Source organism: Aegilops tauschii, chromosome 3 (genome assembly GCF_002575655.3).
Source record: "Aegilops tauschii subsp. strangulata cultivar AL8/78 chromosome 3, Aet v6.0, whole genome shotgun sequence".
NCBI lineage: Eukaryota > Viridiplantae > Streptophyta > Magnoliopsida > Poales > Poaceae > Aegilops > Aegilops tauschii.
Window position 1 is genome coordinate 293,610,255 of NC_053037.3, and position 71,735 is coordinate 293,681,989.

Here is a 71,735-nt window from a genome sequence, read left to right on the forward strand (position 1 = left end):
AGGAGCAGGACTCGGCGGCCACCCTGGAAGGGTCTGGGGAGACCTCCCCTCCACGCAAGGCTGATCTTCTTCGCGCCTTACCCGATGACGACGACGCCGACGACCACCTGGTGAAGGACGTCCTGCCTTTCGCTAGGGTTACGACGAGGTCCAGGGTCTCCCCATCAGGGAAGTCGGTGTCCGGCGTCCCGAGGAAGAGCAAATCGTCGCTGATCTCTCGGGGTGACGCCCCCGCTTTGCCGCCTCCCGAGGCCACCACGGCCTCGCAGACTCCCGGGGACCGCGCGCCTGCGCCCCAGGCCACGAGGCCCCTAAGCTTCACACTTCTGAAGACGCGCCGGGACTACACCGCCGTGGACCAGTGAGTTTCCAGCCCTGACCTTGCCCTTGTTCCTGCTCCCGCTGTGGCCTCTTGATGCTTCTTCACTGATCTTCTAGGCCGACGTTGTCATCGAAGAAGAAGAAGGGAGGGGCGGCCACTCCCTCGGGGCCCCAGCAGCCTAGCGCGGCCGCACCTCCTTCGGCGCAGAAGGGCGGCGATGGCGCTCGCATTTCTCCGGCCCGATCATCCTCACGAGGCCCAGAGGAGCTCCCCAGGAGAGGGCACCCACCAAGGCCTCGCCAGCTCCTGAGGCACTCATCCCCAGCCCGTCGGCCGAGGCTCCAAAGGCTCTAGAGCTTCTGGCCTCTTCCTCCACCGGCCGTCTGCCTCCTCCTTCCGCCTTACCATCAGCTCACAATCCCTCTGCTTCGCCTGACATCCTGGAGCATGCTCTTTCTACACTGACCCTGCTGCGGGAGGATCTTCAAGGCCCCGACCGTCGCCTAGTGGCCAGGTGCCTGGAGCTGATCTCTGGCTGGCTCCACTCCGATGCGTCCATCCGGGAGGCACTGAGCCAGGCCATGGCTGTCGGTGCCAAAACCGGCGGATATCGAGTAGGGGGTCCCGAACTGTGCGTCTAGGATCGATGGTAACAGGAGACGGGGGACACGATATTTACCCAGGTTCGGGCCCTCTCTATGGAGGTAATACCCTACTTCCTGCTTGATTGATCTTGATGGATATGAGTATTACAAGAGTTGATCTACCACGAGATCATAATGGCTAAACCCTAGAAGTCTAGCCTATATGACTATGGTAATGTGTATCCTTTCCGGACTAACCCCTCCGGTTTATATAGACACCGGGGGGATCTAGGGTTTACATAGAGTCGGTTACATAAGAAGGAATCTTCATAATCGGTCGCCAAGCTTGCCTTCCACGCCAAGTAGAGTCCAATCCGGACACGGGTACAGTCTTCGGCCTTCATGTCTTCACATCCCATTAGTCCGGCCAATGGATAACAGGCCGGACGCCTGAGGACCCCTTAGTCTAGGACTCCCTCAGTAGCCCCTGAACCTGGCTTCAATGACGAGGAGTCCGGCGCGCAGATTGTCTTCGGCATTGCAAGGCGGGTTCCCCTTTCCGAACTCTAAGATAGTCTTCGGACGCGACGATAGTGTCTGGACCTGCCACACACACACCATACATGACCGCAAAGAGAGTATATATATTTTTACACGAGTTCTATCCGCTGACAACTTTTTTAATAACACGGCATCACGTCTGTCCGGTCATAATTTCGAACCGTTGCCGCTCCATGTTTTGAGACGTGGTTTCCATTGGCACGTCTTGTCAAAGCAGAGATCGTGTCCCCTTATCGCGGGATTCTCATCAATGCAGGCATGGGTAACCCAACCGTGCCGTTTATATGGCCCTTGGGAATAGGCGAGTTTTTAGGGTGAGTAAGGAGGCGCTTGATATTCGCTGCCTTTATAAGGGGATAAGGGCTCTCTCCCTTTACCCACACCCTTTCTCTCCTTCAGTTCTTCCGTCCTTGAGCTCCAGCGCCCAAGCTTTAGCTTTTCCTCGTTCGAGAAGGCACACCAAACATGTCCGGATCCGGAGCTGGAGGCAAGTGGATGGCCTCCTCCGTCAAGAAGAAGGACATCACGGAGCTCCGAGAGGCCGGGTATTTAGCCAAGGAGATTGTTGTGACGCCCCAAGACCGACGCTCCAGAAGCCTTCCAGTTATTTCGTGTTTGCCATGTGTTTTATTTGATTGTTGCATTTCATCATGGCATCATCCGCATTGCATCGGCACTCGTTGCCGTCATTGTTTTAAGAACTTGCATCCGCTCGTAGTTGCCGCGTCCCCCCCTTGCTTTTGTTGACTGCTCCAAGACCAACCTTGTTCTTCGTTTTCCCTCTTGCCTAAACCGGAGTCTCTCTGTACAGTGCACAGACACCCTCTCGTGCGCGTCTGAAAACTGCTCCGAATCCGAACCGGGCTGTCGTCACCGATGGGTCCGGATCATCCCCCAACATCTATAAAACATCTTCGTTTTCTCATTTGAACTCCCTAGACTATTTATTCTCGATCGTCTGATTACGATCGAAGGGTCCAACCTTAGTCTGTTTTCGCTATTTATAGACCACTTCATACCAAATCAGTCCAACCCTAACCTAACTCTATTCCCCCTTGCGCCGCCACCCACGCTCCCCTGTTCCTCGGGATCCTTCCCCGACCAGCCTCCACCTCCCTTGGGATCCTTCTCGATCCACCAATCTGCCCGACCAGCCGCAACCTTCCCCTTCCCCGATCCAGACAGCCAGTCCCCTCCTTCCTAATTCTCAGCGCCGCCCAATCGCCGCAGCCTCCTTCTCCTCCTGCCGAGCCACCACGTCCGCAGCCTCGCGCGCCCGAGCCCCGAGCTCCTCCTGCCCCACAAGGAGCAGCAATTCCCGCATCTCCGGTGAGCAGGAGCCACCTCCAGCAGGCTGTCCCGCTCCCCTGCGTGCTTCGTTGCTTCTCTTGGGTTCCTCCCATTTTCTTCTCTTGGTCTCTCAAATCTCTCTTTCTCTCCTTCTCTGTACAGGAGCGCCATGGCGCCACCGTTCGGACCTCCATCGATCGCTGCCGTCTCGTCCGGCCACCTCCCTCGTCGACTCTGGACGCGCCCACGGATCCGGCCGTCTGCTGCCATCTCCGCGCCGTCCCCATCCCCGACGTCGTTCACGCCCAAGCCAATCGTCACCGCCTCCCTACTTCCTCGTGCTCGAGCCTGTAGCCGCCCGTGCCCAGGCAGCGGCTCGAGGAAGGAGTCGCCAAGCCAGCGCCCAAGACCTCTAGGAGCCCGCGGCCTTCTCTGCTTCCCCTCCTCGTGCCTCGCCGGCAGCAAGCTCCGCAGCGCCAAGTTCCTCGCATGCGTCCTCCCGTCGAGCGCCGGGACGAACGCCAGTAGCTCCAGCCTCGCCTCGGCCCTCCTCGACCTCCTTCGCACCGGATCCGTCCCCCTCGTCCATCCACTCGTCGCAGGAGGTCGCCGCCATGCCCTGCATCCCGCATCGCCAGCCGCCGTCCCCTGCTTCACGAACGAGACAGCCAGCGCTGGCCCTTCTTTGACTTGGTCCAGCGCCAGCGTGGCCGGTCTCCAAGTCCCAGGCGCCAAGGCCCAAGCCACCCACTTCGTCAGCCCGAACCGCCAAGCCTGCAGCCAGCTCCACCGACTAGGCCTGGCCCATGGTGAGCGCCCAGTCCGCCCAGTTTCAGCCTGATAACATTTTTTTTAAGATCTGCGAATTTAGCATTATCGAGAGACTGCAGTTTTTCAGGAAACCCCTTAATGTTCATGCATCAATAATTCACAAACCATGCATCTTATGTAAAAACATTATATATGAAAAATGCTTAGATTTCTGTCTAGTTTCATATTATGCTACTTTCATCCATGTTTAAAATGTTTAAACTTGCTATTTGCATTAATTTGTGTAAATGCCATGCTAAAATGCTTTATTTCATAACTAAATAACCGTAGCTCCATTTTAAATAAACTTTATATGTAAATGGGGTAGAAAAATGCATAGTTTAACATGGTGGTATTACTTTGCATGTTTAACAACTCTAAAATATGGTTTAGGGCAGAACAGTACCAAATCAAAAATATGCACATGAGGATTTTCCGGAATTGTTGTTTATTATTTCCGGCCTCATTTAAACTTGCCTAAGTAGTTAGTTTATTTATGCTTCACCTCTTGCCATGTTTAACAACATTTAATATTGTTGGGTACATAAACGAGAGTGAACTAAATGTTTGAAATGTGGTGTTTCGTCAATATGCAACTCGTCGCATATTGTGCTCCACTTAACTTGTAGTATTGTTTGTGCACTTTGCCATGCCATGCCTCTTTAAACCAGACACGCATCATACTTGGTTGCGCATCATGCCATGTTTATGTGATGGTCGTTTACCATGTTGTTTGCTTCTTTCCGGTTTGCTCCTCTCGTTAGCTTCGGTTTCATTCCGGACTTGTGAGGATTCGTTCGACTACGTCCGTTTGTCTTCTTCATGGACTCGTTCTTCTTCCTTGCGGGATCTCAGGCAAGATGACCATACCCTCGACATCACTTCTATCTTTGCTTGCTAGTTGTTCGCTCTATTGCTATGCCGCACTACCTACCACTTGCTATATCATGCCTCCCATATTGCCATGTCAAGCCGCTAACCCACCTTTCCTAGCAACCGTTGTTTGGCTAAGTTACCGCTTTTGCTCAACCCCTCTTATAGCGTTGCTAGTTGCAGGCGAAGATGAAGTTTGTTCCATGTTGGAACATGGATATGTTGGGATATCACAATATCTCTTATTTAATTAATACATCTATATACTTGGTAAAGGGTGGAAGGCTCAGCCTTAGGCCTGGTGTTTTGTTCCACTCTTGCCGCCCTAGTTTCCGTCATACCGGTGTTATGTTCCTTGATTTTGCGTTCCTTACACGGTTGGGTGTCATGGGAACCCCTTGACAGTTCGCTTTGAATAAAACTCCTCCAGCAAGGCCCAACCTTGGTTTTACATTTGCCTAACAACCTATTACCATTCCCTTGGGTCGGCCAACCCGAGGGTCATCTTTATTTTAACCCCCCCCCCCCCCGGGCCAATGCTTCTCTAAGTGTTGGTCCGAAACGAGCAGACTGCGGGGCCACCTCGGGGAAACTTGAGGGCTGGTTTTTACTCATAGGATGTCTCATCCGGTGTTGCCCTGAGAACGAGATATGTGCAGCTCCTATCGGGATTGTCGGCACATCGGGCGGCTTTGCTGGTCTTGTTTTACCACTATCGAAACGTCTTGTAACCGGGATTCCGAGCCTGATCGGGTCTTCCTGGGAGAAGGAATATCCTTCGTTGACCGTGAGAGCTTGTGATGGGCTAAGTTGGGACACCCCTGCAGGGTATAAACTTTCGAGAGCCGTGCCCGCGGTTATGTGGCAGATGGGAATTTGTTAATATCCGGTTGTTGTAAACTTGAAGTAAACTCTTCTAAAATACACCAATCGCGTGTGTAACCATGATTGTCTCTTTTCGGGGTTGTTCGAGAGGAGAACACGGTTTTTGGGTTATGTTTGACGTAAGTAGGAGTCAGGATCACTTCTTGATTATTACTAGTTGACGACCGCTTGTTAAGCTTCTCTTCTCGCTCTTGTTTCGTAAGTTAGCCACCATACTTTGCTTAGCCGCTGCTGCAACCTCACCACTTTACCCCTTCCTTACCCATAAGCTTAAATAGTCTTGATCTCGCGGGTGTGAGATTGCTGAGTCCTCGTGACTCACAGATTCTACCAAAACAGTTGCAGGTGCCGAGGATACCAATGCAGACGACGCAACCGAGCTCAAATGGGAGTTCGACGAGGACCTTAGTCGTTACTATGTTTCGTTTCTCGATGATCAGTAGTGGAGCCCAGTTGGGACGATCGGGGATCTAGCATTTGGGGTTATCTTCTTTTCATTTGGATTTGACCGTAGTTGGTCTATGTGTGTATTTTGAATGATGTATGATTTATTTAAGTATTGTGTGAAGTGGCGATTGTAAGCCAACCCTCTTTATCCCATTCTTGTTCATTACATGGGATTATGTGAAGATGACCCTTCTTGCGACAAAACCTACAATGTGGTTATGCCTCTAAGTCGTGCCTCGACACGTGAGAGATATAGCCGTATCGTGGGCGTTACAATTGTTCACCGACTCCCGGCAAAAGGGCAAATCGTCCCTACCCCCGAGCCCCATGAGAGGGTTGTGTTTCTCACACACTTTGTCCGCGGGCTGGGATTCCCTCTTCATCCATTTGTTCGGGGATTGATGTTTTACTATGGGTTGGACTTCCACGATCTGGCCCCCAACTTTATCCTCAATATCTCGGCATTTATCATCGTGTGCGAGGCCTTTCTCCGCATCCCACCTCACTTCAGCCTATGGCTGAAGACCTTCAATGTGAAACCGAAGGTGGTGCGCAGTCAACAAGCAGAGTGCGGAGGCACAAATGGTGGGCAAGATGCCCAATGTCACCTGGCCCGAAGGCTCTTTTGCAGAGACGGTGAAGGGATGGCAATCGGGGTGGTTTTACATCACCGAGCCGCGCGACACCGATTGGGCAGCAGCCCCCGAATTCCGATCCGGAATTCCGATGCGGCTCACTTCCTGGCAAGAGAAGGGCCTGACCTGGGGATCTTCAAACGAGATAACTGAGCTCCATACATGCGTCCAGAACATGATAACCAAGAAGATCAAGCTAGTGAATGTGATCCAGGTTATGCTCATTCGCCGGATCCTTCCGTGCCAACGCCGGACTTGCTATTTGTGGGAGTACGACCAAGCCAAGCACCAGACGCAGCTAGAGCTCTTCGGCGCGACGCACGAAGGTATCTGGAAGGCACTCTTCAAGGCTGGCGAGACGCCACCACCTACTACTGAAGATCGCGGGCTTAGCTTAAAGCGCCAGGCCAATCCGGTAAATCTTTTAATATTTTCAAGATATACCCTTCACCTGATATTTCAAGGAAGGATTCTAAGCTCTTCTACCCACTCTGTTAGGCCTGGATCGAGGTGGCAGGGCAGATTAACTATCCAGCTCCGCTTCCTGAGGAGCAAGAATTCCCACTTCTGATGAAGATGTTGTTTCCGGCGCCTTATGACATGCCGGAGAAGAAGGCTAGGAAAGCGGCCAAGGGGACCAGGAGTGGCCTTCGCCGGAAAGAAGCTTCGGACGCGATGTCCAAAGATGAGACTCACTCTTCGTCCGCTGAAGACGACGATGAAGAGGAGGAGGAAGAAGAAGATGACACCCCACCTGAAGCGGGGAGGAAAAAGAGGGCGGCCTCCAAGAACCTGGAGGCGAAGGCGCCCAAAAGGGGAAAAGGCTCCCCTGCGGATAACTCCGCGTGGGTTGTTGATAGTAGCCGGAGCGGCCTTCCTGGGCCAAGCCTCGAGCTAAATCGTAAGTATCAAGAATCCTTACGCGCGCCCGAACGTCCGTCCTTTCTGCCTTGCAATGTTTAAGTCGTGTTATTGTAGTCCGGCTCAGGACAGCTCTCTGCTATCTTCATCGGAAGGGTCGCTGGACCCAAAGGAGAGGGCCAGCATGTCGCCGCCGCCCGCTTACTCCCCCTCGGCCAAGGGTGACGACGAGGAGGCGTCTCGAAGGGCCTCCTTGGACCGTGGGAAGACTCCGGAGATCGTCAGGGCGGCGCCCCAGGATGACTCCCGGAGCGCCGGATACGTGGGGCAAAAAGCCCCTATGGAGACGGACGGTGCGGGCCGAGTTCTAGTCGACCCTCAACCGGATTCTATTCTGGAGACCTACACAGCTCCGGAATCCGGCAAACGGCCCTTCCCGAAAGGAAGGGGCGTGCTACTAGTGTCCTCTGTCCAACCAGAGGCGCCGGATCATCTACTGGAAGCGCTGCAAGGCGCCTCCATCGTGGATGAGCACCGTGCCCATATGGGTACGGTGGTTGAAAAGGTTCGGTCCGTCAAAAACAGGCTGACCGAAGCCTGTGCTAGCCTTCTAGCAGGCTTTGAGGTGAGCACATAATTGTAAGAAGAATATCACAGCGTAGACAGTAGCCCCTGATGCTTTGTTCGGTGTCCGCAAAGAAAAGCCGAACAGAGGATCAAAATTAATTTTTGCAGGAGTCTAACATCAAATGTCTATGTGAATGAGCAGGCCTCGTTGCAGGATGCTACCGCTCAAACTGCGGAGGTCTCTGGACTAAAGCAGAAACTGGAGCGGGCCGAGGAAGAGCTCGGCCGCATGGAGAAGCAGCTGCAGGATAGCGAAGGTATGCAGTGACCTGCGTGTATATTGAAGAGTAAATTGTTCAAGCTGACGAAAATGTCATGAACTTTGTTAGGTGCCATGACCGAGGTGGCTGCTCTAAAAAAGGCGTTAGCCGAGGCAGAGGACAAAGCGGCCAAGGAGTGTGCCACGCGCGAGAAGCGCGAGGCCCAGGTGGGCGAGGCGCAGCAACAGCTCCAGGGCGCGATCGAGAGATTTGAGTCCTTGGAGCGTGATTGTAAGGCACAAGAGTCCGAACTGGCGAAGGTCCGCCAGAGCACACAGGATGCACAAGCCGAAGCCTAGAACGCCCTCCAGGAAATTCAGGCGGCCAAGGAGATTACAGCGGGTAAGTCTTTCACCGTGCCAGGCAAGTATATAAAGAAACATTCCTTGTACTTATCCGAATTTGGGTTTTCCAGGGGCGTTTCCGGATCTGCCGTGTAGCGTATCCGATGTTGCCGAGTATTATAGAGCCGAAGAAGGGATGTCCACGGAGAAGCTGTTATGGTCCCAATATCTTGGACCCGAACATCTGGTACCCTTCAGCGACCAGCTAAAGAAGTTGGTCGAGCTGCACAGGTCGGCAGAGCTAGCCATGAAGGACTTAATAGTCCGGTTGTGGCCTGCCGAACCTATACCTAGCAGCTACTTCGGTCTTGTTAAGCGGCTTGTAAGTGCCTGTCCGCGGCTCGAAGCTGTGAAACGGTCGGTCTGTATTGAAGGAGCGTGTATGGCCTTTGCCCGCGTCAAGACGCATTGGGCAAAGCTGGATGCCAAGAAGTTGATGACCGAGGGACCGCCAGAGGGCAAGGAGCATCGTCGACCCGAGCTCTATTTTGATGGTGTCCTGGAGGGGTCCCGCCTTGTGGCGGAGCAATGTTCGAAGGATGTCATATTCCCGTGAGAACATTTGTATTATCCTGTCCTGTAATATGGAACAATGATGTTATAATGCTTGCGATTTAAATTCTACCTCCTGTGCGGCCGTTTATGAAATCTGAGGGTTGACCAGTCGTCGGCTTCTGCCCCCACGTAGATAGTACGGGGGTGTTCGGGATAAATCTAAACACTCTTTACTCCACATTCTGGTCCTTAAAGGAGGTGTTTAGCACAACGAACAAGGCAATCGGACTATGCGGCCTTTACCGCCTTCACTTAGCCATAGGAGTTTGACAATTAGGAAAGTTGGCGAAGCCCCTGGTGTTCGGAAGGCCAAACCAGGGGCGTTATACACGCCTAATCGGAAGAACCGATTCTTCACAAGAAGCGGAAAAAATCTCCAACGATTTGGAACCTCTCGAACAGCCGACCGGCTCTCGCCGCATCATGACAGTCAGTTTTTGGCTTTCTCTACTGAGGTGCTCATCTGGTCAAGGCCAGGGCACAATCACAGTAGTTCTCCCTTCACTACCCTAGCCGATAGAGCGGAACGTAGGGTAGCAAGCACAGGAGCTGGGCAACCCAACTATTGACCAAAGACATGATTCGGAGACGATGCATATAATGCTATAAGTTTGGGGTGCCGAACTATACTGTAAAAGTGTTCGGACTTTTATTGCCGTGATGCGGGGCGTAATGAAGCCCCTGGCGTAGTAATACGTACCATGGTGTACGTGTGTACTCAGTAATAAATATTAAGTTGAGGAAACGAGAATTTTTTTAGTAATGAGCTGACGTCATTATTTACTCACCAGTGTGATGTGATTAGTACGTCGAGGCGTACTTTGTAAAAGTGATGCGATAAGCAAGTAAGGCTATTTAACATGCCGTAACCAAGGGTGAGCTGAGTGCGGGTATGTAAAACAAGCATGGTAATTTTTTAGTAGAAACCACCTGGGGATTCCCTTGTACGCCAGAGCTCCTTGCCTCCTTGGTGTGTTCTGCAAGCGGGTCGTCCATATAGACCTCGAAAAGAGAAGTAACCCATAAAAGAAAAAGTAAAAGCGTGCGAATCCCAGGGTCGGTCAAGCCGTACTGTGGATCGCAAATGAGTTATGCCTCTGTCAATACCCATGGGGTTTTGAGTGCGTAGTTTATGTACGCGCGGTATTAATGCCATTGCCTCCTCGGGGCTGGGACGGAGGCCAAATTGCTAATTCGGATCGTGACGAGCCGAGATGTCCTGTTGCAGTGTAGTCCGGACCCTCTTAATGATGTCCAGGGGCTCGGCAGCCGGATTATAGTGCTGCTTGAGAAGGCTACTCTATACTTCTGCTGCTAGGGCGGCGGTGTGCTCCTCTGTACGGAGGGAGCGTTCCGTGTTTCCATTTACTGTAATGACGCCACGTGGACGGGGCATCTTGAGCTTGAGATAAGCGTAATGTGGCACCGCGTTGAATCTAGCGAATGCGGTTCGTCCGAGCAGTGCGTGTTAGCTGCTGCGAAATGGGACGATATCGAAGATTAGTTCTTCGCTTCGGAAGTTATCTGGGGAACCGAATACTACCTCCAGCGTTATTGAGCCCATACAACGGGCCTCTACGCCTGGTATGACTCCTTTAAAGGTAGTCTTCGTGGGCTTGACTCGTGAGGGGTCTATGCTCATTTTACGTACTGTATCCTGATAGAGCAGGTTGAGGCTGCTACCACCGTCCATTAGGACTCGTGTCAGGTGAAATCCATCGATGATTGGGTCGAGGACCAATGCGGATGAACCACCATGCCGGATGCTAGTTGGATGGTCTCGGCGGTCGAAGGTGATCAGGAATGATGACCACGGATTGAATTTCGGGGTGACTGGCTCTACCGCATAGACGTCCCTGAGTGCGCGCTTGCGCTCCCTCTTGGGAATGTGTGTAGCGTATATCATGTTCACTGTTTTGACTTGAGGGGGGAATTTCTTTTTCCCCCCAGTGTTCGGCTGCTGGGGGCCCTGGTCATCGCCGTCGCTCTGTGATTCCCCTTCCATGTTTCTGCTATTAACCTTGCTGGCTTGTTTAAAGATCCGGCAATCTCTGTTAGTATGGTTGGCCAGTTTGTCTGGGGTGCCATGTATCTGGCAAGGACGATCGAGTATGCGGTCCAGGCTGGATGGTCCTCCGCTGCTCCTTTTATAGGGCTTCTTTCGCTGGCCGGACTTGGAGCCACTGAATCCGGCGTGAACTGTAGTGTCATCGGTGTTATCGCCATTGCTTCGGCGTTTATGTCTGTTGCGCCGGAGCTTGCCAGTGCTGTTTTTGGGCTCGGAGGGGCCCGTTTCGTTGGCTGTGTTCGTACTACGAGCCAGCCAACTATCCTCTCCCGCACAAAAGCGGGTCATGAGTGCCTCGAGGGCTGCCATGGACCTCGGCTTTTGTTGGCCGAGGTGGTGAGCGAGCCATTCGTCCCGGATGCTGTGTTTGAAGGCTGCTAGGGCCTCGGCATCCGGACGGTCAACAATCTGGTTCTTTTTGGTTAGGAACCTAGTCCAGAATTTTCTGGCTGATTCTCCAGGTTGTTGAACTATGTGGCTTAAGTCGTCGGCGTCTGGTGGCCGGACATAGGTTCCGTGGAAGTTGTCCAAGAAGGCTTCTTCCAAGTCCTCCCAGCTGCCGATAGAATTTTCAGGCAGGCTGTTAAGCTAGTGCCTAGCTGGCCCTTTGAGCTTTAGTGGGAGGTATTTAATGGCGTGGAGGTCATCTCCTCGAGCCATATGGATATGGAGAATAAAATCCTCGATCCATACTGCAGGATCGGTTGTGCCGTCGTATGATTCAATATTGACGGGCTTAAACCCCTCGGGGAATTCATGATCCAGTACTTCATCTGTGAAGCAGAGAGGGTGTGCGGCGCCTCTATATCGGGCCGCATCGCGGCGTAGCTCTGATGGAGTCCGTCTGCGGCATTCGGCCCGGGCGTGGTTAGGTTTGTCACGTCCGAATAGGTAGCCGTCGTCGTGCCTTGAGGCACATCCTCGCGATCCATAGATCGATCTTGTATGTCCTGCTCTACTGTCCAGGGTCTGCCGGAGGTCGTACGTATGACCCCGAACTCTTCCTTCTCTATTTTTATGGGGCGGTGGGGCAGGCTGCTGTTCGGCCTGAGTTGCTGTTTTATCCCGACCGCGGGGTGGCCGGTTGGCCGCCCTGTCTCGACCACGTGGTGGTCGTTCCGCATTACACGAGGGAGATATGTGCTCCGGCGCCTCCTCATCGAATTGAGGTAGCAGTCTGCGTTTCGGGTAGCTCTTGGCTGGGCGCCTGAGGCCGTATTCTTCGGCTGTCAGGACATCAGTCCATCTGTCGAGGAGCAGATCTTGTTCAGCTTGAAGCCGTTGCTGTTTCTTTTTCAGGCTCCTTGCAGTGGCTATGAGCTGAAGCTTAAAGCGCTCCTGCTCTAGAGGATCCTCAGGCACGATGAAGTCTTCGTTGTCGAGGCTTGTCTCCTCCTCGGAGAGTGGACGGTAACTATCGTCCTCCGAGTCATCTTCTATGGCCCGTTCATCAGGGTTATCTTGCCCGTTGTCGTGTTCCTCCTGTTCGGATGCAGCTCCGACAGGGTCTTCATTGTTTTCGGCATCACCCGGAGTACTATTTTCTCCGGTGCCAGTGTTGCCATCCTTTGAGCGACGGGGCTTAGAACGGCGTTTGGGCCGCCGACGCTTGGACTGCGTCTCAGAGGGTTTATTCGCATCTGGCTCTTCTTTGTCGTCGCCTGATCCTTTAGGTGTATCAACCATGTACACGTCATACGAAGAGGTGGCCGTCCAATGTCCAGTGAATGGCGGGTCGTGGCCTTGCTCCTTGTCGGCATCGTCGTCCATACCGTCGATGTCTTCGGAGCCATAGTCAAGCATGTCGGTTAAGTCATCGACAGTGGCTATGAAGTGGGTGGCGGGTGGGAAGCAAAGTTCCTCGTCATCCGCCTCTAGCTCGAACCGAACATAGTTTGGCTGTGAGTCTTCCTCCAAGGACAAGTTCTTTAAAGAGTTTAGCACATCACCAAAAGGTGAGTGCTGGAAGATGTCTGCGGCGCTGAATTCAAAAATCGATAACCGATCCAGCTCGGTGTCTGCAGGCGTACCTGGTCCGGAACTTATAGCCGGAGACGAGTCCGGAGTTCCATTGACGCAAATATTGCAGGATGTCGAGTCCGTGTGTGGCTCCAACACCGCGGACTTTGTTGCCTCGGAGGGCACGATCTGCTTCGGTTCTAAGGCCGTTGCAGCAACAGGAACCATCTCCTGGATGTGATCCGATGATAGATCTAAGTCATGTTCATCAGGGCGAGGGAGAGCAATCGCTGCGGTCTCAAACCCACTGAAGATCAAGTCTCCACGGGTATCCGCAATGTAGTTCAGGCTTCCAAATCTGACCTGATGGCCAGGGGTGTAGCTATCGACCTGCTCCAGATGGCCAAGCGAGTTGGCCCGCAGTACGAAGTCGCCGAACACAAAAATCTGTCCGGGGAGGAAGGTTCCTCCTTGGACGGCGTCATTATCGACGATTGAAGGGGCCATTGAACCTTTTGTCGACGGCACAGTGGAACTCTCAATGAAAGCACCAATGTCGGTGTCAAAACCGGCGGATCTTGGGTAGGGGGTTCCGAACTGTGCGTCTAGGATCGATGGTAACAGGAGACGGGGGACACGATGTTTACCCAGGTTCGGGCCCTCTCTATGGAGGTAATACCCTACTTCCTGCTTGATTGATCTTGATGAATATGAGTATTACAAGAGTTGATCTACCACGAGATCGTAATGGCTAAACCCTATAAGTCTAGCCTATATGACTATGGTAATGTGTATCCTTTCTGGACTAACCCCTCTGGTTTATATAGACACCGGGGGGGTCTAGGGTTTACATAGAGTCGGTTACATAAGAAGGAATCTTCATAATCAGTCGCCAAGCTTGCCTTCCACGCCAAGTAGAGTCCAATCCGGACACAGGTATAGTCTTCGGCCTTCATGTCTTCACAGCCCATCAGTCCGGCCCATGGATAACAGGCCGGACGCCCGAGGACCCCTTAGTCCAGGACTCCCTCAATGGCGGCATCCGAGAAGGACAAGCAGGCTGCCGCCCAAGCTATGGCTGCCCACGAGGTGGCGCTGAAGGACGCCGGGGCTGCCCAGGATCGCTGCCGGTCGCTAGAGGCCGAGCTGGAGACCGAGCGCAGCGAGTGTGCGGCCGAGGCTCGAGGCCGCCAGGCGGAGGAGGAGAAGATGAAATCCCGAGAGGATGCCGCCAGGGGTCGCGACGCCGAGCTGGAGCAATTGGCGAAGGCGCAGGCCATGGAGCGCAGCCGGCTGGAGAAGCTGGAGCAGGAGATGAAGGCAGAGAAGGCCGAGCTGGAAGCGAAGGCGAAGGTCCTGGCTGAGGACCGCGTGGCCTTCAAGTCCCTTGAGGAGAAATCCCGCGTGGCGCTGCGGGCACTCTACGAGAAGGGCTTGGAGGAGCCGCTGGCGACCGATGACGAGGGCCCCACCCAGCTACTTCCTCATCTGGTCGAGGCGCTTGAGGGAATCGGCCCCTTGGTGGAGGGGGAGGCCCGCGCACTCTCCTCGGCCGCACTGATGCGCGTCTTCAGCCACCTCCATCTTCGCGATCCTGACGCCGACCTTGACAAGCTGCTCGAGCCCATGGACGATGAGTGATGCGCAGCTGCCGCCGAAGCCGTGAAGAGCCAGGTGGAGGCCTTGCTGAAGAAGTTCCACGCCTTCGATCATGCGCCCTTAACTGGCGGTGCTGCTGAACCTGCAATTCCGGCGGGCGGTGCAGGTGAGGGCAACGCTACTGTGGAAGGGGCACCCCGTGCAAGTGATGGCGGCGTCCAGGGATGACGAGATGGCTTGCTGGCGGCTCCTTTCCTGTTTGGCTTCTACAATATGCACCATGCCTCGTGGAGGCATTTAAACTTGTGTTTGGTACTGGGAGAATAATATGTCTTGTAATATTTGTTTGAGATTTTGCGATTTCCTTCCCATTTGCTTGGTGTTCTGCGTCGGCAGGGCCCGACCCCGCGCATACCTCAGCCGTCGTTGGGTTGTCCGGATCACCAGGACGAGACCAAGGGGTGAGGGGCTACGTGGCCAGTTAGGCTCCTGAGTCGTGATGCTCAGGAGTCCCCCTTGACGCGCAAACAGCTTCCAGAAAGGAAGTGCAGGAGTAGGCCTAGTGTTCTACGTCGGCAGGGCCTGACCCCACGCATACCTCAGCCGCCGTTGGGTCGTCCGGATCACCAGGACGAGACCAAGGGGTGAGGGGCTACGTGGCCAGTTAGGCTCCCGAGTCGTGATGCTCAGGAGTCCCCCTTGACATCCAAACGACCTTCATACCTTGGCTCTGCTCGGGAGGGCGCGTGACGACCAGGTCTGAGAGACCTGGCAGGGCGGCGTACGCTTGGGCGTGACCCGAGCGCAGCCCCCTCACGCGGCTCTCCCGAGGGGAAAGCGTTGCGGTGAGGCTGGACACCGAGCCGTGTGGCTCCCTGAGGTTGGTACGGCCAGGGGGCGCCCTCAGTTGTTTATCACCAGCGCGGAGCATAGCGCTTCCGCACTTGCACGGGCATAGCCGCTCCTCGACCATGTCGACTGCCAGCACAGAACATGGTGCTTCCACTAGTGCGTGGGTGAGGGCTCCCTCTGAGTGGAGCCCCGGGGCGTGTACAGCCCCGCCCTGACACGTGGCTTGCACGACAGGGCTGGATGATGTGTGTCTGGGCACTGTGAGCCAGTGCGGGACTCACGAAGCCCTACCTCAAGGCGGGTTGCGCCTGGTCTTGATTCCTGATGGCTGCGATGGTCCTGCGAGATGGTTAGGCAACCTGCACCGAGCGAATCTCCTGAGGCGATCACATGAGAAGGCCAGACACCAACGACCCCAGGAGGTGACGTGAGCGGGACCGGCCCGCCAGACAGAGCTCAGTCGTTGGGTTCATCGATGTTGCAGGGACGGACCCGAGCACAGACGTCGTGCCTAGTCTTCTCATGTGAAGAATCCTGAAGAAAGACGGCCGGCGCACGGCTCCCGCCGTGGCGAGGCACCGGGTCGCGCGCCCTAGCCTGCCCATCCATGACTGGCTCATGCGAGAACAAGGCACCAAGGGACACGGGAGGTGACGTACACGGGAGCGGTCCCGTGAGCCAGAGCTCAGCCTCTTGGGTTTGGCGATGCTGCATGGACGGACCCGAGCACAGATGTCGTGCCAGTTCTCGTCATGAGGTGGTCATGGGTGGGCTTGCTAGGGCGTGCGACGTTCAAGGCATCGTAGTGTCGGGCAGGCAGGTGGTAATCATAGGTAACTCGTGCGGGGGAACAAGCTAACTTAGATAGATGCGAGAACGATACATGCCACTGGGACGGTCCCGAGCGGCCTGGGGATGATGCAGCCCAAAGGGTGCTCCCAGTAGAGTAAGCTAAAGACGCAAAAGGATACATGCCGCAGGGGCAGGCCCGTGCGACCTGGGAATAATGCAGCCCGAGGGGCGCTCCCAGCTGAATAAACTTGGAAAATGTCACCTGGTTCCATTGTCGAAGGAGCGTTGGGGTAGCCGAAGACGCGCGATGAAGGAGCCGCTCCTCATGAGCCGCCAGGGCCCTGAGTCTCTGGAGGCTCTGGGGGCTCGGGCGGTTCCTTGAGGACCGTCCCCATCTCCGCCAGGACTGCGTGATGCCTGGCCTCCTGAGCTGCCAGGATGCTTCGTAGGTGACGCTGGTGGGCGGCCGGCATGTTCGGCAAGCCAAATGGCATGCGGACATAGCTGTGAGGTGGACCCTCGCAACGCCCGACGCGTGAAGGCCATAAGCGCTCCTGAGACGCGGCTCTGTTGAGCCCTGGAATATCGATGCAGACGCGCAGCCCGCCGTCCTCGCCAGGATGGGGAGACGCGCCAGGTGGGCGACGGTCGCCGTGCATGGTCTTTGCTTCCTGAAGCTCCTGGGTAGCCTTGATGACGAACTCCTGAGCGCCGGGCGCTCCTCGCCCAGTGCCCTCTTGAGGGAAACTGTCGGCGTCCTGGGAACGGGGGTCCCCAAACTTGCCTGCCTGCGGCCCACGGCGTGGCTCCACCAGCGGCCCTGTACGGCCCACCTTCACCAGCACACACTCAAGACCCTCGCGAGGGGCCAAGCCTCGTGAGGCGGACGACACAAGACCTCCTCGGGGACGGCCTCACCAGGCCGGCTCGGGAGGGGTGGAGAGATCAAGGCAAGGGACACCTCGCGAGGTTCCTGTGATGCAAGCCATGACAACTAGAGCTAGGCGGGCGCCAGCACACGCAGTGTCCTTGTTTCCTCTTTGGTGCTAAAGAGGCAAGCACAGGCAAGGAGTCCCGATGCATTAGGCAAAGGTTTCCATATCGGTGCAACGAGACCAAGACCAGCAGGACGACAGGATGGAGGTCACCGTGGAGCCCAAGACGGCGTCACCACTAGAGCCTTTGGCAGGCGAAGACCACCTTTAGTCGGGATAACTTGTACTAGTTGTCTCCCTTCGAATTTGGCCGTTGTTGGATCCCTTCCCGCCCAATATTTGGGGAGAGGACCAGGGCCTCTATAAATAGGACTAGCCAGCATCATAGCAGGGGGCTGATCATTCAGATCATTCGGAACCACACAATTTCACCAAGCACAAGAGCACCTCTCCTCAGGAGGTTGTTCTTCCCTTGTGACTGTTCATCCTCAGCCCAAGTGGCAATCCACCACACCACACTGGAGTAGGGTATTACACTGCATCGGTGGCCCGAACCAGTATAAACTCTTGTGTCTCTCGTTCTTTGGGTTCATCGAGCTAGGCCTTGCGATTATTGCGAGAGCGTTCTAGGGAGAGAGATCTTCGTGCGCACCCAGTGTTCGAACCTGAAGGGTTTTGCCGGAACCCGAAATCCGACATTTGGCGCGCCAGGTAGGGGTGTGCCGAAGCTTTCCTTCCGTCGATCTACGCTTCGCCATCACCGCGCTTCGCCCCCATGGCCGACGCTGCTCTTCCGGCTGCGACGACAAACGCCCGCGGTAGGGCCAGGGGGCTCCGAGCCTTGGCCCCCGCCTTGCGGCGGTTGCAGTGGCCACCCAAGTTCAAGCCAGAGATGCCGCCGTGCTACGATGGCGCGACCGACCCGTCGGCTTTCCTGTTGGCATATGAAGGGGCCGTTTTGAAGGCTGGGGGCGACGACAAGGTCATGGCCAACTGGCTTCCCATGGCCCTTACTGGGGCACCGCGCGCCTGGCTGCTCAATCTCCCAGGATCTACGGGGACATCTTGGGAGGAGCTGCGCAGCCTCTTCGCTGCGCGCTTCGCGGCACCTGCGCCCCACGCTGTCGTGGCCCTCCTCTGCGGCTCACAAGCGCCGCCCTCAGACCGTCACGCCAAGTTGTTCTTTCGCCAGATCGGCGCCGCCTCCACGCGGCAGGGGGCTCCTCCAGGTTGGGCGGCGCCCAAGGCCGACCTGACCTTCGACTCGGGAGATCAACCCGTCACCACCGTCGGCTCGGGTGTGCTCCCAATGCTTTGCACGCTCACCATCTGCAGCGTGGCCGTTACCAAGACCCTCATCGGCGGCGGCACTGGCATCAACATGCTCTCTGTGGAGGCTTTTAGCCTCCTTCACATACCGCTCGAGCGGCTCCGCCCCAGCAAGCCCTTCTCCGGGGTCGGCGGCGGCTCCTCCAGTCCCTTGGGGCAGATCCGTCTTCCCGTGACCTTCAGCACCCGCGACAACTACCGCACGGAGCTGATCGACTTCGACATCGCCCGCATCGACCTTCCATACAACGCCATCCTCGGGTACCCAGCTCTGGCTCAGTTTATGGCGGCGACCCATCTGGCCTACAACCTCATGAAGATGCCCGGGAGCAAGGGCGTCCTGACCGTAGTTGGAGATACCAAGGAGGCTCTGGTGGCGCTCAAGCTTACCCTCAAGGCCGCCGCGATGGCGCAACCGGCCGATGAGGCCACCTCTGCAGTTAAGGGGGCCGCGCCGGCCAAGAAGAAACAGTTGTTCACTCAGGACCGGGCGGAAACCAAGCAGGTGCCAGTCGAGGAAGATGGGTCCTCTGGAGCCACCTTCACCATAGGTGCCAACCTCGACGCAGATCAAGAGGAGGCATTGGTAAAGTTCTTGCATGCAAACAAGGAAGTATTCGCCTGGGAGCCCAAATAGCTGGTAGGGGTCCCAACAGGGGTGATCGAGCATCACTTAAGGGTGTGCCCCAATGTGCGCCCTGTGAAGCAGAAGGCGCGGCGACAGTCCACGGAGAAGCAGTCCTTCATCGTCCAGGAAACCCGTAAGCTAGAGGCAGCAGGTGTCATTCACGAGGTTCGGTACCCCGAGTGGCTGGCAAACCCTGTCGTTGTGCCAAAGAAAGGTGGGAAGGAGCGCATGTGTGTCAACTTCACCAACCTCAACAAAGCCTGTCCCCAAGATCCGTTTCCGCTTCCGCGCATCGACCAGATCGTTGACTCCACCGCCGAGTGCGGCCTGCTATGCTTCCTGGATGCGTTTTCAGGCTATCACTAGATCAAGATGGCAGTAGAGGATGTGGAAAAGATGGCTTTCCTGACCCCTTGCGGGGTGTACTGCTACACTTGCATGCCATTGGGCTGCGCAACACGGGCGCGACCTTCCAACGGCTGATGCACATCGCCCTGGGCCAGCAGCTCGGGAGGAACGCTGAAGCCTACGTCGGCGACATTGTGGTGAAGTCTCGGGAGGCGAGAACTTTGATTCAGGACCTAGAGGAGACCTTCGCGAGCCTGCGCCAGGTGGACTTGCGGCTCAACCAGGAAAAGTGCGTATTTGGTGTCCCCTCCAGCAAGCTGTTGGGCTTCCTCGTGTCTCACAGGGGGATCGAGGCCAACCCAGAGAAGGTCAAGGCGATTGAAGACATGAGCCCACCACAAACCCTCAAGGAGATGCAGAAGCTTGCCGGTTGCGTGACTTCGCTGGGACGCTTCATCTCCAAGCTGGGAGAACGCGCCCTACCATTCTTCAAGCTGATGAAGAAAAAGGGTCCGTTCGAGTGGACCCCGGAGGCTGACCAAGCGTTTCAAGACCTCAAGAAATATATGACCAGCCCTCTGGTGATGGTGGCGCCCCGCCCTCTCGAGCCCCTGGTGCTCTACCTCGCCGCCACTCCTTACTCAGCCAGTGCAGCTCTAGTGGCGGTTCGGGAAGAGCGCCAGGCCAAGGACATGTCGCGCCGAACTGCGCCCCCAGCCGGGGCGACGCAAGACCTGAAGGACACCGCGGGGGCTGCAGCCACGCCAACGGATGACCCGGCTCAGTAGGATGGCGACCTTGGGCCCATCGAGGCCCCAATAGGCGACCAGGCTCCGGAGGTCCCATCACCTCAGGAGGCACCCCAACCTCTGACAGACACGGGTCCCGTTGACGCGCCCGCCCTCGTCGAGCACCCAGTGTATTTCGTCAGCACGGTATTGCGGGATGCAAGGGCACGGTACCCCATGCCTCAGAAGCTCTTGCTCGCGCTCTTGGTGGCCTCGCGTAAGCTACGACACTACTTTCAAGGTCATCCAATCAAGGTCGTCTCAGCCTACCCATGGAGAGGGTACTCAGGAGCCCTAACGCTGCTGGAAGAGTCGCCGAGTAGAATATCGAGCTGCAGGCGTTCCAGCTGGAGTTCAGCACAACCAGGGTCATCAAGGGAGCCGCGCTCGCCGACTTCGTGGCAGAATGGACAGACGCCCCGGAGCTTGAAGCAGGCGAGGATCGAGCCCTCTCGCCGGGAAGTGAAGCGCTAGATGGCTGGGTGATGTACTTCGATGGCGCATTTGCGCGCCAGGGCGCGGGGGCTGGAGCAGTGATTATCTCGGCCACTCAGGACAATCTCTATTACGCCGTGCAGCTCTGCTTCCAGCAGGGTGAGAAGGTCTCCAACAACATAGCGGAGTAAGAAGGCCTCATAGCTGGCCTTAAGGCAGCGGTGGCCCTAGGGGTGAAGCGCCTCACCATCAAGGGCGACTCGCAGCTTCTCGTCAACTTCTCCAACAAGGTATACGAGCCGAGGGACGAGCACATGGAGGCATACCTCGCGGAGGTACGCAAAATGGAAAAGCAGTTCTTGGGCCTAGAATTGCAGCACGTGCCCCGCGACACCAACAAGGAGGCCGACGATATCGCCAAGAGAGCATCCAAGCGGCTCCCCCAAGATCCTGGCGTCTTCGAAGAGCGGCTCTTCAAGCCATCGGCAACACCACCACTTTTAAGGCCGGCGCTGCCTCGGGAGGAGCTCCGCCAACCACCTGCTTCGGGGGCCCCGGCCTGCAGCCCAACCTCGAGAGCGCACCTACTCTTGGCGCTCGAGCCTCAGGAGGGGTGCTAGACCAAGGAGTTCAAGGAATACCTGACGCAAGGGACGCTGTCGGAGAAGGAGGAGGACGCGGAGCGTGTGGCCCGGCAGGCCACGGCGTACTACATCCAGGACGGTGAGTTATACAGGAAGCGGCCGAATGACATTTCCCTGCGTTGTATCTCCAGGGAACAGGGGAAAGAGTTGCTAGCTGACATACATGGCGGAGACTGCGGGCACCACTCGTCGTCACGAACCCTCGTCGGCAAGGCGTTCTGCAGCGGGTTCTACTGGCCTACGGCGCTCAACAACGCGACTGAGCTGGTGAAGTCCTGTGAGGCCTGTTAATTCCACGCCAAGCAGATCCATCAGCCAGCTCAGGGCCTCCGGACCATCCCACTCTCGTGGCCATTCGCAGTCTGGGGGTTGGATATCTTGGGCAAGTTCCCTCGAGCGCCTGGGGGCTACCGCTACCTCTACGCCGCCATCGACAAGTTCACCAAGTGGGCGGAGGTAGAAGCCACCCGCACCATCCCGGCTGGATCCGCGGTCAAGTTCATCAAGGGTCTCGTGAGCCGGTTTGGGGTCCCCAACCGCATCATCACCGATAACGGCTCGCAGTTCACTAGCAATCACTTCAAGACATATTGTGCTAACCTGGGAACGCAGATCTGCTACGCTTCGCTGGCACACCCCAGGAGCAATGGTCAAGCCGAACGTGCCAACGCGGAGGTCCTGAGAGGCCTCAAGACTAGGGACCTTCAAGAAGAAGCTCGAGGCCTGCGGCAGGGGCTGGCATGATGAGCTCCAGTCTGCGATGTGGTCCATCCGCACCACCGCCACCAAGCCAACAGGCGAGACCCCATTCTTCCTCGTCTACGGAGAAGAAGCGGTTCTCCCTCATGAGGTCAAGCATCGCTCCGCGCGGGTCCTGGCGTTTGATGAGGCGCAACAGGACGCCATGCGGGGGATGGACCTCGTGCTGGGGGAGGAACGCCGCCGTGAAGCCACGCTCCGGGTGGCAAGGTACCAGCAGGCGATGCGGCGGTATCACTGTCGCAGCGTCCGCTCCAGGACGATCAAGGTGGGTGACCTCGTCCTAAGGCGGGTGCTCTCCGGGGAAGGGCTGCACAAGCTCTCGCCCATGTGGGAGGGCCCGTTTAGGGTCGCCCACGTCTCCAGGCCTGGCGCCGTGCGCCTGGAGACGCAGGACGGGGTCCCTATCCAGAACGCCTGGAACATCCAGCACCTCCGGAAGTTCTACCCATGAAGAAAGGCCCGGCGCCTGTGAAGCAAGGCCCAGTGCCTGTGAAGGTCTCCGCTCATGAAACTCTCACGTAATAATGAGTGGGGCTGTACACGCCCCGGAGTCTCAGGAGTGCCGCCCTCAGGCCTCGGGGGCTCCCTCCCATGTCCTAGTGGCAGCACTTAGCTCCGCGCTGGTGAGAAGACAAGAAGACTAGACTAGGTGCCGGACGCGGCTTTTCATTTGCTTTCCGTAGTTGGCTTGCCCCACTTTAATGAAAATTTGCTTTCTGGTGTTCCTTGACGGCTTGGTTCCATCGCCTTTTGCCTCCGTTTCTGCTTTCGGTTCCTTGCTTCGACCTGTACTCTCTCTCGCATGCCTTGCAAGGGGGCTGGGCAGGTGCCCTCGTGAGCATTTTTTCCTGTTTTTCGCAAGGCACCCTCATTCGAGCTCGTAAGCTGGCGCACTTCTCTCAATCTGTGCCCCTCGGGCACTGCGATGCGAAGCGCTGGATCGTGGCCGGCGGCGCCTGCGACTAGGGCTCGGAAGAATAACAGTTTCCTAATGAATTTTTGTAGTTCCTGGACGCTTCCCAGGCCAAGGAGGCCTCGCCAGGTACTGGGAAATGCACGCCTCACGAGGCGAAAACTACTTCGAGCGTGGCAAGCTAAGTTATTTCTACGCGCCTACATAAAACGTTGATGCTGCAACACGACACAGGAACAATAAACATAGAATAGCAACTTGGAAATCATGGTTCGTTGCACGCCCCTATGGGGCCCCATACTTGTCTCTCTCTTAATGCAGGAAGAACGAAACAAAAGTGGTGTGTGCCCCTGCAGTAGCTCGTGAGGACGGACCCATGGCGCTCTCCTGAGCTCAGCCGGACCCCTCCGCGTGCTTCACTGGGGCGCGGCAACGAGACGACCCGCTGCCACCCTCGAAGCGGGCGCGGCGGCTGGTCGGAGCCACCGCTGCTGGAGCTGTCGCCGGAGGGAGAATCGTCGTAGTTGGGCGAGCAACGACCAGCGCCGAAGGCAAGACCATCCTCACCCTCGTCTCGACCGTCGCCAAGGCCAAGCACCTCGCCGCCGTCGTTGTCCTCGGGGCAGCACCCGACGCGGCGGCCGTCCTCTCCGAACACCCTCACGTAGAGGGTCGCGTTGCCGTCGTACTTGAAGTGGAGGGTGCACCACCTGCCCAGGCCACGCACGCGGGCAAACGTCTGCTAGCCGCGAGCCAGGGCTGCATTACCTGCGGCAGAGACTTCGACCGCGACACATGAAGCCTTGCTGCAGCAGTTGTCCGCCTGCAGCCAGAGCCCACCTGGACCCGTGGCCGGCAGCTCGCCGGCAAAGAAGCGTGGGAGCTGAAGCCAGGTGCCTGCCGGGTTCTCCGACCACGCGACAAACTCCGGCATCACCTCCGCCGAGTGGAAGCACGGCCGCTGAGGTCGTGCGACCATGGCGCGCCTCCCTTCATCAATGGGGCTGCCACGACCTGGGCGACTCCCACCACGTGAAGAGACGCCGTCGCGGCCGCGAGGGGCCATGGCGGGGGCCGCGGCGTGCTTGCGGGGACGGCCGCGCCCCCTCTTGGGCGGCGGAGAGCCGGGCCCCTCCTGGCGGGCCTTCCCCTTCTCTGCGGCCGAGAACCTCTTCGTAGGCGCCATGGGAGCCGCTACTAGCAATGAAGCGAGGAAGAAGAAGCAAGCAGAACAGGAAGAGATGAGCGACGGGGGCTCCGCCCCCTCCACATTTATAGCGGGAGAAGGCCAGCCGGCGATCCCCACGATCACAGGTAATGATGATCTTTCTCTGCATGCAGCAGGGACTCGTCAAGTCGGGCAGTTGCCGAGGCAGCATGGGGAAGCGGAGACGCCCACGTCCAATCAATCGCCATGCGTCAAGCGAGGCCGCAGGCTGTTGGGGCCCGCGGCGCTCCGCACTTGCCCCTTGGCTTTGCCTCGAAGCCAAGTCCGAGCGTGCCTTGGGCCCGGGGGCTACTGTCGGCGTCCTAGGAATGGGGGTCCCCAGACTTGCCTGCCTACGGCCCACGGCGTGGCTCCACCAGCGGCCCTGTACGGCCCACCTTCACCAGCAAACACTCAAGACCCTCGCGAGGGGCCAAGCCTCGCGAGGCGGACGACACAAGACCTCCTCGCGGACGGCCTCACCAGGCCGGCTCACGAGGGGCGGAGAAATCAAGGCAAGGGACACCTTGCGAGGTTCCTGTGACGCAAGCCATGACGACTGGAGCCAGGCGGGCGCCAGCGCGCGCAGTGTCCTCGTTTCCTCTTTGGTGCTAAAGAGGCAAGCGCAGGCGAGGAGTCCCGAGGCATCAGGCAAAGGTTTCCATATCAGTGCAATGAGACCAAGACCAGCAGGACGACAGGACGGAGGTCACCGTGGAGCCCAAGACGGCGTCACCACCAGAGCCTTTGGCAGGCGAAGACCACCTTTAGTCAGGATAACTTGTAGTAGTTGTCGCCCTTTGAATTTGGCTGTTGTTGGATCCCTTCCCGCTCAATATTTGGGGAGAGGACCAGGGGCTCTATAAATAGGACTAGCCACCATCATAGCAGGGGACGGATCATTCAGATCATCCGGAACCACACAAGTTCACCAAGCACAAGAGCACCTCTCCTCAGGAGGCTGTTCTTCCCTTGTAACTGTTCATCCTCAGCCCAAGAGGCAATCCACCACACCACACTAGAGTACGGTATTACACCGCATCGGTGGCCCGAACCAGTAGAAACTCTTGTGTCTCTCGTTCTTTGGGTTCGTCGAGCTAGGCCTTGCGATTGTTGCGAGAGAGATCTAGGGAGAGAGAGATCTTCGTGCGCACCCCAGTGTTCGAACCTCAAGGGTTTTGCCGAAACCCAAAATCCGACAGAAACGTGCCGCGAAGCACGCCTCCACGTGGTGCCCGAGCGCCTCCCTCGTGATGTTGGCTAGGTCTGAGGCCCTCCAGCAGAGAGCCCCCGAGCCTCGCCCGAGGAGGGCGCCGGGCGCGCCTTCCTATGCGAGGGAGGGAGGCGCCCCAGGTGCGGACGCTGATCCTGAGGCGGCGCCGCTGGAGACGCCGCTCTCCTGAGGCCCTGTGCGGAGTAGTTGCTTTTTCTTCTTGGGAATGGCATCAGGAGGGTACTGGACACCCTCGCTGTCGGGGTCTTCGATTGCTGCGGCTTGGAAGGCGCGCTCCAGGGAGCACACCGCATCTCTTTCTTCACAGGGGACTATGATGATCCCGCCACTTCCTGGCAGCTTCAGGATGTTGTAGCCATGGTGGGTCACTGCCATGAACTTTGCTAAGGCTGGGTACCCAAGGATGGCGTTGTACGGCAGACGGATGTGGGCGACGTCGAAGTCAATGAGCTCGGTGCGGTAGTTGTCGCGCTGGCCGAAGGTGACAGGGAGACGGACCTGCCCTATCGGGGTGGTAGAGCCATGGTCACCCCTGAGAAGGGCTTGGTAGGCTGTAGCTGGTTGTATGGCACTTGGAGGCTGTCGAATGTCTCGACGGATAGGACATTGAGCCCTGCGCCGCCGTCAATGAGGGTCTTGGTGACTTGGACGTTGCTGATGACGGGCGAGCAGAGCATCGGGAGGGCGTCAGCAGTCGCCGCGCACTTGAGCTGGTCTGACGAGCTGAAGGTGATGGCGCACTTGGACCACCTGAGCGGGCGCGTGGCCTCGAGCCTGGGAAGAGCCGCGTTCACCTCACGAGCAAACTGCTTGAAGACGCGCTGGGATGCTGGGGCCTGATCTCCGCCCAAGATGCAGGCGATAGCGCGTGGTTCCTGGAAGCCCCCAGCGCCCTCGTCCTGATGGTGGTCGTCGTTCCTTCTTGGTGGTGGCGGCAGTGGAGGGAGACCAGCATTGCCCTGAGGGCGGTCCTCGCGAGGCTGGTCCCTCCATGCGCCCTCACGAGGCTGGTCCTGCCAGCGGTCCTCACGAGGCCGGTCGCGCCACTCCTGGCGGGGGCCGCGGTCGTCCCAGCGTCCCCCACCTCGTCCTCCTCCTCGGCCATAGCCCCGGTCGTTGCGCTCGGGGCGTTGACCGAAGCGTCCATCTCGGATGGACCTGAGCTCCTGACAATCGTTGGTGTTGTGGCTGTGTACGTTGTGGAAGGCGCAGAACGGACGGCTGCTCTTGGACGACTCGGGGTGGTCCCGGCCATGCTTCGTGTCTGGTTCCACCGCGAGCACGGCCACCCCTTTGCACTTCACGTCCTTGGCCTTGGCTTTCTTCTCCTCTGGGTCGGTAGCAGGGAGCTCGAGGAGGGAAAGGCGGCCTTACTCTGCTCTTGCGCACTTGGTCGCCATGTTGAACAGCTCCAGGGCCGTGCATAGCTCCTAGTGGATGGCGAGCTCCTCCTTCATCTTGACGTCGCGGACGCCATCAGAGAACGCTGAAATGTGGCCTCGTCCGTCACCTTGGGGATCTTGAGGCAAACGCTGTTGAAGCGCTAGATGTACTTCTGCAAGGTCTCTCCTGGCTGCTGCTTGATGCGGCGCAGGTCAACCGCGGCCGAAGGGCGGTCGCGAGTGCCCTGGAAGTTGGCGACGAAACGGTCACACATCTCACCCCAAGAAGAGATCGACCCCAGGGGCAAGTTCAGGAGCCACGAGCGTGCACCATCCTTGAGAGCCATGGGAAACCAGTTCGCCATGACTTTCTCGTCACCGTTGGCCGCCTTGATGCTCAGCTCGTAGAGTTGCAAGAACTCCGCAGGGTCGGGGGTGCCGTCGTAACGAGGAGGCAGGTCTGGCTTGAACTTGCCTGGCTAGACGAGCTACGCAGCTCTGGAGTGAAGGCGCGGCAGCCTGCTGTGGCCACCGGGGCCCTTTGCAGAGGCGGAGCCTGCCCTTGATGTCCGCGTGCCGCCACAGCAGGCGGCACGCGGTCTTGTCGTGGTGGCGCCGGGAGCGCAGAAGTGTTTTCTTGCAGTCGGGGAACTTCTTGGCAGATTCCTTCTTCTCGCGTGGGAGCCCGGCGCGTTGGGTCACGCCGGGGGGCCGCGCGCCTTGGCGCCAGGGCACCGTCTTGGTGCGGAGGTGGCGGAGGCGCCCCATGGGCTACGTCACCCGCGGCTGGAGGAGGGCGAGGTAGCGAGAGAGACGGGACAGGCGAGCCCCCAGCGGCGTTGACGAGCTCGGCGATGCGGTCTAGCTAGTCCTCATAGAGGTCGTCGACTGGGCGGTAGCGTAGGAGCTTGCGTGCCATGAGCATTGCAGCCTGCACGTCCGTGAGCGCGCGACGAGCGTGGGACGATGAGCCGACTGGAGTCAGCGACGGGGTGGCGGTGCGGTCGTCTCGCCGCACTGAGGGGTGCAACGAAGATGCTTGCTGCTCGTTTCCCGCCGGGCCGGTGGCGGCGTTGGCAGCGGGTGATGGAGAACGACGGGGAGGCCCACCGACAGGGGCCGTCTAAGCGACACGGGCGGCTAGGGCGGCCCGACGCTTGGCGCGGGCTCGACGTGCGTCCGCCATGGGCGCGATGGAGCGGTGGAGCGTGGATCAATGAAAGGAAAGCTTCAGCGCACCCCTACCTAGCGCGCCAAATGTTGGATTTCAGGTTCCGGCAAAACCCTAAGGTTCGAACACTGGGGTGCGCACGAAGATCTCTCCCTTCCCTAGCTCACCCACTCACCATGATCTCAAGGCTCAGCACGTCAAACTCGAAGAACAAGGGACACAGGGTTTATACTGGTTCGGGCCACTGATGTGGTGTAATACCCTACTCCAATGTGTGTGGTGGATTGCCTCATAGGCTAAGGATGAACAAGTACAAGGGAAGAACAGCCTCCTGAGGAGAGGTGTTCTTGGGCTCGATGAGCTTGTGTGGTTGAGGATGATCTGAATGATCCGTCCCCTACTAAGGTGGTGGCTAGTCCTATTTATAGAGGCCCGGGTCCTCTCCCTAAATGTTAGGCGGGAAGGGATCCCACAATGGCCAACTTGAAGGGGGCAGCTAGTACAAGTTATCCTGATAAAAGGTGGTCTTCGCCTGCCAAAGGCTCCGGTGGTGACGCCGTCGTGGGCTCCGCGATGACATCCGTCCTGCCGTCCTGCTGGTCTTCGTCTCGTTGCACCGATATGGAAACCTTTGCCTGATGCCTCGGAACTCCTCGCCTGCGCTTGCCCCTTTAGCACCAAAGAGGCAACGGGTACTCTGCGCCCGCTGGCGCCCGCCTGGCCTTGGTCGTCATGGCTCACGTCACGAGAACCTCACGAGGTGCCCCTCGCCTTGATCTCTCCGCCCCTTGCGAGCCAGCCTAGTGAGGCCGCCCCTGAGGAGGTATTGTGTCGTCCGCCTCGCGAGGCTCGGCCCCTCGCGAGGGTCTTGAGTGTTTGCTGGTGAAGACGGGCCGTACCAGGGCGCTGGTGGAGCCACGCCGTGGGCCGCAGGCAAGCAAGTCTGGGGACCCCCGTTCCCTGAGCGCCGACACTATAGACTACTAGGAAGTGGTTGTGGCTTTGTGGAAAGTCACAAATTCATCAAGCGAATCTCAAATTCTTACGAGTTTACCAAGCAGCAGGTGGTGATCGGCAACTGTTGTAGTCAAAACTCTCAAAGCTTGGATAGAGCAATTACCAGGGAGAGTCAAACGCACGACGTAGATGTATGTGAAGCTGGGAAGGCTTATAATATGGTAGCAAAAAGGGTCGGCAATAATTAATTTAGAGATACAAAGTTGAATAAATGCTTAACGACGGTACTGTGCTGGTCCTAGGCTAGACCGTGCCAGAGACGCGAGCCTAGAATACTAACAAAATCACGACGCTACACGTAAACAGGGAGGAGCACATTCTGAATCTCTTTTTTTCACTTTTTTTGTATTTTTTCCTTTTTTTTGCTCCGCAACATTTTTTTCAAAAAGGACTACAAATTTTTTCCTGATAATAATAAAGGAGCTATTGCTTCTGCCCACCTGCTCACCGTCGCGCCTGTTTTGCAAAACAACTTTTTTTTTAATTTAACCCGCGGTCCCCTTTTTAAGTGGATCTGGAAAACGTTTCGATCTTACAAAAAGGACCTTGGATTAGGGAGTATTCAACCCGCAATCCTTACGTTTCGTTTTTTGTGCAGGCGGCGGCCATGACAGGGAGGGGCGGCGACGCTGCGCTCAGGCAGCGCATCAGGCGGCGGCAGGGAGGCGGGAGGTGCGCGACGGAGACGAAGGAGGAGAAAATAGAGAGGCGTGGAGGAGAGGCGCGCGAGCGGGAAGGGCTGGCGAGTCGACCACGACGCGGACGAGACCAGCGGCGGCCTTGCAGCGGCTTGCGGTGGTGCAGTCGGCGAGGACCTGCCGAATCTCGCCGGATCCGGTGGAAAATGGCGCATAGGAGGCGGATCTGGAAGGAAGTCAGCCAGAGCTCAGAGCACGATGGCTGCGGGCGCGGCATGGCTTCGGGTACTGCTGCTGCTCGGCGGTGGGAGAGAAAAGGGAAGACGGGAGGAAGGAGATGGGAGGCCGGAGGGAGAGAAGGGAGCGGTGAGGTAGGGTGGTGGTGCTTGCGGGCGGGATGTCCCTCGACGCCGGCACCGTGGCCATACCATCTGAAGATGTGGGGAGTCCCTGGAGTCCTGGACACTGCCTTTGAGGAGCACGGCGACTGCCAGTGCCTGGAGGCCAAGCCATTCGGTGTGACCGTCATGCCCGTACTTTCCTGCCACTTCCGGTCTTCCCAACTCGACGGCAAGTACCAAGCAGCAGCTCAGCCAAACCCCGGTACTCTTTCTGAATTTTATTTGTACCTGCAGCACGTACCGGTTATGTCTGATGCTGAATTTTGGACACTGAAATACACTGAACAGACAACAAGTGCTGAACCGGTTCACAGACTAGCCTGATTGATTCAATCCCCACGTGCTTGTGTCAATGCCTGCAAGGGAGCAAGCGTACTGGAGTTATGGTTGGATGGAGAGTAATTTGCTACAAAGCTTTACTATTTATGGTTATTTCCTAAATCTGTGATTTAATATATAATGCATTCTGTAGAAACCAAAATAATGTTCGTAGAGATCCGTTTTTACCATATTTCTGCCATTCATTTCTGATTTGAGAAAATTGCTCAGAATTAGGTAATATCATTTATGCTTGTGTTATCTCTATCATTTTATGGTTTAGCACCAGTCGCACACTGTGGTTACCGTGTGTGGCTTGAATCAAATAGCATGTGATTGAGCAAATGAACGAAACATAGGTGAAACATTTATTTTTTTAGTAGAGATGGGTGCTACGTACATTCCATCAAGTGTTCCCTTTAATTTTTCATAGTTTACATTGAGACACAATAATTGCTTAAAGCATGTTTTTGACTGCAGTGTTGCTCGCTAGCATCTCCACCATGCATCTTGTCACTGACAGAAACCCCATCTTGTCACTGATAGAACCCCAGGATCTTCCACCTGCAGCAAACAAATAAAAGGACTTTATTTATGGGCTCATAAATTGGTTGTATCCACGACTCAGGGTTGATATGTCCTTGCATGAGCAAGATGCCGTATCTACATGGAAGGTTACTACAGCACTACACATATCTTGTAGAGGTTTTTCTTTTGCTGAAAATAGCAGGTGAGTGTTAATATTTTGCAGGTTCTGTATTTCACAATATTTCGTATGTTTAAAGGATAAACTTCCACAACTCTTTTCACTTCTGCAAGTGAACAACTTGGATCACTTATGATGTTTGTTGTGCTATACCTGTAACTGAAATATGTAGTGTAGCGCATGTTACACTATCTGCTTGTCCAGAAACTGGAATAGCTAGCCGATGTTGGATAGCGGAGGATCCTTATATTTATGTTGATAGTTGTCGAGGATTTGTTGGTTGTTACCTAAAGGACATTTGCTATGGCCCCGTTGCAACTCACATGCTCTTTTGCTCTGGTTGATGGAGAAGTTGCAGTAGGCTGAAGAGATCCATCAAGGCCGACGGCCAGGAGATGAAACAGTGAGCGACACAGGGTGCCGGTGCATGTTGTGGCAGCTGTGTAGTCGACCAACGAGTATTGGCTCTCATACCTTCAGGTTACTTTGAGAAACTACACATATCTGCAGAATGTACTAATTGTGCACTGTGCTTGATGTAGAGTGGTTTTTTCCATGTTGGCATACGAGTACTAATCAATGTGAGCTTCAGTTACACTGGGAACATATGATCGAATGCCCAATCATAATTTATGTTGTACCTGATATTCGGAGCCGATGTCCAATACTTTTAGCTGTATATTCTGATCTATGATCAACATTTGTAATATAGGCAGATGGAGCTAATGATATATTCACTCACGAGGTTAGTAGTTGATAGCTAATACAAAGAAGGCTTCTTTCTGCTATGTAAGGATTGTACAAAAACTCCCGGATTTGGTAGAAAACTTCATGGGTCTCGCTGCATCATTACTGAGGGAAAAACACAATGGTGTTTTGATATCTGTAGTTCAACTCTTCACGGAATTGTGTAAAGCCAACAAAGATGCAATGGAGTACCTGAGGAAGAACTGCATCAAAGGTCTGGTCCGAATACTTAGAGATCTCTTCAATAGTTCATATGCTCCCGAGAATGATGTTGCTGGCATTTTAGATCCTTTCTTGCATATTTTAGTTCTTAAACTTAAAAGGCAAAATTTCAGGCCGCAAACAAAGAAAGCTACAGCAAATAAATTCAGCCCAGGGTCACCTGATTAAGAAAGCTTGAGTGAAATCCATTCATAAGCAAATTATAGTGCTGATCTGATTGCTAGGACAAGTTGGTTCATGACTTAAAAATTCTGGCAGGGGGCAGTGGTAAAATCCACATGTGGGTCCAGTGACATACTGCAAGTGACACCACATGTTCCTTCAGAAACTATGCTTAGACAATAGCCTTTAAATATTTTCATATAACTATTGGTTACTCCTTTCTGAACGTTGGATCAACTAAATTTGATAATCCATTAATCACTGTTTTAATTTGCCATTGCCCCGTTCAGAGGTATGTGCATGGCTGCCCCTAGAAACACATGATCATTTTCGTAGGAATTTTTGTCACTGAAATAATCTAGAAAACAGAGAGCTGAGTAGTAAAAAGTTGTGGCTATGGATGTATGCTAAGTTGATGTTCTAAAGTTTTATGGCAGAACAAACACATTTGGCATAACAATGATGTCTTGTGGGATTTCATGTTATTTATCAGGTGACACATATATTACGGAAAAGGAAAAAACAGCTGGAAACCATAAGAATTCGTTTACAAAGAAGACATTGTTTAGAGAGATCGAGAAGATTCCATCTGTCTTTAATCCAGAAAAGGATTTGTCTATACATATTGCTGTAATATAAAGGAACATTGTTTCCCATGCTATTTTCACGTCAACATTTTTGTTTTGTCCTTAGGTTACTTTCTTCACAAAATGTCTTTGTTGTTCTCAAAGTCCTTTGTTACATGTGAACTGAGGAGGAATTCTAGAGATAGTAAATCTTTTTTTCTGAAACTAATGAAAGAAATAAAATAGACCTTCCATCTTCTTCAAAAGATGCACAGAAGTGTTGCAGCTTACAAGTTTTTAATATTGATAGTATGACATTAGTGGCATGGACGCATGGTGGTTATCAGTTACTGGAAAGAGGGGTGGAGGGAGATGCGATCTATTAATCATGTCAGTTGTATATACAAGTCACTCAAGATTAAAAGATTGGGAAAGTAAGGCAAGGGGCACAAATCTCAGCTTCTACCTCAACAAGGGCAGTCCAGGACTACTTCATCATGCACGAGTACGATTTCAATTATCGCCGTCGCTCCCAGACACCATAATCACCAGTAACCCCGCCAACTAGGAGATTGTTCTCTCGGCCAAGAGCAGTTGGGCCCGAGTTACAACGTCGTTGTGATCACAAGCGGCAAGCTCTATTTGAAATTCTATCGAACGGAAGTAGATGGCTCTTTATATACCAAGTAGTGACATTTTATCTTACTGTTTTTTTAGCGTCTTCCTTGGCTCTGTTCGCCCTGAGAATGCTTTTATTTTGTGCTATTTGTACTCTCTTCAATCCAAAAAAATAGTGCCGCGGCTTTGAATTAAGGTTGACCTAAGATTATTTCAAAGTTGCGACACTTTTTCGATGGAGGGAGTATAATTTTTCTTGCCACTGTCACATTATTGCGTGTCGAAGAATAGTAGAAGAAGAAAAGTGATTTACTGGTGAACAAAGTCAATGATACTATATTTTGTGCATGAGGATCCAAAAGGTACATATTTGAAATGATTGGTTGCATCACTACAAAATCTATGCGTCAAACTTGATTTTTCTACCTTGCATTCTCCCGTTGCAACGCACGGGCATTTTTGCTAGTGGTCTAAAAACTACCTAGCCAGATTTTTTTTAAACTGGAATTATTTTTCTTCTGCGGGTGGCACGGAAGTTGCAGAAACCGACTTGGTCACGACTCGGAGTATGGCGTGATTTGGAAATCAAAAACAAAGAAACAAATACTGGACTCGGACTAGGACTGGTGGCGGAGAGGATTCTGATGGAAACTCGGACTAGTGGCGGATATATGTAGGGCGGTGGAACACGGACTGGTGGCGAATCTGTGATGGAGGTGGAATCGGATTGTTGTGATGGTGGTAGATATGTGGTATATGGCAGCAGTGATGAGGATGGTGGTATATGGCAGCGGTGATGGCGATGGTGGTATATGGCAGCGGTGATAACAATGGTGGTATATGGCAGCGGTGATGACGATGGTGGTATATGGCAGCGGTGATGACGATGGTGCGGCGGCGGCGTGACAACTTGTGAACAGAACTCAAAACTCTAAAAGACTAGACACTATGACCAGCAACTTGACACGATGATGCAACTGCAAATTCAACAATGCAAATACAGAAAAGATTATGCAATGGCTCAGATTGGTTTGGATATGATGAACTAACCCTATTTTTTGGCTTTTTGTGAACTGTAGGTATGAAGAACAGACTCGATCTAAACTACGAAAAACTATAAAATATCACCGAGCAACCTGGAAATCTGATACCACTTGATAGAGGCTAAGGTGTCCTGTCTTTCGATGAGATGGTGATTATCGTTTCGGAGGAGTAGACTTTGACGATCCGACTACGAACGTGCGAAGGATGTCGCGACTTAGCAATCGCTAAACCAACTCCGAGAGGTTATTGATCACCCCGGAGCATGATCAACCTGACCACGAACGTCTATTTCCTGCAAGCAAATGAACAACAAGCAAGAAACTAAGATTGCAATCTGGATATTGCGAATATAAGATGAAAGCTTTATTGATCAAGGTGGGGTTCTGTGACGTCTTGGTCTGGTCGTTGAACACAAACGAAGTACGTGAAGTTGAAGCTATGACAAAATTTTAATCTAAACAAAACCCAAAGTCTAAACGATGCCCTAAGGGCTGTATATATGAAGGAAGAGGGGGGAATTTCGTGGCCCTTGGAGGAGGGGTCTGAAACCAACCCTAACTCTTGTTTCCCCACACATACAGACTCTCAAAATAGCCTATACTCAAGTATTTCAAAATTACATGGGCATGGCCCAATAATAAGGTGACGCAACACCTATAATAGCCTCTGGACGAAATTTATGAAGTGGCATCTTTTATATTTCGTCCAAGGCTTTATGCGCTCATTATGGTGACTTCAAAGTCCTAAAATCATCACTTGTAACTCCGTGCTTGTTCCCCTTGCGCATGACATCATCTCCATGCTTGAACTTGCTCCAAGGTTCATCTTTCTTGTCCATCCTAGGCCCTTCATTTGTAAGCAAAACAAATGTATCCAATTTAGGTAGCATCATATTCTCATGAACATTAGAATCGGTACCAAGAAACGAAAGTACCTGGTAATTCAATTGGCATGCGCGAGCTCTAGTAATTGGTCGAGTATGTATAGCAGCAGGGGCTGTGGGTGTAACAATGGTATGGATGTCCTCATCATCGTGGAATCCTGGGACATCGTCATGGGAATAGCTCTCCGGTTGAGGAGGAGGGCAGCTGACTGTCTCGATCCAGCACCTCCAATTCTGTTCGGAATGTTAAAAGATTCGATCAACAAAAATGGACATAACATCCGGACTATGAAAATGTAGCTGAGCTTACCCATTCAATGGGATATAACTCGAGTAGCCGTCCCTGGTCCTCAGGCGAGCAAACTCTTCCTTTTCTCCTTTAAAGAGATCGACCAGTATGGCTGCCATTGCTGCCTGGTTGGCAGGCCCTTTCCGTTTGTAGCAGGTCGCATCATTTGTCCCATTGTAACGCCATAAGGGGTGCATCCTTTGCTGAAGAGGTTGGACACATCGAGTAATGGCATCGGCTATCGTGTCAATGATGGTTAACTTACGATGAGCTAACAACCTCACCTGAGTGGCCAGGCACTTTACTTTGGTGCTTTCCTCTTGGGAATGGCTTTTCAGTCACCAGTTAAATCATTTCTTGAAAGGAGCGTCTGAGTATTCGGGCAGACCCATCCGAGCTGGATCGAATATGGGGACGTCTTCAACATAAAACCATTCTTAGGTCCACTCTTCGAAATCCTTCTTTGGGATCCCAATAGGGTACCCCGTCCCGGCTATGCGCCATACTTAGGCTCCACCAACTGCAAAGATTGTCCCTCCCCGGGTACGGGGGACGAGGCAGAAATATTTTCTCCATAATTCAAAATGGGCCTCGCAGCCCAGAAACATCTCTCAAAGGGCGACGTAGCCCGAGATATGCAGAATGGATCCAGGGGTGAGATGATGGAGCTGGATCGCGTAAAACTCTAGCAAACCCCTCAGGAAGGGGTGAATGGGGAAGCCCAAGCCTCGTAAGAGGAAGGTCACAAAGCATACCCTCTCTTCCTTGCGTGGAGCAAGGAAGTTCTCTGCAAAAACCTCGCCATTCACGAAAGTTAATCCGGGGCGGGTGGACGCTAGATCTGAGGAAGATACCCTTGCATTTGAAGGTTGCTCAATTGGAGACAGGAGACTTAGAAGCTTGCCCATTCGCCTGGGAGGGGGCCATGAGGGCGTGAGGAGGAGCCTGGGGCGCTTGCCATGTCTCAGAGCTCCATGATTTTTAGTTTCTCAATGGTTGGGGAATAGGATGTGTTGCTCATTGCACTCCCAGCCTATTTAATAGGCATTTTTCCTCTGGCTCGCGAAGGGCATTTCTCTCAAAGACTACTGGACAACCTGCCTCCCACTGACGCTCGGGAATCAAGGGGTGTCATTAACCCTGAGCAGGAAAGTTGATACTATGGGCCCTATGATGCTTCGACAAATCAGAAAGTCATCGGTGGCCGAATTGTTGTCAACTGAACATAGAAGGGGAGGAGAACTCGCCCCGCAAGCTGGAGATTTTGGGCGCGCGAGGCTACCAGGGTTCATGGACCCCGGCATTGGAGGCTAGTTCAGGGGCTACTGAGGGTGTCCGGGATTATGGAGTCCTTGGGCTGCCGGTCTAACCCTTATGGGCCGGACACGTGGGCCGCTCGATAAGCTATTGAAGGCCAAGCTATAAGGTGATGTCGTGTGTAGGAAGGAAACTTCCGAAGCCTTTGTGTGTGCTCCAAGTCAAAATGGAGGAACCGACATGTTTATTCTCTGATGGTAACTGACCATGTGTAACCCTGGGTACCCCTGGTGTATATATAAACTAGAGGGTTTAGTCTGCAGAGGCTAGAAGAACCATCATCCTACTCATCTAGGGTTTAGTTCATCTGATCTCGTGGTAGATCGACTTTGTAACCATCATACACACATCAAAATAATCAGGTAGGACGTAGGGTTTTACCTCTTCGAGAGGGCCCGAACCTGGGTAAATATTGTCCCTGTGTTCCCTGTTCCCCGTCGATCCAAGATCCACAGCTCCGCCCCCTACCCAAGATCCGCCGGTTTTGACACCGACACCTGACTCGGCTAAGATTCATCTCTTTAGACATACGGAGGCCATGAAGGAGGGCTCTTATTCAGCTGCATTGTTAGTACAAGGAAACATAATCCTTAGAACATAACAAAAAATTTCACCTCGAGGGGAAGATAAGATAACTCCAGCCCCCGAGCCTTCCAATTGTCTGTAACCATCAAAATGAATTGTCCAATAAGTTATGTCTGGCTTCTCCTCGGGAACTTGAAGTTCAGTCCAATCGTTGATGAAATCCACCAATGCTTTAGACTTGATGGCTATTCGGGGCACATATTTCAGATGATACAGCCCAAGCTCAATTGCCAACTTAGCAACCCGACCTGTGGCTTCCCTGTTCTGGATGATATCTCCCAAAGGGGCGGAGCTTACCACAGTGATGGGGTGTTCCTGGAAATAGTGTTTCAACTTGCGACTAGCCTTGAAGACGCCAAACACCAGTTTCTGCCAATGTGGATATCTCTGCTTGGACTCGGTCACACTTCGCTGATATAATAGACTGGCCTCTGGACGGTATATTCCTTCCCCGCCTCCTTGCACTCCACGACAACTGCAACACTCACCGCTTTGTTATTGGCAGCAACATAGAGGAGCATAGGCTCTTTATCAATAGGAGAAACAAGGACGGGCCGCTCAGCTAACTCCTTCTTGAGAGCTTCAAAAGCTTTATCTGCAGCATTGCTCCAGACGAAGTGGTTAGTCTTTTTCAGCATCTGATACAAGGGAATCTCCTTCTCACCTAGGCGGCTTATGAATCGGCTCAAAGCAGCAATGCGACCCGCCATACGCTAGACATCGTTGATGTTAGCCGCCTTAGCGAGGGAGGTCACTGCCTTGATTTTCTCTGGATTTGCTTCAATTCCTCACTCAGACACTAGAAAACATAGCAATTTTCCTACATGAACGCCAAAAACACACTTGGCTAGGTTAATCATCATCTTATAAATCCGAAGATTGTTAAAGGTTTCCTTGAGGTCATCCAACATTGTTTCTTTCTTCCGGGACTTGACCACAATATCATCAACATAAGCATTAACATTATGTCCGATCTGGTTGTGAAAACAATTCTGGACACAACGTTGATAAGTAGCACCCGCGCTTTTAAGCCCAAAAGGAATGGAGACATAACAGGAAGCCCCAAAAGGTGTGATGAAGGTCGTCTTCTTCTCGTCCTCAACAACCATCTTTATCTGATGACAGCCGGAATCCAGGAAACATAAACTCTCACACCCAGTTGTGGAATCGATGATCTGATCAATACAGGGGAGGGTAAACGGGTCTTTGGGACAAGCCTTGTTAAGATCTATGTAATCAACACACATACGCCAAATGTCATTTTTCTTTAGAACAAGCACTGGATTGGCCAGCCACGCTGGATGAAATACTTCCACAATGAACTCGGCAGCTAGGAGTTGGGCGACTTCTTCTCTGATAGCCTTGCGTCTCTCCTTGTTAAAAAATACGGAGGTATTGCCGGACCGGTTTCATCTTAGGATCAACATTAAGGTGGTGCTCAGTGAATTCTCCTCGGGAACTTGAAGTTCAGTCCAATCGTTGATGAAATCCACCAATGCTTTAGACTTGATGGCTATTCGGGGCACATATTTCAGATGATACAGCCCAAGCTCAATTGCCAACTTAGCAACCCGACCTGTGGCTTCCCTGTTCTGGATGATATCTCCCAAAGGGGCGGAGCTTACCACAGTGATGGGGTGTTCCTGGAAATAGTGTTTCAACTTGCGACTAGCCTTGAAGACGCCAAACACCAGTTTCTGCCAATGTGGATATCTCTGCTTGGACTCGGTCACACTTCGCTGATATAATAGACTGGCCTCTGGACGGTATATTCCTTCCCCGCCTCCTTGCACTCCACGACAACTGCAACACTCACCGCTTTGTTATTGGCAGCAACATAGAGGAGCATAGGCTCTTTATCAATAGGAGAAACAAGGACGGGCCGCTCAGCTAACTCCTTCTTGAGAGCTTCAAAAGCTTTATCTGCAGCATTGCTCCAGACGAAGTGGTTAGTCTTTTTCAGCATCTGATACAAGGGAATCTCCTTCTCACCAAGGCGGCTTATGAATCGGCTCAAAGCAGCAATGCGACCCGCCATACGCTAGACATCGTTGATGTTAGCCGCCTTAGCAAGGGAGGTCACTGCCTTGATTTTCTCTGGATTTGCTTCAATTCCTCACTCAGACACTAGAAAACATAGCAATTTTCCTACATGAACGCCAAAAACACACTTGGCTGGGTTAATCATCATCTTATAAATCCGAAGATTGTTAAAGGTTTCCTTGAGGTCATCCAACATTGTTTCTTTCTTCCGGGACTTGACCACAATATCATCAACATAAGCATTAACATTACGTCCGATCTGGTTGTGAAAACAATTCTGGACACAACGTTGATAAGTAGCACCCGCGCTTTTAAGCCCGAAAGGAATGGAGACATAACAGGAAGCCCCAAAAGGTGTGATGAAGGTCGTCTTCTTCTCGTCCTCAACAACCATCTTTATCTGATGACAGCCGGAATCCAGGAAACATAAACTCTCACACCCAGTTGTGGAATCGATGATCTGATCAATACGGGGGAGGGTAAACGGGTCTTTGGGACAAGCCTTGTTAAGATCTATGTAATCAACACACATACGCCAAATGTCATTTTTCTTTAGAACAAGCACTGGATTGGCCAGCCACGCTGGATGAAATACTTCCACAATGAACTCGGCAGCTAGGAGTTGGGCGACTTCTTCCCTGATAGCCTTGCGTCTCTCCTTGTTAAAAATACGGAGGTATTGCCGGACCGGTTTCATCTTAGGATCAACATTAAGGTGGTGCTCAGTGAATTCTCTCGGTACACCAAGCATGTTAGAAGGTTTCCATGCAAAGATGTCCCAATTCTCATCGATGAACTCGATGAGCGCGCTTTCCTATTTGGGATCCATGCCAGTACCAATAGTGAACTGTTGGGATGAGTCGCCAGGGGTGAAGTCAACCTGTTTCGTGTCCTCAGCCGACTTAAACTTGAGCGGGGGGTCAGACTCTATGGTGGATTTCTTCAGGGGCGTCATGTCAGCCTGGTCAACATTGGATGTGTAAAACTTCAACTCCTCTATTGCACAGGATGACTCATCATAAGCTGCATTCCGTTCACACCCACGAGCAATTTTCATGTCGCCATGGACCGTGATGGTACCCTTCGGCCTGGGCATCTTGAGCTTGAGATATACGTAGCAAGGCTGAGCCATAAAACGAGCATAAGCCGATCGTACGAACAAAGCATGATATGGGCTTCTGATCTTGACTACCTCGAACGTCAAAAACTCCGATCTGTAGTTATACTCATCCCCAAACGCAACTTCCAGCTTAATCCGCCGAATAGGATAAGCAGACTTTCCAGAAATGATCCCGTGAAAAATGGTCGAAGATGGTAGGAGCTGTTTCTCTGGCAAACTCATGCGTCTGAAAGTATTATAATATAAAATATTGATGCTGCTTCCTCCATCCATGAGTACTTTAGTAAGCTTGTAACCATCAACTTGAGGTGCCACCACCAGAGCAAGACAACCCGGATTCTCGACCCGAGGCGGGTGAACTTCTCTACTCCAAATGACCGGCTGCTCTGACCAGTTTAATTAACGAGGGACCGCCGGCTCAACCATATTGACTGCACATTGCTGCAGCTTGTGGTCACGCTTACAAGTGCTAGTGGTGAACACATGATATTGTCCACTATTCAACTCCTTTGGATTACTCTGAAAAACCTGTCTGATTGCCCTGATGGTGGTTGCCTTGGTCGGAACGCTGATGTCTAGCCCCACCATTACCAGATCCTTGATATCCAGGCCCAGAGCCGCCCGAGCCCTAAAAGCCGAGGTTCTGGTAATTACTAGACGAGCCGTCTCCTAGGAAACCTGAGCCGCCCACCCCTGGTTGACCCGGGTTTCCACCACCACCACCTTGATGGTTTTGGTAGACTTGATTGCGGTAAGCTTGCATGATATGACAGTTCTCCTAGGAGTGATTTGCCGGCTTATCCTGAGTATTGTGCTTGGGACACGGACCTTTGAGAGCTTCCTCGAAATTGCAAGCTTTATTGAATGGCTTCCCAGAATTCTTCCACCTCTGGCCCTTGAAACCAGTGTTGGTATTGGCAACAAAATCTGAACCACGCTCCGGGTGCTTGCACTTGCCACCATTGCACTGATTGCCATGGTTCTGATTATGCCCAGAGTTGTTCTGTTGCTGTCCTTTGCTACCATCGTTTTTCTTGCCCTTGCTGACTTTTTCGTCATCCTATGTAGGATCCTTCGCGGTATCTGACTAAGCGTATCTGGTAAGGACATCCATGAGACCTCCCATGTCCTGAACCGTCCGTTTGAGACGCCCAAACTTCTGAACCAAAGGATCAAAATGGCAGTTTTTCTCTAAAGTCAAGACAACATGGGCGGCTTATATGCCATCAGAGGAGTGGATAATATCCGCGACCCGACGGGACCAATGATGGGCCGACCCCCCCTCATGCTAAACACGGTGCTGTAAATCAACAATTGTCATTGGGCGCTTGCAGGTTCCTTGGAAGTGTTTGATTACATGCTCCTTCAGCTCTATCCAAGTGTTGATGGAATTAGGGGGCAAGTTATTCAGCCAAGTACGAGCCAGTCCCTCCAGCATCATAGTCAAATACTTGGCACAAACCGCGTCGCTAACATCCAGCATATCCATGGTGATCTCGTAACTCTCAATTCAAGCCGCTGGCTCGAGGTCAGGCGTGTAATTGGAAACCTTACGAGGGCCTTTGAAATCCCTAGGCATACGCTTGTTGTGCAGAGCCGGTACTAGGCATGGGATCCCTATAGTTCTGGTGCTTGAACCAACACCTTGTGAAGCCAAGGGGGTCATAGGACTTGACTGATGAGACGCTGCATTGGCCGCTTCTGCCTCCCCCGCGCCCGGGCTGTGTCGACGATCTCCTGGGTGTCTAAATCTCCGTGTCAAGGTAGGTCACGCTGCTGCTCACGTCTCTGATGAGCACTGCTGGAGAAAGCTGGTGACTCCTGTTGTGCCTTGGATGTGGGGTAGAGTGGAGGCATTGTTGACTGTAAGAGTAGTTTGCTTGCTGAGCGACCATAGTTTTTAACATCTCGATGGCGTGCAAGGCATCCCTTTCAACTGGGGTATTCCTCGTGATTGGAAGTGCAGCAAGGTTGGTAGCCGCTGCCAACAAGTTATCAACGGGATTGGAGAAGTGACCCGCCGGCGTTACAAAACAATCAGGAGTCATTCGAACAAGCGGCGGGTGTTGGGCCAGCTCAAGCTGACGCTGTTGAACCGGGTGACGAGGCTGAGCCAAAGACAGCACCACATCTCCCTCTTGAGGCACGACCTGGTTCAATTGGGGTATAATCAGTGTCGGGGGGTGCTCGTCCCGGCCCCTGGTGCAGGTGTGTTGGACAGACGTGCAGGCTCAAAGTCGATGGGCATACGGCTCTCGTGCCTTCTCCTATGAACCATCTCTGACGATTTTTGTCGAAGGCCCATGTGCCAAGCTTCTGTCCTCAAGCCCTCCACCTCATTATGAATCTGGGGTTGTAGCTCCGTCATGCGAGCATTCTCAGTGCTGATGTCTTCCTGAGCTTTAGCCATCTGCTCGCGAAGTTTAGCTACCTCTGAATTGTGCTCCACTTGGTTCTCCGCCGTCAATGGAGACTCCAGGAGTGTTGTTAATGAAGCGACCAACTCAGAGAGGACATGAGCTGGCTGCTTGACCGGGCCATATGCGTTTGGATCAGTTGCTAAAGTGCTGATTCCTTCAATGGTGCCTGCCACATGATATGTCTCCATCGTATCTACTTTTCCAAACTCTTTTGCCCTTGTTTTGGACTCTAATTTGCATGATTTGAATGGAACTAACCCGGACTGATGATGTTTTTAGAAGAATTGCCATGGTGTTATTTTTGCGCAGAAATAAAAGTTCTCGGGTTGACCTAAAAATTTACGGAGAATATTTTTGGAATATATAAAAAATATTGACGCAAGAATCAACCAGTGGGGGCCACCTAGAGGCCACAAGCCCTGGGGGCGCCCGATATATCTCCAACGTATCTATAATTTTTTATTGTTCCATGTTGTTATATTATCATTCTTGGATGTTTAACAATCATTTTATAGCAACTTTGTATCATTTTTTGGGACTAACCTATTGACATAGTGCCAGTGCCAGTTGCTGTTTTTTGCTTGTTTTTTACTTCGCAGAAAATCAATACCAAACGGAGTCCAAACGCAGCAAAACTTTGTGGAGATATTTTCTGGACCAGAAGACACCTGTTGGGCCAAAGAAGTACCAGAGGGGGGCTCCGAGGGGAGCGCAACCCACCAGGGCGTGCTTGGGGGCCCAGGCGTGCCCAGGTGGGTTTTTCCCACCTCGGTGACCTCCCGCACCGCCTCTTTGCTCTATAAATACCCCAATATTCCAGAAACCCTAGGGGAGTTGACAAGAATCAATTCCAGCCGCCGCAAGTTCCATAACCACCAGATCTAATCTAGACACCATCACGGAGGCGTTCATCATCCTCATTGGTGCCTCTCCGATGATGCGTGAGTAGTTCATTATAGACCTATGGGTTCATAGTTAGTAGCTAGATGGCTTCCTCTCTCTCTTTTGATTCTCAATACAATGGTCTCTTGGAGATCTATTTGATGTATCTCTTTTTGCAGTGTGTTTGTTGGGATCCGATGAACTTTGAGTTTATGATCCGATCTATGTTTTTATCCATGGAAGTTATTTGAGTCTTTTGATCTCTTATGTGCATGATTACTTATAGCCTCCTATCTCTTCTTTGAATCTTTTGTTTAGTTAGGTCAACTAGATCGATTTTTCTTGCCATGGGAAGAGGTGCTTTGTGATGGGTTCGATCTTACGGTGCTTGATCCCAGTGACAGAAGGGGAACCGACACATATGTATCGTTGCTATTAAGGATAACAAGATGGGGTCTATTTCTACATAAATAGATCTTGTCTACATCATGTCATCATTCTTATTGCATTACTCCGTTTCTCCATGAACTTAATACACTAGATGCATGCTGGATAGCGGTCGATGTGTGGAGTAATAGTAGTAGATGCAGGCAGGAGCCGGTCTACTAATCTTGGACGTGATGCCTATATAATGATCATTGCATGGATATCATCATGATTATTTGAAGTTCTATCAATTGCCCAACAGTAATTTATTTACCCGTCGTATGCTATTTTTCTCGAGAGAAGCCACTAGTGAAATATATGGCCCCCGGGTCTCTTCTTTATTATATTTGCCTTCGCGATCTATTTTTATTTGCTTTTATTTTCAGATCTATTAATCCAACAATACAAAAATACATTGCTGCAATTTATTATTATTTATTTTATCTCGCGTTCCCGTGAGATCTATTTCTCCAATCTACTACAAGTTTACCTATATTTTTACCCATGAGGGATTGACAACTCCTCTCTACGTCGGGTTGCAAGTATTTGTTCTTTGTGTGCAGGAGCTGTTTACGTGGTATTGCATGGTTCTTCTACTAATTCGATAACCTTGATCTCATCACTGAGGGAAATACCTACCATAGCTGTGCTGCATCATCCCATCCTCTTTGGGGAAATACCGACGTAGTTCAAGCCACATCAAAAGGAATTTCTGGCGCCGTTGCCGGGGAGACATCATCAACATCTACGAGGTTCCTAATCACAAATCTTATCTCCTTGCAATTTACATTATTTGCCATTTGCCTCTTGTTTTCTTCTCCCCCACTTCACAAAAAAATTCCGTTTTATTCGCCCTTTTTTTCGTTCGTCGTTTTTCTCTCTGTTTTGAGTGCAATCTTGTTGCGTAGTCACAATGACTCAAGAGAACACCAAGTTTTGTGATTTCTCCAATACCAACAACAATGATTTTATTATCACTCTGATTGCTCCTCCCGCCACTAGTGCGGAGTCTTGTGATATTAATGCCGCTTTGTTGAATCTCGTTATGAAAGATTAGTCTTCCGGTACTCCTAGTGAGGATGCCGCGTCCCATCTTAACACATTCATGGAATTATGCGATTTGCAAAATAAAAAAGATGTGGACAATGATATTGTGAAGTTAAAACTATTGCCGTTTTCTTTGCGAGATCGTGCCAAAATTTGGTTTTCTTCTTTGCCTCACAATAGTATCGATTCTTGGGATAAGTGCAAGGATGCTTTTATTACTAAGTATTTTCCGCCCGAGAAAGTTACTTCTCTTAGGACAAAAATCATGAATTTTAAAAAACTTGAGCACGAACATGTTCCGCAATCTTGGGAAAGAATGAAATTGATGCTTAGAAATTGTCCTACTCATGGTTTAAATCTTTGGATGATCATACAAAATTTTTATGCGGGATTGAATTTTGTTTCTAGAAATCTTTTAGATTCCACCGCGGGGGGTACTTTTATGGAAATGACTTTGGGTGAAGCTACTAAATAGCTTGACAATATTATGGCAAATTATTCACAATGGCATACCGAAAGAGCTGCTACTAGTAAAAAAGTCAATTCGGTAGAAGAAATAAATTCTTTGAGTGTAAAAGTTGATGCTCTTATGAAGTTGGTGGCTAATAAAAATGCTCCTATTAATCTTAATGATGTGCCTTTGTCTACTTTGATTGAGCAAAATAGTGATGCCGCAGATGTGAATTTTGTTTCGCGAAACAATTTTAATAACAATGCTTATAGAGGTAATTTTAATCCTAGACCTTTTCCAGGAAATTCCTCTAATAATTATGGTAATTCCTATGGTAATCCTTCTTATAATAATAATAGGAACACCTCTAATCTTGAGAATAATATTAAAGAATTTATCAATGCTCAAAAGAATTTTAATACTACGATAGAAGAAAAGTTGAGTAAGATTGATGATATGTCTAGAAGCATTGATAGAATTTCTCATGATGTGGAAAATCTCAAGATAAATTTTTTGTGCCTAAGGTAGAAGAATCGATTAAATATTTATATGTTTCTATGGATGAAAGTAAGAAAAGAACCGCCATGCTTAGAGTAGAAGAGAATTTTTAGAAAAGGCGTTTTCTTTTTTTGACTGTACACAGTAGGGCAAAGCCCCACTCCAATTTTTATAAATTAAAGAGGACAAAAGTCTTACAAGGCTTGACGTAAGCCAAAAAGAGAAAAAGGCTACATCTAAAAAAAGAAAAGGCATTTTCTAGTGATTGCTTTCATAAAAATGATGAAGATCTTAAAATGATTGGTGTTTCTTCTATTGATTCTTTGTTTAGTAAAATTAAGATTGATGAAAAAGGGACTGAAAAAGAGTCAACTTTACTTAGAAGGCGTCCCGATAATTCGGAGGGTGAAAATCTTGTTGAGAAAATTGATAAAAGTGGGATTGAAGAGGTCAAAACTTTAACTAGTGATGCGCCCACTCTTTTGGATTACAAAGACTTTAATTATGATAATTGCACTTTGATTGATTGTATTTCTTTGTTGCAATCCATGATAAATTCACCCCATGCTTATGAACAAAATAAAGCTTTTACTAAACATATTGTTGATGCTATGATGAAAGCTTTGGAAGAAAAGTTGGTTCCCACTCATCATAAAGTTTTCTAGGGATAGAAACTTCCAACTCAAGTTTTTATTCATAAGATTGCATCAAAGCATCAACGATATGTTTAGTAAACGCTTTATTTTGACTATAAGCATGAGGAGAATTTAGCACGGATTGCAACAAGGAAATACAATCTATCAAAGAGAAATTTTCATAATTAAATTCCTTGAAATCCAAAATAGTGGGTTTAACATCTAGGGTTTTGATTTCTTCAATCCCACTTTTGTCAATTTTAGCATCAAGATCTAAAAACTCTGAATTTTTGGAACACCTTCTAGGTAAAGGTGGATCATATTCAGTCCCATCATTATCAAGATTCATATTGCAAAACAAAGATTTAATAGGGGACACATCAATAACTTTTAGATCTTCATCTTTATTTTCATAGAAATTTGAAGAACACGCTTTCATAAAGCAATCTTTCTTAGCACGCATCCTAGCGGTTCTTTCTTTGCACTCATCAATGGAAATTCTCATGGCTTTGAGAGACTCATTGATATCATGCTTAGGAGGAATAGATATAAGATTTAAAGAATCAACATCAAGAGAAATTCTATCAACGTTCCTAGCCAATTAATCAACTTTAAGCAATTTCTCTTCAAGCAAAGCATTGAAATTCTTTTGCGAATTCATAAACTCTTTAACACTAGTCTCAAATTCAGAGGGCATCTTATTAAAATTTCCATAAGAGTTATTGTAGGAATTACCATAATTATTAGAGGAATTGCTAGGATAAGGCCTAGGATTAAAGTTTCCTCTATACACGTTGTTACCAAAATTATTCCTACCAACAAAATTCACATCCATAGATTCATTATTATTCTCAATCAAAGTAGACAAAGGCATATCATTAGGATCAGAAGAAACACTCTTAGTAGCAAATAATTTCATAAGTTCATCCATCTTTCCACACAAAACATCTATTTCTTCTATCGCATGCACTTTTTTATTAGTAGATCTTTCAGTGTGCCATTGAGAATAATTAACCATAATATTATCTAGGAGTTTAGTAGCTTCTCCTAAAGTGATTTCCATAAAAGTGCCTCCCGCGGCCGAATCTAAAAGATTTCTAGAAGCAAAATTCAATCCGGCATAAATTTTTCGTATAATCATCCACAAATTCAAACCATGAGTAGGGAAATTACGTATCATTAATTTCATCCTCTCCCAAGCTTGTGCAACATGTTCATGATCAAGTTGCTTAAAATTCATAATATCGTTTCTAAGAGAGATGATCTTAGCGGGAGGAAAATATTTAGAGATAAAAGCATCTTTGCACTTATTCCATGAATCAATACTATTTTTAGGCAAAGACGAAAACCAAGCTTTAGCACGATCTCTAAGCGAAAAAGGAAATAGCTTCAATTTAACAATATCATTATCAACATATTTCTTATTTGCATATCACACAAATCAATGAAGCTATTTAGATGAGTAGCGGCATCTTCACTAGGAAGGCCGGCGAATTGATCTTTCATGACAAGATTCAACAAAGCAGCATTGATTTCACAAGATTCAGTATTGGTAAGAGGAGCAATCGGAGTGCTAAGGAAATCATTATTGTTGGTATTGGTAAAGTCACATAATTTGGTATTATCTTGAGCCATCGTGACAAACAAGCAATCCAACACACGAGCAAACAAAAAGCAAGCGAAAAAGAGGCAAACGGAAAAGAGAGGGCGAATAAAACGACAAGGGTGAAGTGGGGGAGAGGAAAACGAGAGGCAAATGGCAAATAATGTAATGCGGGAGATACGGGATTGTGATGGGTACTTGGTATGTTGACTTTTGCGTAGACCTCCCCGGCAACGGCGCCAAAAATCCTTCTTGCTACCTCTTGAGCACTGCATTGGTTTTCCCTTGAAGAGGAAAGGGTGATGCAGCAAAGTAGTGTAAGTATTTCCCTCAGTTTTTGAGAACCAAGGTATCAATCCAGTAGGAGGCTACGCGCGAGTCCCTCGTACCTACACAAAACAAATAAATCCTCGCAACCAACGCGATAAGGGGTTGTCAATCCCTTCACGGTCACTTACGAGAGTGAGATCTGATAGATATGATAGGATAATATTTTTGGTATTTTTATGATAAGATGCAAAGTAAAATAAAAGCAAAGTAAAAAGCAAAGGAAATTACTAAGTGTTGGAAGATTAATATGATGAAGATAGACCCGGGGGCCATAGGTTTCACTAGTGGCTTCTCTCAAGAGCATAAGTATTTTATGGTGGGTGAACGAATTATTGTTGAGCAATTGACAGAATTGAGCATAGTTATGAGAATATCTAGGTATGATCATGTATATAGGCATCACGTCCGAGACAAGTAGACCGACTCCTGCCTGCATCTACTACTATTACTCCACTCATCGACCGCTATCCAACATGCATCTAGAGTATTAAGTTCATAAAAACAGAGTAACGCCTTAAGCAAGATGACATGATGTAGAGGGATAAGTTCATGCAATATGATAAAAACCCCATCTTGTTATCCTCGATGGCAACAATACAATACGTGCCTTGCTGCCCCTACTGTCACTGGGAAAGGACACCACAAGATTGAACCCAAAGCTAAGCACTTCTCCCATTGCAAGAAAGATCAATCTAGTAGGCCAAACCAAACTGATAATTTGAAGAGACTTGCAAAGATAACCAATCATACATAAAAGAATTCAGAGAAGATTCAAATATTGTTCATAGATAATCTTGATCATAAACCCACAATTCATCGGTCTCAACAAACACACCGCAAAAAGAAGATTACATCGAATAGATCTCCACGAGAGAGGGGAGAACATTGTATTGAGATCCAAAAAGAGTGAAGAAGCCATCTAGCTACTAACTATGGACCCGAAGGTCTGAGGTAAACTACTCACACTTCATCGGAGAGGCTATGGTGTTGATGTAGAAGCCCTCCGTGATGGATGCCCCCTCCGGCGGAGCTCCGGAACATGCCCCAAGATGGGATCTCGTGGGTACAGAAGGTTGCGGCGGTGGAATTAGGTTTTTGGCTCCTGTTCTGATCGTTTGGGGGTACGTAGGTATATATAGGAGGAAGGAGTACGTCGGTGGAGCAACAGGGGGCCCACGAGGGTGGAGGGCGCGCCCTGGGGGGGTAGGCGCGCCCCCTACCTCGTGGCCTCCTGGAAGCTTCTCTTACGTAGGGTCCAAGTCTCCTGGATCTTGTTCGTTCCAAAAATCACGCTCCCGAAGGTTTCATTCCGTTTGGACTCCGTTTGATATTCCTTTTCTGCGAAACTCTGAAATAGGCAAAAAACAGCAATTCTGGGTTGGGCCTTCGGTTAATAGGTTAGTCAAAATAATAATATAAAAGTGAATAATAAAGCCCAATAATGTCCAAAACAGAAGATAATATAGCATGGAGCAATCAAAAATTATAGATACGTTGGAGACGTATCAAGCATCCCCAAGCTTCATTCCTGCTCGTCCTCGAGTAGGTAAATGATAAAAACAGAATTTTTGATGCGGAGTGCTACTAGGCATAATTTCAATGTAATTCTTCTTAATTGTGGTATGAATATTCAGATCTGAAAGATTCAAGATAAAAGTTCACATTCACATAAAAATAATAATACTTCAAGCATACTAACTAAGCAATTATGTCTTCTCAAAATAACATGGCCAAAGAAAGTTCATCCCTACAAAATCATATAGTTTAGTCATGCTCCATTTTCGTCACACAAGAATGCTCTCATCATGCACAACCCCGATGACAAGCCAAGCAATTGTTTCATACTTTAGTAATCTCAAACTTATAAACCTTCACGCAATATATGAGCGAGCCATGGACATAGCACTATGGGTGGAATAGAATATGATGATGGGGGTTATGTGGAGAAGACAAAAAAGGAGAAAGTCTCACATTGACGAGGCTAATCAATGAGATATGGAGATGCCCATCGATTGATGTTAATGCAAGGAGTAGGGATTGCCATGCAACGGATGCACTAGAGCTATAAATGTATGAAAGCTCAACAAAAGAAACTAAGTGGGTGTGCATCCAACTTGCTTGCTCACGAAGACCTAGGGCACTTGAGGAGGCCCATTGTTGGAATATACAAGCTAAGTTCTATAATGAAAAATTCCCACTAGTATATGAAAGTGACAAAACAAGAGACTCTCTATCATGAAGATTATGGTGCTACTTTGAAGCACAAGTGTGGCAAAGGATAGTAACATTGTCCCTTGTCTCTTTTTCTCTCATTTTTTTGGGCCTTCCTTTTTTATGGCCTTTCTCCTTTTTTTATTCCTCACTTGGGACAATGCTCTAGAAAATGATGACCATCACACTTCTATTTATTTACAACTCAATGATTACAACTCGATACTAGAACAAAGTATGACTCTATATGAATGCCTCCGGCGGTGTACCGGGATATGCAATGAACCAAGAGTGACATGTATGAAAGAATTATGAATGGTGGCTTTGCCACAAATACTATGTCAACTACATGATCATGCTAAGCAATATGACAATGATGGACGTGTCATGATAAACGGAATGGTGGAAAGTTGCATGGCAATATATCTCGGAATGGCTATGGAAATGCCATAATAGGTAGGTATGGTGGCTGTTTTGAGGAAGATATAAGGAGGTTTATGTGTGAAAGAGCGTATCATATCACGGGGTTTGGATGCACCGGCGAAGTTTGCACCAACTCTCAATGTGAGAAAGGGCAATGCATGGTACCGAAGAGGCTAGCAATGATGGAAGGGTGAGAGTGCGTATAATCCATGGACTCAACATTAGTCATAAAGAACTCACATACTTATTGCAAAAAATATACAAGTCATCAAAAACCAAGCACTACGCGCATGCTCCTAGGGGGATAGATTGGTAGGAAAAGACCATCGCTCGTCCCCGACCGCCACTCATAAGGAGGACAATCAAAGAACACCTCATGTTTCAAATTTGTTACATAACTTTTACCATACGTGCATGCTACGGGACTTGCAAACTTCAACACAAGCATTTCTCAAATTCTCAACTACTCAACTAGCACGACTTTGATATTATTACCTCCATATCTCAAAACAATCATCAAGCATCAAACTTCCCTTAGTATTCAACACACTCATAAGAAAGTTTTTACTAAACTTGAATACCTAGCATATTAGGATTATTTAAGAAAATTACCATGCTATTTAAGACTCTCAAAATAATCTAAGTGAAGCATGAGAGATCAAATATAAAACAAATCCACCACCGTGCTCTAAAAGATATAAGTGAAATACTAGAGCAAAACTATATAACTCAAAAGATATAAGTGAAGCACATAGAGTATTCTAATAATTTCCAAATCATGTATGGCTCTCTCAAAAGGTGTGTACAGCAAGGATGATTGTGGTGAACTAAAAAATAAAGACTCAAATCATACAAGACGCTCCAAGCAAAACACATATCATGTGGTGAATAAAAATATAGCTCCAAGTAAAGTTACCGATGGAAGTAGTCGAAAGAGGGGATGCCTTCCGGGGCATCCCCAAGCTTTGGATTTTTGGTGTCCTTAGATTGTATTGGGGGTGCCATTGGCATCCCCAAGCTTAGGCTCTTGCCACTCCTTGTTCCATAATCCATCAAATCTTTCACCCAAAACTTGAAAACTTCACAACACAAAACTTAACAGAAAATCTCGTGAGCTTCGTTAGCGAAAGAAAACAAAAGACCACTTCAAGGTACTGTAATGAACTCATTCTTTATTTATATTGGTGTTAAACCTACTGTATTCCAACTTCTCTATGGTTTATAAACTATTTTATTAGCCATAGATTCATCAAAATAAGCAAACAACACATGAAAAACAGAATCTGTCAAAAACAGAACAGTCTGTAGTAATCTGTAACTAACGCAAACTTATGGAACTCCAAAAAATCAGCCAAAATAGGAAGACCTAGGAAATTTGTTTATTTATCAGCAGCAATTGGAATCAGTATTTTATCACGTTCTGGTGATTTTTAACAATTGTTTTCTTGAACAGAAAGTTTCTGGAAATTACAGCAAGAGCAAATAACTATCATCCAAGAAGATCCTATAGGTTTAACTTGGCACAAACACTAATTAAAAATAAAAACACATCTAACCAGAGGCTAGATCAAATATTTATTCCTAAACAGAAGCAAAAACTAAAAATAAAATTGGGTTGCCTCCCAACAAGCGCTATCGTTTAACGCCCCTAGCTAGGCATAAAAGCAAGGCTAGATCTTAGGTATTGCCATCTTTGGTAGGCAATCCATAAGTGGCTCTCATGATAGATTCATATGGTAATTTTATTTTCTTCCTAGGGAAGTGTTCCATGCCTTTCTTTAATGGAAATTGAAATCTAATATTCCCTTCCTTCATATCAATAATTGCACCAATCGTTCTAAGGAAAGGTCTACCAAGAATAATAGGACATGAAGGATTGCAATCTATATCAAGAACGATAAAATCTACAGGCACATAGTTCCTATTTGCGACAATAAGAACATCATTAATTCTTCCCATAGGTTTCTTAATAGTGGAATCCGCAAGGTGCAAGTTTAGAGAGCAATCATCAAAATCACGGAAATCTAGCAAATCGCACAAAGTTTTGGGGATAGTGGAAACACTAGCACCCAAATCACATAAAGCATAGAACTCATGATCCTTAATCTTAATTTAAATAGTTGGTTCCCACTCATCCTAAAGTTTTCTAGGGATAGAAACTTCCAACTCAAGTTTTTCTTCATAAGATTGCATCAAAGCATCAACAATATGTTTAGTAAACGCTTTATTTTGACTATAAGCATGAGGAGAATTTAGCACTGATTGCAACAAGGAAATACAATCTATCAAAGAGAAATTTTCATAATTAAATTCCTTGAAATCCAAAATAGTGGGTTTAACATCTAGGGTTTTGATTTCTTCAATCCCACTTTTGTCAATTTTAGCATCAAGATCTAAAAACTCCGAATTTTTGGAACGCCTTCTAGGTAAAGGTGGATCATATTCAGTCCCATCATTATCAAGATTCATATTGCAAAACAAAGATTTAATAGGGGACACATCAATAACTTTTAGATCTTCATCTTTATTTTCATAGAAATTTGAAGAACACGCTTTCATATAGCAATCTTTCTTAGCACGCATCCTAGCGGTTCTTTCTTTGCACTCATCAATGGAAATTCTCATGGCTTTGAGAGACTCATTGATACCATGCTTAGGAGGAATAGATCTAAGCTTTAAAGAATCAACATCAAGAGAAATTTTATCAACGTTCCTAGCCAATTAATCAACTTTAAGCAATTTCTCTTCAAGCAAAGCATTGAAATTCTTTTGCGAATTCATAAACTCTTTAACACTAGTCTCAAATTCAGAGGGCATCTTATTAAAATTTCCATAAGAGTTATTGTAGGAATTACCATAATTATTAGAGGAATTGCTAGGATAAGGCCTAGGATTAAACTTTCCTCTATACGCGTTGTTACCAAAATTATTCCTACCAACAAAATTCACATCCATAGATTCATTATTATTCTCAATCAAAGTAGACAAAGGCATATCATTAGGATCAGAAGAAACACTCTTAGTAGCAAATAATTTCATAAGTTCATCCATCTTTCCACTCAAAACATTTATTTCTTCTATCGATGCACTTTTTTATTAGTAGATCTTTCAGTGTGCCATTGAGAATAATTAACCATAATATTATCTAGGAGTTTAGTAGCTTCTCCTAAAGTTATTTCCATAAAAGTGCCTCCCGCGGCCGAATCTAAAAGATTTCTAGAAGCAAAATTCAATCCTGCATAAATTTTTTGTATAATCATCCACAAATTCAAACCATGAGTAGGGCAATTACGTATCATTAATTTCATCCTCTCCCAAGCTTGTGCAACATGTTCATGATCAAGTTGCTTAAAATTCATAATATCGTTTCTAAGAGAGATGATCTTAGCGGGAGGAAAATATTTAGAGATAAAAGCATCTTTGCACTTATTCCATGAATCAATACTATTTTTAGGCAAAGACGAAAACCAAGCTTTAGCACGATCTCTAAGAGAAAAAGGAAATAGCTTCAATTTAACAATATCATTATCAACACCTTTCTTCTTTTGCATATCACACAAATCAACGAAGCTATTTAGATGAGTAGCGGCATCTTCACTAGGAAGGCCAGCGAATTGATCTTTCATGACAAGATTCAACAAAGCAGCATTGATTTCACAAGATTCAGTATTGGTAAGAGGAGCAATCGGAGTGCTAAGGAAATCATTGTTGTTGGTATTGGTAAAGTCACATAATTTGGTATTATCTTGAGCCATCGTGACAAACAAGCAATCCAACACACGAGCAAACAAAAAGCAAGCGAAAAAGAGGCAAACAGAAAAGAGAGGGCAAATAAAATGGCAAGGGTGCAGTGGGGGAGAGGAAAACGAGAGGCAAATGGCAAATAATGTAATGCGGGAGATAAGGGATTGTGATGGGTACTTGGTATGTTGACTTTTGCGTAGACCTCCCCGGCAACGGCGCCAGAAATCCTTCTTGCTACCTCTTGAGCACTGCATTGGTTTTCCCTTGAAGAGGAAAGGGTGATGCAGCAAAGTAGCGTAAGTATTTCCCTCGGTTTTTGAGAACCAAGGTATCAATCCAGTAGGAGGCTACGCGCGAGTCCCTCGTACCTACACAAAACAAATAAATCCTCGCAACCAACGCGATAAGGGGTTGTCAATCCCTTCACGGTCACTTACGAGAGTGAGATCTGATAGATATGATAGGATAGTATTTTTTTGGTATTTTTATGATAAGATGAAAAGTAAAATAAAAGCAAAGTAAAAAGCAAAGGAAATAACTAAGTGTTGGAAGATTAATATGATGAAGATAGACCCGGGGGCCATAGGTTTCACTAGTGGCTTCTCTCAAGAGCATAAGTATTTTATGGTGGGTGAACGAATTACTGTTGAGCAATTGACAGAATTGAGCATAGTTATGAGAATATCTAGGTATGATCATGTATATAGGCATCACGTCTGAGACAAGTAGACCGACTCCTGCCTGCATCTACTACTATTACTCCACTCATCGACCGCTATCCAGCATGCATCTAGAGTATTAAGTTCATAAAAACAGAGTAACGCCTTAAGCAAGATGACATGATGTAGAGGGATAAATTCATGCAATATGATAAAAACCCCATCTTGTTATCCTCGATGGCAACAATACAATACGTGCCTTGCTGCCCCTACTGTCACTGGGAAAGGACACCGCAAGATTGAACCCAAAGCTAAGCACTTCTCCCATTGCAAGAAAGATCAATCTAGTAGGCCAAACCAAACTGATAATTCGAAGAGACTTGCAAAGATAACCAATCATACATAAAAGAATTCAGAGAAGATTCAAATATTGTTCATAGATAATCTTGATCATAAACCCACAATTCATCGGTCTCAACAAACACACCGCAAAAAGAAGATTACATCGAATAGATCTCCACGAGAGAGGGGGAGAACATTGTATTGAGATCCAAAAAGAGTGAAGAAGCCATCTAGCTACTAACTATGGACCCGAAGGTCTGTGGTAAACTACTCACAGTTCATCGGATAGGCTATGGTGTTGATGTAGAAGCCCTCCGTGATGGATGCCCCCTTCGGCGGAGCTCCGGAACAGGCCCCAAGATGGGATCTCGTGGATACAGAAGGTTGCGGCGGTGGAATTAGGTTTTTGGCTCCTGTTCTGATCGTTTGGGGGTACATAGGTATATATAGGAGGAAGGAGTGCGTCGGTGGAGCAACAGGGGGCCCACGAGGGTGGAGGGCGCGCCCTGGGGGGTAGGCGCGCCCCCTACCTCGTGGCCTCCTGGAAGCTTCTCTTACGTAGGGTCAAAGTCTCCTGGATCTTGTTCGTTCCAAAAATCACGCTCCCGAAGGTTTCATTCCGTTTGGACTCCGTTTGATATTCTTTTTCTGTGAAACTCTGAAATAGGCAAAAAACAGCAATTCTGGGCTGGGCCTCCGGTTAATAGGTTAGTCCCAAAAATAATATAAAAGTGAATAATAAAGCCCAATAATGTCCAAAATAGAAGATAATATAGCATGGAGCAATCAAAAATTATAGATACGTTGGAGACGTATCACTTTCTTATACTAACGGATCTCACGAAGGTTTTGTTGAGTTTTGTGTGATTGAAGTTTTCAAGTTTTGGGTGATATTACGATGGATGAAGGAATAAGGAGTAAGAAGAGCCTTATCTTGGGGATGCCCATGGCATCCCAAGCTATTATCTAAAGAGAAGCAAGCAACTAAGCTTCGGGATGCCCACGTGGCATCCCCTCTTTCTTCTAACGACCATCGGTATTTTACTTGGAGCTATATTTTTAATCGGCACATATCATGAGTTTTGCTTGGAGCGTCTTGTATGATATGAGTCTTTTCTTGTTTTGATTTTTATTTTTAGTCTTGAATCCTTGCTGGACACACCCATTTGAGAGAGCCAAAATTATGCTATGACGTGTTAGAATTGCTCTCTATGCTTCACTTAAATCTTTATGAGCTATGGAATTGCTCTAGTGCTTCACTTATTTTTTTTAGCACGGTGTGCTTTACTATTTTTGAAGAATGCTACCATGCTTCACTTAGATTTATTTGAAAGTTAGTAATTTTTTTAAGAAATGCTCTCTTGCTTCACTTAAATTATTTTGAGAGAAGAAATTTTTTATGCTCATGTTCTTCACTTAGATTTGTTTGGGCTATCAAAAGCAACATATGAAATTAGTCCCAAAGTGATAGATATTCAAGAGCGATATAATAAAAACTTTCTTGAAAGATCATTGGACAAAATAAACTTGATTCCTTGTAATAGTTTTGCGATATGATGATATAATATGTGAGTCATGTTGATGAGTAATTATGCTTTAGTAAGAATATTGGTGTTAAGGTTTGTGATTCCCTATGCAAGCATGAATGTCAATAGTTATGCAATGAAATTACATCCTACTTCTGGTGCATTATTCGGTGTTAGTTATGCTTAATGCTCACTTATGAGATTTTTCGTTTCTTGGTTGGATGCTTCTCAATCTTTTGCTAGCCTTCATTTGCACTAAGTATGGTCACTACTTGTGCATCCAAAATCCTTTAAACCAATTTCGCCACATGAGTCAACTATACCTACCTATATGTGGTATTATTTTTCCATTCTAAGGAAATTTGTATGTGCCATCTCTAATTTTCAAAATAAATTTCTCTTTTGTGTGCTCGTACCGCTCATGAAACGGTAGGGGGTGGCTGATATATTTCCATGCTAGATGTGTTATTCTCAAGATGAGTGTTTACTCACTTGTCATTGCATGAGAGTACGGCAAAGGTATTAGGGATGCCCAGACCCGAACTAGAAAATGAATTTACTTTATGTTGTCAAATAATAAATTCCTTGGAAAGTGTTGGTATGGAAGGCACTCGTGAATACGACTAGCCATGGATAGTGAAAGTATGGTTGAAAAAGGAATAAACTTTATTTTTTGTTTGGGAACCGCCTATGATATATCTAGCATGGAAAGTATTGGGAATTACTCGATCGTTTTCGTTGACAGGAAAGGCATGCCACCCAAAATGTTTTTATCTCTATCTTTTTCGCTTTGAGTCTGGAACCTCTGCAAATCCCTACTTCCCTCCGTGAAGGGTCTTTCTTTTACTTTATGCAATTTTTATTTTTACTTGAGTCTCCAGCTTCTCTTATAAAGCACCAACTAAGGGGCACTATGATCGTACTTGAGCATTGGGTGTAGCTAATATGCGAGTGTGCTTCATGAATGGATCAATGATTAAGCATAATGGGCTAGGGATAACTTGCTTTAGTGTTGATAATTTGCAAGACATGGTTGCTTGTTGATATGCTTGAGTATTGAAATCTTCATATCAAGACTAGACTGTTGCTTTGAATCATATAAAAGTCCAAATGTCCATGATACAAAGAAAAGAATATGTGATGAACATGTTAGGCAACATTCAACATCAAAAATTCTGTTTTTATCGTTTACCTACTCGAGGACGAGCAGGAATTAAGCTTGGGGATGCTGATACGTCTCAACCGTATCTATAATTTTTGATTGTTCCATGCTGTTATATTATCATTCTTGGATGTTTTACAATCATTTTATAGCAACTTTATGTCATTTTTTGGGACTAACCTGACATAGTGCCCAGTACCAGTTGCTTTTTTTGCTTGTTTTTACTTCGCAGAAAATCAATATCAAACGGAGTCCAAACGCAGTGAAACTTTTTGGAGTTTTTTCTGGACCAGAAGACACCTGTTGGGCCAAAGAAGTACCAGAGGGGGACTCCGAGAGGAGCACAACCCACCAGGGTGCGCTTGGGGGCCCAGGCGCGCCCAGGTGGGTTTTGCCCACCTCGGTAGCCTCCCGAACCGCCTCTTTGCTCTATAAATACCCCAATATTCCAGAAACACTAGGGGAGTCGACAAGAATCAATTCCAGCCGCCGCAAGTTCCAGAACCACTAGATCCAATCTAGACACCATCACAGAGGGGTTCATCATCCTCATTGGTGCCTCTCCGATAATGCATGAGTATTTCATTGTAGACCTACGGGTCCGTAGTTAGTAGCTAGATGGCTTCCTCTCTCTCTCTTTTGATTCTCAATACAATGGTCTCTTGGAGATCTATTTGATGTAACTCTTTTTGCAGTGTGTTTGTTGGGATCCGATGAACTTTGAGTTTATGATTAGATCTATGTTTTTATCCATGAAAGTTATTTGAGTCTTTTGATCTCTTATATCTTGATTACTTATAGCCTCGTATTACTTCTTCGAATCTTTGGTTTAGTTAGGCCAACTAGATTGATCTTTCTTGCCATGGGAAGAGGTGTTTTGTGATGGGTTTGATCTTACGGTGCTTGATCCCAATGACAGAAGGGGAACTGACACATATGTATTGTTGCTATTAAGAATAACAAGATGGGGTCTATTTCTACATAAATAGATCTTGTCTACATCATGTCATCATTCTTATTGCATTACTCCATTTCTGCATGAACTTAATACACTAGATGCATGCTGGATAGTGGTCGATGTGTGGAGTAATAGTAGTAGATGCAGGCAGAAGTCGGTCTAGTAATCTTGGACCTGATCCCTATATAATGATCATTTCCTGGATGTCATCATGATTATTTGAAGTTCTATCAATTGCCCAAAAGTAATTTGTTTACCCGCCGTATGTTATTTTTTTTCGAGAGAAGCCACTAGTGAAACTACGGCCCCCGGGTCTCTTCTTTATTATATTTGCCTTCGCGATCTATTTTTATTTGCTTTTATTTTCAGATTTATTAATCCAAAAATACAAAAATACCTTGCTGCAATTTATTATTATTTATTTTATCCCGCGTTCCTGCGAGATCTATTTATCCAATCTACTACAATTTTACCTATCTTTTTACCCGTGAGGGATTGACAACCCCTCTCTTACGTCGGGTTGCAAGTATTTGTTCTTTGTGTGCAGGAGCTGTTTACGTGGTTTTGCGTGGTTCTCCTACTGGTTCGATAACCTTGGTCTCATCACTGAGGGAAATACCTACCGTAGCTGTGCTGCATCATCCCTTCCTCTTTGGGGAAATACCAACGTAGTTCAAGCCGCATCAGTGCCCACCCCCTGGGGCATGCCCTGCAGGCTTGTGCCCCCCTGGAGCTCCTCCGACCCTAATTCAACTCTATAGGTACCTATTCGCAAAGAGAGAAAATTGGAGAGAAGGATTCATCGCATTTTACGATACGGAGCCACCGCTGCCTCCTATTCTTCATCGGGAGGGCTGATCTAGAGTCCATTCGTGGATCCGGAGAGGGGGATTCGTCGCCATCATCATCACCAACCTTCCTCCATCACCAATTTCCTGATGCTCACCGCCGTGCGTGAGTAATTCCATCGTAGGCTTGCTGGACGGTGATGGGTTGGATGAGATTTATCATGTAATCAAGTTAGGTTTGTTAGGGTTTGATCCCTAGTATCCACTATGTTCTGAGATTGATGTTGCTATGGCTTTGCTATGCTTAATGCTTGTCAGTAGGGCCCGAGTGCCATGATTTCAGATATGAACCTATTATGTTTTCATGAATATATTTGTATTCTTGATCCTATCTTGCAAGTTGTAGACACCTATTACGAATTACGATCCGCATACCCCAAGGTGACAATAATTGGGATTCTTTTGGTGATTACCGTAGTTTGAGGAGTTCATGTATTCACTAAGTGCTAATGCTTTGGTCTGGTTCTCTATTAAAAGGAGGCCTTAATATCCCTTAGTTTCCACTAGGACCCCGCTGCCACGCGAGGGTAGGACAAAAGATTTCATGCAAGTTCTTTTCCATAAGCACGTATGACTATATATGGAATACATGCCTACATTATATTGATGAATTGGAGCTAGTTCTGGGTCACCCTAGGTTATGACTGCTACATGAAGAATATCATCTAACACAATTATCATTGTCGATCCATTGCCTACGAGATTTTTACATATTGATCTTTGCTAAGTTACTTTCATTGCTACTACTGTTACAACCGCTACAAAACCGCTACTGTTACTTTTGCCACTGTTACCGTTACTTCCATACTACTTTTCTACTAAACACTTTGTTGCAGATATTAAGTCTTTCATGTGTGGTTGAATTGACAACTCAGCTGCTAATACTCGAGAATATTCTCTGGCTCCCCTTGTGTTGAATCAATAAATTTGGATTGAATACTCTACCTTCAAAAACTGTTGCGATCCCCTATACTTGTGGGTTGTCACCGCAGTACAATTGAGGGCCGGCGTAGTGCCTGCCATGTAGATGGTGGTCCAGCGAGGAGGCTCATGACCGTCCAGGGCCGGCTCGTCATCAGAGCAGCCCCCAAGTCTACTGTTGTACAGCAGGCGGATCGACTAGGTGTCACCGATGACTCGCCGTTGGAGTGGACAAGGGTGTCTCCACCAGACACAGTGTTATCCGCAAGATCGACCCCCTGGGTGAAGCCAACGAAAACTTGGTTCTGGTCGGCTTGAGCCCGGGCAGGTTGCGTGCACCGAGCCAGCTCGATGATGTTGGTGCAAATGCCCAGCTCGGGTCCTGATTTGCCGATTTTGCTGATGAAGACATGGTTCTTGCCGAAGGGGACCTGGTAGACATACTCGATTGAGTCGGCCTCGGGGGCCCAGCCTGAATCGTTGATATAGAGCTTGCCACGGCGACTCTTGATCATGCAGCCGATCGCATATCCCTCGATCCCTGGGAGAGCTCCCTCCAAGAACTCAACACATCGAGCGATAGCCCCACGGTGGGCGCCAACTGTCGTGGTTTTGTCACAGCAGATGTCCTCGTGAAAGGACTTAGTCATGGGGACATCGCCATGAGGTACTAGCTTGAGAGGGGTTGATCGGAATCGAAAGACAAGGGTTTACCCAGGTTTGGTCCCTCTCGATCGAGGTAATTAATAGCCTACTTCCTGCTTGATTGATATTAGGGATAATTGGTTTTATATCCTTAGTTGTGTCCCCCTGGTCAGGATTGCCCCTAGTTTCTGAAAACACGTGGTCTTGCCCAACCCACTTTGCCGTCTTGTGCTTTTGCCCTTTGACCGTTTGAACGTCACTTTGAAAACTTCATAACTAATTCATACTAAATCAGAAAAATGCAAATAAGATACCCAAAATGTTCGGAAAAATATCACATGTATGTCCATGTCACTTGCATGCATGACAAAAGTGTTGGTAAGTGTTCATCCGAGTTTTAGCTCCTATGATACCACCATGAACAGTAAAATCTAAAAAAAAATTCAAAGGCAAAGAATGACAAATGTTTTACGTGCTTGCCAAGTTTCATCAGGGAATGACATTCGTGGAAGTCGTGGCAGAAAAAACAATCAACACTCGAAAATAGATCGATTCTTTTGCCATGACTTCCATGAATGTCATTCCTTGATGAAATTTGGCAAGCACTTAAAACATTTGTCATTCTTTTCCACCAACTTTTTTTTATTTTTTTTAGATTTTATTGTTCATGGTGATATCATAAGAGCTAAGACTCGGATGGGCACTTACCAACACTTTTGTCATAAATGCAAGCGACATTGACATACAGGTGATGTTTTTCTGAATATTTTGGTATCTTATTTGAATTTTTTTGATTTAGTATAAATTAGTTATGAAGTTTTCAAAGTGACATCCAAATGGTCAAAGGGCAAAAGCACAAGACTCCAAAGTGGGTTGGGCAACACCACATGTTTTTAGAAACTAGGGGCAATCCTGGCGATGGGGACACAACTAAGGGTATAAAATCAATTATCCCTTGATATTAATGATGATGATCTTGATTACAAGGGTGCGACTTGGCTAACCTAGTACTCGAGAGATTGTAACTTAGTCTTACAATAGAGTCCGGGTCGTATTACAACCTGTACCTTAGTATAATTCCTATTCATCATATTCTCCAAGTAAATCTTATTACGTCCTTCGATAAGCCGCCGCCTCAGGTGATGGGCGATGAGCTGACGTACTGAATAAGTCGCCTCATGGACTTTGAGGTCTTGGTCACCACAGCCCACGTCAAGTCTCTCTTCAGGCCACCACTGGATAACCCGGCCCTAAACGGGCGGGTCATACCATGGGGTTATATCCCCAACACATCTGATTTTGAATCTTCACCTTTGTGAGTGTAGGATCGAAAGTAGGTCTATAGGGGGGGGGGGGCGATTAGACTACTTGACCAAATAAAAGACTAACCTTTTCCCAATTTTAGTTGTTGGCAGATTTTAGCAACTTAGCACAAGTCAAGCAATCAACCTACACATGCAATTCTAAGAGTGTAGCAGCGGAAAGTAAAACAGTGCATATGAAGGTAAAGGGAAGGGTTTGGAGAAGGCAAACGCAATGTAGACACGGAGATTTTTGGCATGGTTCCGTTAGGTGGTGCTATCGTACATCCACATTGATGGAGACTTCAACCCACGAAGGGTAACGGTTGCGCGAGTCCACAGAGGGCTCCACCCACGAATGGTCCATGAAGAAGCAACCTTGTCTAGCCCACCATGGCCATCGCCCACGAAGGACTTGCCTCATCGGGTAGATCTTCACAAAGTAGGCGATCTCATTGCCCTTACAAACTTCTTGGTTCAACTCCATAATCTTGTCGGAGGCTCCCAAGCGACACCTAACCAATCTAGGAGACACCACTCTCCAAAATGTAAAAGATGGTGTGTGGATGATGAACTCCTTGCTCTTGTGTGCTTCAAATGATAGTCTCACCAACACTCAATTCTCTCTCACCGATTTGGCTAAGGTGGAAAGATGATTTGAGTGGAAAGCAACTTAGGGAAGGCTAGAGATCAAGATTCTTGTGGTAGGATTGGAATATCTTGGTCTCAACACATGAGTAGGTGGTTCTCTCTCATAAAATGAGTAGTGGAAGTGTAGGCACGTTCTGATGGCTCTCTCACTTAAGGAGAAGGGGGTGGAGGGGTATATATAGCCTCCACACAAAATCCAACCGTTACACACATTTGACCCAACTCGGTCAGACCGAATAGAAGAACTCGGTGAGACCGATTCAGTCCAAAATGTGAATGTTAGGAATCTTGGTGGGACCGACTGGAACAACTCGGTGGGACCGATGTGCTAGGGCTAGGGAAAAACCTCATCTCGGTGAGACCGATTGCTTGAACTCGGTGAGGCCGATTTCAGCAAAGAGAAAATAGTGAGTTGGTCAAGCAAACTCGGTGTGAACGATTGCACATTTCAGTGAGACCGAAGTAATTGCAACAGGCAACAAAGAGTTTGCAAGGCCATCTCGGTGAGACCGAGATCCGTATCGGTGTAACCAAATTGCTAGGGTTTCTGGCAGTGGCTAGGTCAAGAGAACTCGGTCGCCCTGGATAGAACATTTTGGTGGGGCCGAGTTTGACTTTGAGTATTGGACATATTTGGAAATGAGAAAGTGGTTGAGGGCTTTGGAGCAATATCACTAAGCACTTTGAGCAAGTAGACCATTAAGCAACACATCATCCCCTTTTAATAGTATTGGCTTTCCTATGGACTCGGTGTGATCTTGGATCACTAAAATATAAATGAAGAGTCTTGAGCTTTTGCCAATCTTTGTCCTTAGCATTTTGAGGGGTCCACATCTCTAGTCCATGCCATGCCAATCATTGAACTTTTGGAAATATTAAACTTGAATGGATATTAGTTCAATGAGCTATATGTTGTTATGAATTACCAAAACCACCCGGGGATTAGTTGAACTTTCAATCTCCCCCTTTTTGGTAATTGATGGCAACATATAGATCAAAGCTTTGACAAATGATAATATGAATGAAATACATCATCGCTTTGAGAAGTATGTGATAAACAAGAGCTCCCCCTAAATTTGTGCATTATTTAAAATTTGCTTTTGAATGCAAATGCACAATCGATTATGATCATGGGTCACTCTTCCATGTCACATACATCTTGGTGGAGCGCTCAAATTGATAGGAGTTAAATAACATGCACTCATCACCATGGATAAAAAGTGATTGATCATACGTAAATAAAACTTAGATATAACCATGCAAGCACACATTAAGCATATTATGATCAAACACATGATCACACAAGTATCTCACGAGCATAACACGAAGTGTAGCATAGGAATCAAACAACCAAACGATCAAGGTAGCAAGAGAAGCAAATGAAACCAAGACACACTCTCTCTCGAAGCCTATGATCTATACACAATCGATTAGGATCATGGGTGACTCTTCCATGTCACATACATCTGGATGGAGCGCTCAAAATGATAGGAGTTAAATAACATGCACTCATCACCAAGGATAAAAAGTGATTGATTATACGTAAACAAAACATAGATATAATTAACCATGCAAGCACACATTAAGCATCATATGATTAAAAACATGATCACACAAGTATCTCACGAGCATAACACAAAGTGTAGCATAGGGATCAAACAACCAAACGATCAAGGTAGCAAGAGAAGCAAATGAAAGCAAGACTCTTTCTCTCTCTCGAAGCCTATGATCTATACACTTTCCCCCTGGGAACAAGTTACCAAAAAGTTTGAAAACATATAGTGCTATCCGGCACTCTAGGAACAATCTCCGGGAGCTCCTGAACGGGTCTTTTGGCTTGTCACTCTGGTGTGCGTAGACGACGTGGAGATGAGTCCATCAGCAAATGCCTCAGAAGAAGTATGTGGAGCTGGAGGAGTTGACACTGGAGGAACAAACATGGCAGTGGCTGTAGGTGCTAAAGTGGTACTCTTGGAGTCTCTGACAAATGGCACAGCTGATGACCTTTGTGTCCTTGGCACTCTCTGGAAAGTATCTGTTGTTGGTCTATCCTCCCTGTCCTCAACATCCTCTTGGAGCTTCTCCACAATGGTTTGTATCTCAGTGACCTTCACATCTAGGTCATGGAACTTAGTCTCAATGATCCTCTCAAGACTCTCCTGATTTTGAGACAAGGTGCCCAAGCTCTTCTCAATTCTCATGGTGGCCTCAAGAAGATAACTGGGTTGATCTTGCTTGGTCTTGAGTAGCACTGTGGAGGCATCTGGTGCACTTGTTGCCTTTGCTGCTTTGGCAGCCTTTGCTCTCTCTATCTTTTCCTGGGCTTCAGCACAAGTAGGATGGGAAGCATCCATGACAACCTCGTTGTCCTCAAAGTTTGGCCTCAGGGGTAGATGCTCTCTGTCAAGTAGATATGTCCCAGTCCCCATCTTGGAATTGATCAACATTTGAATGTGAGGGGCATATCCACATGATCTCTTCTGATCCGCAGCTGGTCTCTTCACGGTTTCCACAATTAGGCTCATCACCTTGAACTTCTAAGGGACATCAAATAGATGAAGCAGGTTGATGGAGTGACCATGGATCATTCTATGATCTCCTAACTTGGGCAAAAGAGTATGCCTCAATATAGTGTTGATGGTGGTCAAACCAGCAAGCAGATAGTATATGGATCCAAGCTTGTGAGTCTCCAAGGCTTTATCAGGAATTGGCTTATACATGTTAGCCATGGAGTTGTGATCCTTTCTAGGCTTAGCATACACATCAATGTCATTCTCCTCTTCCTCTGGGGCATTGATCAACTTGGCCCATTCTGAGATAGTAGATTGATATCTTGTTCCTTCTGTCATCCATACAATCTTTCCATCAGGATAAAAGTGAGCAGTGGCATAGAATTGCATGACCATCCCATCATTCCATTTTGTCAACTTCTGACCAACAAATGTATCCACTCCATTCATTTTGAAGCTCTCATGCACACTTGGGAAATAGTCTTCATTGTCATCAATGTATTTCCAGTCAACCCATTTCATATCACGAACAATGGGCTTCTTGTCCAATAGGATAGTCCCATAGAAATCCTATTGTTCCTTGGTGTGAAAGAGATAGTCCACAATAGTTCTTCTTCTGGTGGCATAGGGAGCTGTCTGTCTCCATAGTCTTAGACCAGCATCCTTCCTCAATTTCATGTTCTCTACCACAGGATGATCATCACTATGATCTGGGATCTTAGGCTTGAGCTTTCTGAGCACTTGTGACTCTTCTTCTTCCTGAACCTCAGGCACTTGGGCCTTGTTCTTTTCAGCAGCAGAAATATTCCTTGTTGATCTCTTGGGTGCAGATGGCTTGGGAGCTTGAGCTTGAGCTGAAGGCTTGGGGGCAGACTTGGGCTTAGACGGAGCAGCCCCAATCCTTATGGCATCCCCCATAAGCTTCCGAGTCTTTGCAGGAGGTGCAACAGGCTCTTCCTCCTCCTCGTCTTCTTCATCAGAATCTCTCATTATAGAAGGTTTACCAATGACTCTGGCAATAGTCTTTCTGACTCTTTCCTTCCTCTTCTTTCCTCCAGCAGCCTCTTCCTCTCTCGGTTCAAGTGTAAACCCCATGGTTTCTTGAGTTGAGGCTCTGGCTTTGGACATTGGAGCTCTTTTGGCAGGAGCTTTCTTCTACATTCCAGGCTTGGTTGCAGCAGCAGCATACTCCTTCTTGAGTACTTTCTTCTTGGAGGTCACTTCCTCTTCAAGCACAAAATCTTCATCCTCAGATTCAGATGTCCTTTTCTTCCTGTGCCTAGTAGCTGCCTTAGGAAAATTGCTGGGAGTGCTTCTGCTTCCATCATCATAGCTGCTAGAGGGACTAGTGCCCTCACTGAGGTTGAGCAGCTCTTCAAGCCGATTCTGACTATCACTGCCCTCTGACATCGTTGAAACCGACCCTGTGAATAGTTGGGTGTAGATGGAGTAGATGAGCATCACAAAGTACAACTTATTTTGCAAAAAAGTTGAGACAAAAACTTAACTTTAATTTTCTACAGAAAGCATTTCGGAGCTACCGATTTGACAAACTCGGTGACACCGAAGCACTAACAGAGTCTAAACACACTGTTTCGTTCAGACCAAAATGCAGTTCGGTGACTCCGAGATGCTATGGTTTCACAGAGAAAGTGATTTCGGTCTCACCGATCAGTACACTTCTGTCAGACTGAGTTGTACTTGTGCAATGGCCAGGGCCAATCGGTGTGACTGAGATCCTCAGATCGGTCGGTCTGAGATGGGTTCGGCGGAAACCTAACCCTAAGGTTTTGCATCAAATCTATTCTACGGAATTCGTATGATGGATAGATTGATCTCATACGTGGGAGGAACAATGGTAATGAACTTTGTGCAAGAATCAAAGCAATGGAACGCACAAAGGGTCAAATCCGTACCCTAACTTGGCGATGGACTTGCTACGGCGGCAACGGCGGTGAGGATTCCATTGACGGCGGCGGAGACCAGCGGTAGAAGGTCACTGGCGATGACGGTGATGATCCGGAGACCAAGGGGCGGTAGTTCTGGGAGGCGCGGTCGAGTGGTTTGAAGGAGTTTCCAAAATTTCAACCCGCGGTATATATACATAGACGCTGTCGGTGTGACCGAGTGGAATGACTCGGTGGCATCGAGATGCAAAACTACTAGCAGTTGTTGCAACTCGGTGTGACCGAATTGTTCTAATCGGTTGCACCGAGATAAAACCTAGATCAACTTAATGATTTCGGTGAGACCGAGTGGGAATGAGTTGGTCTGACTGAAAGGCACTAAGAGGTTTTGGAAGTTAAGCCCCTGACGGATCGGTGGCTCCGAGTGCTCGTTGCCCGGAGGGTCCGAAAGTGACTTGTTCAAACTTTGTGATGTAGCATGAATAGAGTTTGAGACGAGAAAAAAGCATAGATAGCTAGAGGGAGTACTTAGGCATTCTTGTCCATCCATTTGAAAAAAGAAAAGCCAAAAAATCAAAACAACAAATGGATGTCCTCGAATGAAGAAAATTATGCAACCAACATGCTCACACAATAAGATGACAAATAAAATATGTGGCAAAGCATGCACATACACTCTAGCATGTATCAAGCAATTGGCGATGACTAGGTCATCTATATATGAGTATATTTACTTAGGAGTCAAATGAGAACATTTGATCATAGGTCATACTTATTGTTTCAGCACAAGTGGGGTTACCACTTTTACATAAAGCATTGTTGTGTTCACATCATTAGAGTTGCTTTAGCTCAATTCTTAGATCAAAGCTCCCCTAGATGTGATATCCCCCTTAGAGGGATGAACTAACCTTGGGTTTTGTCGATGATGACTTCATGTAGGTGTTGAAGATGTGGATGCTTACTATTGGTGTAGATCATTTGGAGCAATCCATTGGAGTGAGTTGCACTTTCAATACCTACATGGGTTAGTCCCACAAGGAACATACAAGAATATCCATAGACAGAGAGTGAAACACACATATGATGATGTCCATGAAAGCATTAGGTCACCTTGTCCCTTGTCTTACCAATGAGAGGGTTTGTGACTCCTTGAACTAGTGCAAGATATGGAAGTTGATTGCACTTGTCCTTGCCAAATGAATGTGAGTGAAGTATGTTGGCTGAGTCACCCTCAAGAACTCTCTAGTTCGCCTTCTTTGGGATCCACATCAACTTGATGGGAATCCTTGGAGTTGTAGTCATACTTGATGAAGTAGAACTTGATGTAGTCTTGGGAACCCACTTGACCAAGGCCTTAGGAGCTTCTTCAAATGAATCAATTTCCTCTTGAAGCTGGTCCTTGCCGTTTAGCTTGTGGCCTTGTGGAAGATCATCTTAAGCTTGTGTTCCTTTGAAATAAGTAGGGTCATACTTCTCTTGTTGAGGAACTGTAACGACCCGACCTGAAATCGGTCAAGTCTCTGTGTAGCTGTACCATCCCAAGATCATGCTGGCACACACAGTACATTGATGCAAAAATTCAAAGTTCAATCACACCTGAATTTATTACACGATTCTCATATCGAGTCTTTATTACATCATAATAAATTCGGCCAAAGGCCAACTCATGAGAAATAAACTAAATAAAGCTGCGGAAGCGTAGACGAATAACGAGTCCATCCGACTCCAACGGGCAATCGCCAAGCGTGGATCGTAGCCTCACTCCTGGTCGGAAAACTCCTCTGCAACATAAGACGTTGCAGCCGTGTAGGTCGGCATTTTGAATATGCCGGCAAGTCATGAAAAGAGAACAACAATAAAACTACTAATACTATATGCAATTTGGCTGTGGGGATCTAAGTTTCATTGTTTTGCGAAAAAGCCGGTTTTTCCCTACAACAAGGACTTGCTTGCAATTACTACAAAATTGTTGGTAGTTATTGAGATGGTTCCGCCAACCAATGTCTCGTTCCCAATTATTAAATAACCCCCTCAATTAATTTATTAAGTTCAGTGTTGAGATATCCGAAATACTCCAATTCCAGAGGCTCATTTGTCCGTAACCGGGGACACGGCTAATCGATTAGGTTGTTACTCTGCAGAGGTTTGTGCACTTTACCCGCAAGAATCGTTCCCTCCTTTTAAGTCTTCGCACTGCCTGGTGTTTGAAGACGGGACGAACGAAACAGGGTCTTCCGAAGAGTTCCTCTGGGCCACTGCCGGTGCCCATCCAATCCTACCGTTCTTCTACATCTCGTAGCACCGTACGGCCAGAGTCACGCCTAGGGTCGACCAAGCCAGAGCCCATAATGGCTTGCGGCTGCACAGGTAAGCTTCCGGTCAATGGGGTATCCATCCGTCTCTTCGTGGCTGGGTGAAGCTTTCCGCAAGATGTCATGGCGCTTCTCCATGCATCCCGGCCATTCGCTGGTTTCTCCAGGGTGCCCGTTAACCGTCCTCCACCCAGTAGTGAATTTTGAAGTCCATCTTGAGCTTGACGTCATGGGGTTGTCATCATCTTGACTCTCACATCTCCCTTATGAATCACTCAACCAACCCCGTCTACGAGCATAGCAAAATAAACTACATCGTCCCGGGCATTGGTAACAAGGGAGAAGGGTTCATCCTACCTCATGATACTACTTAAGAACATAACTTAACAAAATTCTCCTACTGCATGCATGGTGGGGAGGTATAACTCTAATGCCATAAAATCATAGGTATTGTAAAAACATGATCAAATGACTTGCCTGGCTGACGGTCTTCGAAAGCTAGCGACTCGTAATAGCAGGCTTCGCACTCCGGAAATTCTACCGAGTC

General features: G+C 48.5%; 2 protein-coding genes and 3 long non-coding RNA genes across 5 annotated transcripts; 3 read left to right on the forward strand and 2 right to left on the reverse strand.

Annotated features, from left to right (window-relative positions):
- The first annotated feature begins 30,068 nt into the window (after window positions 1-30,068).
- Window positions 30,069-30,741, forward strand: LOC141042385 (uncharacterized). The gene is made up of 2 exons (XR_012204931.1): window positions 30,069-30,358; window positions 30,445-30,741. It is a non-coding gene; the product is annotated as an uncharacterized lncRNA (long non-coding RNA).
- Window positions 30,742-31,516: 775 nt separating this feature from the next.
- LOC141042386 (uncharacterized) lies at window positions 31,517-31,823 on the forward strand. Its single transcript, XR_012204932.1, has 2 exons — window positions 31,517-31,638; window positions 31,723-31,823. It is a non-coding gene; the product is annotated as an uncharacterized lncRNA (long non-coding RNA).
- Window positions 31,824-31,829: 6 nt separating this feature from the next.
- Window positions 31,830-33,041, forward strand: LOC109732596 (uncharacterized). Its single transcript, XR_002225424.4, has 2 exons — window positions 31,830-32,141; window positions 32,805-33,041. It is a non-coding gene; the product is annotated as an uncharacterized lncRNA (long non-coding RNA).
- A 4,973-nt stretch (window positions 33,042-38,014) lies between these two features.
- On the reverse strand, window positions 38,015-38,323 carry LOC141042905 (uncharacterized). The gene has a single exon (XM_073511819.1). The coding sequence runs from the start codon at window positions 38,321-38,323 to the stop codon at window positions 38,015-38,017; it is 309 nt and encodes a 102-aa protein (XP_073367920.1).
- Window positions 38,324-39,342: 1,019 nt separating this feature from the next.
- LOC141042906 (uncharacterized) lies at window positions 39,343-39,651 on the reverse strand. The gene has a single exon (XM_073511820.1). It carries the CDS (start codon window positions 39,649-39,651, stop codon window positions 39,343-39,345), a length of 309 nt encoding a protein of 102 aa, XP_073367921.1.
- Window positions 39,652-71,735: the final 32,084 nt, after the last annotated feature.

What these genes read in the sequence shown, in the direction of transcription:
- LOC141042905 (XM_073511819.1), bottom strand. Translation starts at nt 38,323, where the DNA reads ATGGCGGGTCGCATTGCTGCTTTGAGCCGATTCATAAGCCGCCTAGGT.
- LOC141042906 (XM_073511820.1), bottom strand. Translation starts at nt 39,651, where the DNA reads ATGGCGGGTCGCATTGCTGCTTTGAGCCGATTCATAAGCCGCCTTGGT.